Here is a 72089-nt window from a genome sequence, read left to right as displayed (position 1 = left end):
AACTCCTCAAACTCAACACACATAAAACAAAACAGATAATCATGTCAAAAAACAGGCAGAAGACCTGAATAGATACTTCTCCAATGAAGACATACAAATGCCTAGCAGACACATGAAAAAAACGTTCATCATCATTAGCCATCAGGGAAATTCAAATCAAAATCACATTGAGATACCACTTTACACCAGTTAGAATGGCAAAGATTAACAAGGCAGGAAACAACAAATGTTGGAGAGAATGTGGAGAAAGGGGAACCCTCTTACACTGTTGATAGGAATGCAAGTTGGTGCAGCCACTTTGGAAAACAGTGTGGAGATTCCTCAAAAAATTAAAAATAGAGCTATCCTAGAACCTGGCAACTGTACTACTGGGTATTTACCTGAAGATACAGATGTAATGAAAAGAAGGGCCATATGTACCCCAATGTTCATATCATCAATGTCCACCATACCCAAATTGTGAAAATAGCTGAAGTGCCCTTTAACAGATGGATGAATAAAGATGTGGTCCATTTATACAATGGAATATTATTCAGCCATAAGAAAGGATGAATACCTGACTTTTGCATCAACACAGATGGGACTGAAGGAGATTATGCTGAGTGAAATAAGTCAAGAATAGAGGGTTAATTATCATAGGGTTTCACTTACTTGTGGAGCATAAGGAATAACATGGAGGACATTAGGAGAAGGAAAGGAAAAGTGAATCAAGGAAATTGGAGGGAGAGATGAACCATGAGAGACTGTGGACTCTGAGGAACAAACAGAGTTTTAGAGGGGCTAGGGGTGGGAGGATAGGTGAGCCTGGTGATGGGTATTATGAAGGGCACGTATTGCATGGAACACTGGGTGTTGTACATAAACAGCGAATCTTGGAACACTGCCTTAAAAACTAATAATGTATTTTACAGTGACTAACATGACACGATTTTAAAAAAAGGGTGGATTATTTTTAAAGATATTCTATTTATTCATGAGAGAGAGAGAGAGTGTGTGAGCAAGAGCACAAGCTGGGGGAGCAGCAGGCAGAGGGATAAGCAGGCTCCCCACTGAGCAAGGAGCCCCATTGCAGGACTCGATCCCAGGACCCAGGGATCATGACCTGAGCCAAAGGCAGACACCCAACCAGCTGAGCCACCAAGTCCATCTCTGTGTAGACTTATTTTTAAGGTAATCCTTCCACTTTATGACTTCATTTAGAAACACAAGCTAAGCTGATGAATGCATGACATACTTCTGGTCACAGAAGACATCAAAGACATTGACATTTATACATAATGATCAGACCTTATATAATGAGAAGTCTGATGAAGCTTCTAGAGGAAGATATAATGAGAAGTCTAGTGAAGCTTCTAGAGGAAGAATTATTTTCTTGCTTTTCCAATAAAGCTACTTAACAAGACAGCCTAAATAAGAAGGCTGCACCCCCAGAAGGGGGAGCATGAGAAAAAAACTGCAAAAGAAAACAATCCCACTTGTTAAAACCTCCCTGGAGCTGTATCTCTAGCTCTGTTTCCAGATTTATACTAATAGGGGAGCCTAAAGGTTTATTTAAAGATTTAAAGATTTATACTAATTGGGGGATGGTTTGTTGGAAACCAGAAGTATTCTAAAGGATTATCAAAATTTATGAATAGAATCCTTTTTTTACACTTCTGATAACTAATTAATAATGCTGAATCTATTCTCTTAAAATTGTTCACTACTCATAGTAAAGTTAATTTGTGCAAGGTAACATGCTTGTGGGTTAAAAGAGTTGACAATGTTGTAACTAAAACTATCGCTGTAATACTGAAGTATATAGAAATTAACAGGGACCACATGATGGATGTGTGGAAACAGAGTTACAAGGACATATTTGTGGATAGTGCAAGTGTTAAAAAGTAATCCCTTGAATTGTTAAAACTAAAATTTAAAAGAAAAAGGACTGGTTGGGAAAGGCCACATTATATGTATTTTTGGATTGGAAACCCACATGTTGCCATAAGACCATTCCATGCCAACTTTCATATTCCCATCAGAACACTCTTTGGGAAAAGTAGAAGACACTGGATAACTCAACACAACTGAACTGCAATATCCCAACTCCAGGCTTATAACAAAGGTTAATGTCTTGCTAATGCTACATGTCCATCGTGGATGGCCACGATTCTACCCAGTATCACCTTGATTTGGGGGAGATTGACTTAGCCATCTATCAGAGAAATTGCAAAAGTAAAAGGGATCTGGGGGCTCCCAGGTGGCTCAGTTGGTGAAGCGTCGGATTCTTGATTTCAGCTCATGTCTTAATCTCAGGGTCATGAGTTCAAGCCCCATGTTGGGCTCCATGTTGGGTGTGGAGTCTACTTAAAATTAAAAAAAAAAAAAAACAAAAAACCCAAAAAGAAGTAAAAGGGATCTGGCAAGCCAAGGGTGACAATATATTGTTAAGAAATCACATTTCAGGGGCACCTGGGTGGCTCAGTGGGTTAAGCCTCTGCCTTCAGCTTAGGTCATGATCTCAGGGTCCTGGTATCAAGCCCCACATTGGGCTCTCTGCTTAAAAGTGAGCCTGCTTCCCTCTTTCTCTCTGCCTGCCTCTCTGCCCATCTCTGTCAAATAAAATTCTTTTCAAAAAAGAAAGAAAGAAATCATAGTCCATTTTGCCTGTATTTAATTCCTCAAAGTCACATGCCCACTCCTTCAAGATAAGAATATAAAATTCTGCAAGAAGTAATGGAGAGGCCATAGTCTCTCATGATTCACCTCCCCTTCCAATTTCCCCCAACTCCCTTTTCCTCTCTAACACCCCTTGTCCTCCATGATATTTGTTATGCTCCACAAATAAGTGAAACCATATGATGGTTGACTCTCTCTGCTTGATTTATTTCACTCAGCATAATCTCTTCCAGTCCTGTCCATGTTGCTACAAAAGCTGGGTATTCATCCTTTCTGATGGAGCCATAATACTCCATAGTGTATATGGACCACATCTTCCTTATCCATTCGTCCATTGAAGGGCATCTTGGTTCTTTCCATAGTTTGGCGACCATGGCCATTGCTGCTATAAACATTGGAGTTCAAATGGCCCTTCTTTTCACGACATCTGTATCTTTGGGGTAAATACCCAGGAGTGCAATTGCAGGGTCATAGGGAAGTTCTATTTTTAATTTCTTGAGGAATCTCCACACTGTTCTCCAAAGAGGCTGCACCAACCTGCATTCTCACCAACAGTGTAAGAGGGTTCCCCTTTCTCCACATCCTCTCCAACACATGTTGTTTCCTGTTTTGTTAATTTTGGCCATTCTAACTGGTGTAAGGTGATATCTCAATGTGGTTTTAATTTGAATCTCCCTGATGGCTAGTGATGATGAACATTTTTTCATGTGTCTGATAGCCATTTGTATGTCTTGATTGGAGAAGTGTCTGTTCATATCTTCTGCCCAGTTTTTGATATCCTTGCCTGTTTCATGTGTGTTGAGTTTGAGGAGTTCATTATAGATCCTAGATATCAACCTTTTGTCTGTACTATCATTTGCAAATATCTTTTCCCATTCCGTGGGTTGCCTCTTTGTTTTCTTGACTGTTTCCTTTGCTGTGCAGAAGCTTTTGATTTTGATGAAGTCCCAAAAGTTTATTTTCACTTTTGTTTCCTTTGCCTTTGGAGACATATCTTGAAAGAAGTTGCTGTGGCTGATATCAAAGAGATTACTGCCTATGTTTGGAGTGGCGGGGGGTGGGAGGTTGGGGTACCAGGTGGTGGGTATTATAGAGGGCACGGATTGCATGGAGCACTGGGTGTGGTGAAAAAATAATGAATACTGTTTTTCTGAAAATAAATAAATTAATTTAATTTAAAAAAAAAAGAAGTAATGGAGAGGGATATAAGTCACATGGTCAAACCTAAAATCAAAGAACCACCAGTGTATAATCCTCTTACAAAAAAAATTGAATATACATAATCAGTAACAGTCTTTTGGAACCACACCCATCCATTTTCTTCTTCTAACACTTAGCCTTGCCTATCAGGTGTTTCCTTAGCAATGTCAGAATTAATCCTCAATACCCACTGCCTCCATTTCAGACATAAGAGGAGGCTGGAAGCCTAAATCACTTATCATCCTGTTGACTCTGATTTCCACGTACCTCTATGAGTTCTAGGTGTTCCCTTTTCCACATACCTCAATGAGTTCTAGGTGTTCCCTTTTCTGACCCTTTTTATAAACTTCTGAAACTCTTCCTCTGATCTCTTTAGAATCCACATACTTTCAAAACATATTTCTTTGTATCTTCAAATAATTCTCTACATTTTCCTTTCTTTTTCTGAAGTCTAGTTCTTTCTTGAGGACATTGCTTCCCCAGCTGCCCTTCTAAGTGGATAACATTTCTTCTCCTAAATCTGTATTATCATTGGGGATTTAGAGAGAATATATTTCCTCCTTGTTCTTTATTGCTATATCCAGACCATTTTACACACTTTTTAAATTAACTTCCTACCCCATCTTGGAAGTATATGCCATCAGCCTTTATTTTTCATTTATTTCCTGCCTTCAGGAACCCCATCTCATGGCTTGAAGATTTCAGTTACTTCTTCACTTGCAGTGCCTCCAAAATGACTCCAATCATATTTTGTCTAATCTTAATACTCAGTTACTAATATTTTCCATAATCTCTTCCCTCAGTTACTCTATCAAATACTAACCTGGATTCTCCACAGGGATTCTGCAAATGTAATAAAGGTCTCCAATCAGTTGAAAATGAGATAAGGTGATCATCTTGTGTGAACCTGACTTAATTAGGTGGGCTCTTAAAAGGGCCTAGGCTTTTTTGGGTAAAATAAATTTTAAGAATGATAGGGATGTGGTATGAGGGCTATTTCCATAATTGGCTTTGAATATTTAGGGGACCACATAGCAAGGAGTGCAAGCCACCTCTATGAATAGAGAGCAGCCCTGAGATGACAGCCCAAAAAACATGGTAACCTCAGTCCTACAACCACAAGGAACTAAAATTTGAAAACATCCTGAATGAGGTTCTAAGCAGACTGTTCCCTAGAGCTTGGGCAACACCTTGGGTTGTGCCCTGGAATAACCCTTAGCAGAGAACCCAATCATGCCAATGCTTGAAATTGTGACTTACAGAATTGTGAATAAATGGGTGTTTCAGGCTTCCAAATTTGTGGTAATTTGTTATGTAGCAATGGAATAATAACAGTCAAACTGAGTCTTCTGTGAGCCTACCAGTTCCTCCATGACCTGCCCTTAAACTCTCACACATTCCCCCTTCCCCAAGTGCTGTCCAATCAGTACTGACTTCTTGACACTCCTTGAAGTTCTGTGAATGTGGAAGCACGTCCTGAATTCAGACCTTTATATTTGCTCTCATTTCCTGGAATGTTCTTCCTGAAGTATTGGCAACTCCTTAACCAACAGTACATCTTTTGTTAAATGCAAGCTCTCAGTGAGAACTTCAATAGCCTTTTATGTAAACTCACAACTCCCTTCCCACCTACAATCCTCTGTATCTCCTTTTACCTCTTTTTGTGTGTATAACAGTTATCAGCTGTACTATACTACTGTGATATTCATTAACCTAATATGTTTTTATACACTATAAAACTACCTTCTGGTTTCATCAGTGAAGGGATTCCCCCCCCCCCCGTGTTAAATATGTATCCCTAATTCCAAGAAGAGTATCTAGCATATAGAAAGTATTTATTCCATATTTGTAATAAAAATGAAAAATATCCCTTCTCTTATTCCATTGCAATTTCAGTAATCTTGGGTATAGCAGAAGGCTAAATAGAAGTTGTGGCAGTGATAATAGGATTAGGACCTACTTTTTAGAATTTTGGTGACAGATTTCAGGCCCATTCTATGTGTGAGATATAAAGGTTCTTTCAGGAATCCTCAAGAAATAAACTTGTAAAAAAGTTATCATTAATTATTGCTAATAAATGCTAGCATAAGGATGTGAATAAGCAAATTTTATAATTATGCAGATCAGATTCTTTTTCTGTCAATACCATCTTGAGTTTTTCTATATACTTATATTTTTAATAAGGATATTTATTTAGTTGATGGACAGCAAGAGAGGGAACACAAGCAGGGAGAGTGGGAGAGGGAGAAGCAGGCTCCCCACTGAGCAGATAGCTGGACATGGGGCTCAATCTAAGGACCCTGGGATCATGACCTGAGCAGCAGGCAGAGGCTTAACCAACTGAGCCAGCCAAGCTCCCCTCTATATACTTATTTTTAATTCTAATCAATGAGCAACTGAAATTGAACAATTCCAAAGCACTAACATTCAAATATGAGACTGGTAATTCATTACAACAAAAGTTGATCTTTTGGACAAATTCTATCACTTCTGCATGTACTTAACACCTAGCTGTCTAGCTTTATGGTAGTTAAAAGCACGTGTATGTGTGCTGCACACATATAAACACAAAACATGGAACCTCTGGATGCATAGAACAGTTGTTAAGCTATTTCCCAACTTTTGCCAAGTTCTTACATTTTAATAGTGATTTCATATATATATACACATTCGTATTTTTCTTCAAAATAACTTCCTTTTCTTTTAAATATCTTTAAGCAAAGCATATTTCCTCCTTACACATAAATGGCCCTCATCAGTATGAATTATCACAGAATACTGGTTACTATTTATTTTACAGAAGGGGAGAGAGGGGGATGGGGGAGGAGAGAAAGAATCATAAGAAGGCTCCACTCTTCAGGCATTTGGGTGGCTCAGTGGGTTAGGCCTCTGCCTTTGGCTCAAGTCATGATCTCAGGGTCCTGGAATTGAGCTCTCATCTGGTTCTCTGCTCAGCAGGGAGCCTGCTTCCCTCTCTCTCTCTCTCTCTCTCTGCCTGCCTCTGCCTACTTGTGATCTCCATCTGTCAAATAAATAAATAAAATCTTTAAAAAAAAAAAAAGAAGAAGAAGAAGGCTCCACCCTGGGGCTAGAGCCCAACACAGGGCTTGATCTGATAACCCTGAGATAGTGACCTGAGCCCAAGTTAAGAGTCAGATGCTGGGGCACCTGGGTGGCTTAGTGGGTTAGAGCTTCTGCCTTCGGCTAGGGTAGTGGTCCTGGGGTCCTAGGATTGGGCCCCGCATTGGGCTCTCTGCTCGGCGGGTAGACTGCTTGCTCCTCCCTCTCTGCAGGCTTCTCTGCCTATTTGTGATCTCCTTCTGTCAAATAAATAAATAAAATCTTAAAAAAAAAAGTCAGATGCTTAACCAACTGAGCCACCCAAGGGCCCTTTTGTAATACTGCTTATGTCACCCTTTCTTCAACATTGCCATTTTGGTCCAATCTTTAAGAAAAATGCTAACTCATGAAATTTTTAAAAAGCGTAAAAAATTTAGATAAAACAGGAACTTATTTATCTTTGATTTATGTAATACATAGTGATGTGATTTTATTACCATGATTATTGAAATACTATTCACAGCTACTCAAAATATGTTTAAAAATGACTTTCTACTGAATTTGTATTTAATAACTGCTCCCATGTTTGTCTCACACATAAAACTGGCTAAACTGGGAAATATTGCTCTTTTAACTTATCTATGCTTTCCAAAGCTCCATGCATATGACAGATCAACATCAATCTATACCTGACTCCTCCTTTACATGTATCTGTGACTCCATTTTTTCATGCTCTATTTCCAAAGTATTTTTCTCTAACTTCTAGTATGTGCCCATGGGAGAATACCTGGAAATGAAGATAAATATTTTGATCCTATAGTGCAGATCAATCACATTACTGCTTGTCCCAATAATTTTCAACTTGCTGGTAAATAAAGAAGTGATGCACATTTCATCATGCCAGAATGTACTATACAAAAGTATCCTGGTTAGCTAAAAACATATTATTATAAGACATGCTGTGTCAGTTGGCTACAGTTTTGTGGAGAAAAAATAAAAAGACTCATTCACACATTAAAAAAAGTAGTGAACTAAAAACCAGGACAACCTCTGATTTTATTTCTGGTTTTCCCCCTAATCCCCTCATTTCCTCTATTAACTCTAGAAACAGGCTTAATATCTCAGTGAAATCAGGAGGTAAGACTGTTAGAGATTTTACACTGGCATGCTATATTTCTGTTTAGTACAAAATTGAGTATTGTTCTTAAAATAGTCTGGATTTCTTGCTTTCTCTGAGATAATATCAGATGGTGGGGAATGTCTGTGTTTCTATTCTTGCCAGGCGTGGCAATAGTGTTTGCTCTCAGAGGGCCACCCTCTTGAGCTACCATACCCCTTTCTCCTGAACAAAGTATATAGGGCCCACTTTACTCATATTTGTTATTTGCTTGTCTCTGTATGTGTTTGTATTTGCAACACATAGGCTAAATGATTTTCAGTCCCTTCCTATTGTAAAACAGGATTTTCTGGTAACTTTTCTTTAGAAATGCCACGTTGACTTCCTACTATAGCAAATCATAGCTGGTCTATAACACTCTCCAAGCTGAAACCTTTGGGAACTTCTGGGAACTTCCTTAAAAGGATGGAAATATGTTAAGAGAATTTAAATATATTTATTGTGATGAGACAAAGATTGGTTTTGATGATGAATGAGTTCTGACATGAGTTTCTGGATTAATGGGCCAGTGGGGCCTGGATTAAGGTACCAAGAGGGCCAAAGGGGTAAAGAAGAGCCTAACATCAACCCAGATAGTACCTGAATGTGGAAAGCAAGGTAATGGGAAGGCAATCTACTGTGATGGAGACTTCAGCTCCTCAGCTGTGTGCCTCAAGCCAGCCTGGTATCTGGTAGGAATGTTAATGAGTCATTGGGTTAAAAGTGTTGATGCTAACTTTTAAAATGCTAATAAAAGCTAATTTAGCTTCTGAGATGTGTGCAAAATTACTGACATTTTACTTTTTCTCTGTGAAGAGGGAGGAGATGAGCTTATCTAATTCAGTATTTGATTTGTTGTTTAGGGTCATGCTGACAAGAAAATCCTAAAGATGATAAAAAATAGGAACTACAATATTCCTTCACGACTTACATTCTCTCCTTTTCAGTTAAAGTACATATTCAGCTTGAGAAGCAGAAAAAGTGAGTAGAACAGTTCTGCGTTGTGAGGGATGGTCCCTTGCATTGCAGGGTGGTTAGCACCACTGTTCCAAGAGCATGATACGCCAGCAGACACTCACCCCCATTATTTTCCAAATGGCCCCAAAGGATAAAGGAACTTTGCAAACTACTAAAGCAGGAGGGGGGTGGGGATGGACACTAATCCCTGTCAATCTCACTGATTTTTTTTCTCTTAGAGTCTCTGCCTCATTTCCTGACTCCAGCTCTTTTTTCCCCAGATATGGCAAAATTCCATGAAATGAGAGTTTTGCATTGCTTTTAATATGGTACACTCATTTTAATCCTCCGAGGTGAAGCTATAATTCCTTTGCCTTACAGAAATCTTCACTGACCATCCTTTCTAAGCATACTCAACTCATCCTCAATGCATTATGTGACGTCACTTTGTTATCTGATGTCCTCCTCCTTCCTGTTCTTTCTTTCCCTCCCTCTCTCTCTCTCTACACACTAATACATAACCCCCCCTTTTTTTTTAAGATTTTTATTTTTTAAAGATGTAATTACTTGACAGAGAGAGAGAGAGGGAGAGAGAGTGGTGGGGAGGAGCAGAAGGTGAGGGAGAGAGAAAATCCCAAGCACACTCCATGCCGAGCACAGAGTCCCCACGTAGGGCTTGATTTTCCATGACCCAGACATCATGACCTGAGCTGAAACCAAGAGTCAAATGCTTAACCAACCATGCCAGCCAGGCACCCCTATTTTTTATTTTTAATTTTCATTTGAAACAAAAACCAATAGCGTCAGTGTAGAAAAGTTTCCAGACACCTTACTCCCACTTTTGAGAACTAGTGTGTATTTGTATTTTACTTAATAAAGAAGCAGAAGCTTAAAACTGAACTGCAGGAGAGAGTCATAATATCATAATACATTACAGGAGGAACACTTGGTATTTGTTATAAAAACGCTAGCTCCCTTTTGTGCAAACTAGGTTCATTCGAGTCTCTTAAGTCTTGTGAGGGCTTATTACTATACTTAATTCACAACACAGTGTTCATGTGGCCTTTTTGAATAATTATGAGTAGAAATAATTATGAGTAGAAATACAGAGCCAGTGTCCCTCCAGTACAGTTTCTTCCGTGCTAGACCTACATGGGACAGGAGGTCTTACTTACTTATTTACTTACTAAAATATCCAAATCATTCCACTGTGGTGACTTGACATCTTGGTCTAAAAGTTATTTCTGTTTTTCTAATATAGAACCTAGGGGATAGTTTTCCCAATATATCATTACTAGTAATATAAATTTTAGATCTTTATTGGCAAAATTTATCTCCATTATTAGGAATTACATTCTTAATTCATTTTATTTGCAGGTAGCCACTGATCCATGATTCTCCATTTTAATACACCTTGGTCTTAGATAACATTTAAAAAAAAATATTTTGTTTATTTATTTGTCAGGAGAGAGAGAGAAAGAGCACAAGCAGGCAGAGTGGCAGGCAGAGGTAGAGAGAGAAGGAGGCTCCACACTAAGCGAGGAGCCTGATGTAGGACTCGATCCCAGGACCCTGGGATCATGACCTGAGCTGAAGGCAGTGGCTTAACCCACTGAGCCACCCAGGTGCCCCTTAGATAACATTTTTTTTTTTTTAAATTTTGAAATTGTTCTGTGGTTTATAAAGTATTTTCAAATATATTATCTCATTTAGCTCTTACAACTCTAAGAGCAAGTATTTACTAAATGTATTTCCCCATAAATTTTTTTAGGGCAATATTAGAAGCAGACTAAAAGCCACATCTTTGACCTCAAGTTCTTCCTTCTGCAAATCACCTTGACAGGTGAAAATAAGTAAGGATGACCATTTGTTCCAGTTTGCCTGGGATGTCCCAGTTTATGACTATCAGTCCTATTGTCTCAGAGTTCTTATTGGTATACTATCTGTCTCGCCCTTTTCACTTTCAAGAGTATCCTGCTTTGACCCACAAATGACATGGCATATAATATTAAACAGTGGAATACTTGCTGAGGAAAATGGAAAATGGAACATTTATGAAAAGCAAATGATGCAGAGTGCAAGCAAGCCGTAGAAGAAATGGAGACCATTTACAGATTCTAAGATAGTTCAAACTAAACCATATTTGGAAAGCCGCATATTTATACATCCAGTGTATGTCTGGCAGGTAATCCATTCAGGTAGTGATCTGAGAATCACGGTAGGTCAATGTTTACTCAAAGCGGTATTGCTCTCAATCAATGTATTAGAAAGCCTACTTCCCTTCAACTCCAATCCTCTTCTCCCAGTCCTTTGTTCAAAACAAACTTGCTTGTCAAGAAAATTGAAGTCAAAACCATCAGGGTCAGGCAAAGGGGATTTTACCACTGCTAAGAACTTCAGTGGTAATTCCAAAGACTGGGCTAGACTCCAGAAATCTGTTGTGTGATGATCACAGAATGGGCTGTCAGATCATCTTTGTTCTCTGCTCCTAAAGCAGAACTGATGGCAATGCTTTGCAGTTTCTTTTCAAGGATGAAAGGAAGATATGGGATAGGAAAATAGGTAGAGACCATATGGAGATTTCCTTCCATTGTACAAAGAGCCTAGGGGTGCTCATTCTTTATTCAGAACATTCACACAGCTGCTAAGAATTAAGTGACAGTTTTCTCAACCACCATACCCGACCCCTACCTTGATTCACTGAAGTGAACCAAAGGGGGCATATTCCACACTGGCATATTGTTCTTTGCCAGCAGATGTAAGTGAGCAAATTAAAATGGACAACTTTCAATAACTTCAGAAGCTAAGGAAATGATGTAGTCAATTTATACTGAAGACTTGAGGATGGTAAGAGCCACATTGCGGCTGAAAGAAATGCTTCTAAACCAATGTCGTAGCAGCCCAAGGCTTTACAGCTTCTATCAAATATCCTGTGCATATAAAAGCAAAGCTCAGGATGAGTACTAGATAAAACTAAGATGCAAGTGAACTTATCTACTCCTTTTTACCATGTTTTCCTTCCAGGACCTATTCTTCCCTCTTTCATACAGCGCCTAGGTTTTCCTGGGGTGAGTTTAGGGCCCTCGACTCAATTTACACCACATGTAATCACCATCAGAACTATTTTCCAAATGCTGTACTCTCCACATCAAATACATTCATAAACAGAGCACTGAGATGGTTCAGTCGGTTAAGTGTCTGCCTTCAGCTCAGGTAGTAATCTCGGGGTCCTGGGATCAAGCCCCATGTTGGGCTCCCTACTCAGCAGGTAGTCTGCTTCTCCCTCTCCCTCTGCTCAGCCCTGCTTGTACTCTCTCTCAAATAAATAAATAAAACATCTAAAAAAGTGCTCTAGAAAATAAATTCATAAGCAATGAGAAGGAACAATGAAGATGATGGATGCACTGTCATATTATTTGATCTCAAAACAACCCCTAAGTATCATTTTACCCAATTTATACATCAACCAACTGTTCTCACATTTACGAACTTACAAAGGTCATGCAGTAACTGACTTGGCACTGTTATTTAAGGTTATCTTCCCTACTCCTTTATCGAAAAAAAATTTATCTTATCTCTTGCTTTTTTATGTAGATCACCAGTAAAAAAGGAATCTAAAATGGTAATTGGTTTTAAATCAAGAGTATGTGTTTAACTTAATTTGTTCTCTATATTGTAATAGTTAACTCTTGGAAAAATGCACTCAAGAAAAGTAAAATTCAATAAAGCTGACTCGTGATATCAAAATAATAGGAGATACGTTTAGAGGAAGGAAGACTCAAGGTTTCTAAAAATCCCTTGAAGTTTTTAATGTTTTCTTATCCAAATACATTACAAGTGCAGTTTTTGAAGTTTTTAAAAGACACTGATACATCGTGGAATTTATTTTCCAAAAAAAATTTAAAAGGGGATATCCAGCCTGATCCAGCCTAAATCATTTTAAATATAGAAAATATTCAAGTTAAATTCATGACTATAAAGTAATAAACTCTCTCTGAAATAGAAAGTATTAATTCTTTTGTATGAAACAGGTACTAGTATACCACAACATAATTTCCTTTTGCATCTATTACTTTAAAATGCAAAACTTCAAAGAGCCTTTACCATGAAATGCTTCACACCTTGTCTCAGTGTCTGAGCTCTGAGAAAAGACTACTCCCCTGGAGAAGACATTCCTGCTACACTTCTTTGTTTAATGCTGTCACGGATGATCAGAGATAATAAAAAGTATTTACCACATTATATGCTCTCCATTATGATAGAACTTTTCTATTTGAAAAATATCAAGCATCTGTGAGTTTAACTGCAGTCCAGAAACTGTACTTTTCAAAACCATCTTTGTTACCTGGTTGGAAAGGGTATATTTCCCGTTGTCTGCTTTTTATGTAACACTTGCACACAGTCTTTGAATTTTACTCTGAGAATTGATTTTTTTTCATACCAAACCATTTTATACCTCTGAGACAACATTGAGAATACACACACACACACACACACACACACACACATATTTTTTCTTTTACCAAAGCAAAGCTAATAAATGTGAAATCCTCTCTCTGCACTCAAGATATCAAGGTAAGGAGGATACGTTTGAAAAATTGCTCTAATACATCAGAAAATATAAAAATCAATAAGCTATAAAAGCTAAAAAGCTTCTTCAATTTTGTCCCCTTATTGCTCAGTGTAGGTGGCCAAGGCCCAGAGAACAATCCAAGGTTGCAAAAAACCATTATACATCCAGTTGTGTATTGCAGACAATACGTGCAGCTCTGCCAGGAAGGGACACGTGTGCATCTGCCAAAGAACAGGGAGCTCTGAATGGCCTCTAAATTCCTGTTTGTTTAATTGAGAGCTGGAAAGTGTGCTTGAAAAATCAGGCAGTGAAGACTGTGGGTTTTTTGTTACTTTTGTGTAAAAATAAAAAGATCTGAAGAGCATTTCCCTCTTCTTTTCTTTCCTCTGCTATTTTTTAGGCATAGGACATGTAGGGTGCTTTATGTCCATGGACATTACTCTCAGACACTGAAAAGGCAATGAGTTACAGGACTATGTGCTAAATGAGGCCTTCAATCAAACAGGGCAAGAATAATCTTACTGGAAATTTTAAAATTGTATTTTTTTCTACAACATGTACAGGGCATGTAAAGGTGATTAGAATCTGCCAATGACATATATGGCTAAACGAAATTATTTGAGACTAGTAGTCTCCAAATGTGTTTACCATGCATCACTACTGCTACAGTGTTTTTGAGTAAATGTCATCAATATCTATTTTTAAATAGACACATATAATCTAATAAGTGATGTATGTTGTACATCACTTAGGATTAGATAAAACATAAATACACACAAAAGTTCTTCCATCACCACAAATCATCTTGAACACTGCCTGCAATATTAAAAACACACTTGAGAGGTCTGTGTTCTTCAGTGTTCTAAGTTGCTATAAGGCCTCTTAAAAGTAGTCAAGAAAGGAAGAGCCTCTCTTCTCACTGCCTTTATATTTTCCTTAAATGGAACTTATGTACAGCATATAATTAAGTACACTATAAGATTCTTGACATCCAAGAGGAATCCTAAGATCTTCAAAAAATATTAAATTTCCAGATGTAATTCCACATTTGGGTAGAATGTGGCCCATTAACTCTCAGCATCCATTCCCACAGCTTTTCCTATACTACACAGGTTTGAAACTTATGTTCGCTGAAGTCCCTCTGAATACAAATTAGGTTTCAACACTTAGGTGTACTCCGTAAGAGTCAAAGCAAATAAGTAAGGCAGATCCTATCCTACTAATGATCTGGGCAATCTCCTGGCAAGTGTGACTGTGGACATATGAAGTTTTTCCTGCAACTGACTTCCAGTGTCTAGTCATGGTCGTCATGACGCATTGAGAGACAACAGCTTTGGATGTGGAGGCTCGTTGCTGGACAGCAGTTATAATGGGGTTTTCTTGAACTGGTTTCTTGCTTTCCTGCCTTTCTGACAATGACAGAACTAGCAGCTCCCTTGGACAGTTACAGGCCTTCTGATAGTCTCTCCTGAAGCCTAATATAAAGTTTGTTCCTATTCTTTCTAATGTGTCAATATGCTGTTAATTAACTCTATTAAATCACTTCCTGTTTAAAATGCTTGTTCTAATTTTTCTTTCTTGTACTGAAACCTGACAAAAATAAGCATAAAATATGCACATGACAAGTGAAGAACCACAAAGCAGCCCTGAGATGAATTTTCTAGGCAAACCATCAGCTTCTTTGTCAACAAAAACCTCATTTCAAGAGTGATTCAAATTAGTACTTCAGTAAAATTACTGATTACTATTTGTGACTTAACTCTAAGGTTGATTATGAATATTTGAAATTTCATGCTAAATGCCTGAATGCCAAGAGACTACTACAGTTGTTTAGATTCAAATCTGAAAGCCATCACAATCTCAATAAAGAACACATAATGTAACAGATAAACAATACAAACATGCTCATATAAAATGTTTAGTTGCTATTTTATCCTTAGATTATACACCAAAACACAGTAAGAGTTAATAGTGGAAAAGTCACTTGGCCTGAAAATGCATGAGAAGTATGTGAGGTAAGGAAAGCATGTGTTAAGCTGCTCAGTCACCAAGGGTTACTGATTTCCACCCATTTTCAATTTCAAGTGGACACTGTAATAGTCACTGAAAAATAATCATGTATATTTTTGTTGACTAAATTCCCAGCTATAAGCTTCAGAATCATATAAAGTCAAATGATGAATACTTCTACAAGGCTGGGTGACTCAAAGTCTTAAGGAATTTAAGTAAAATTTGTGAATTTTTTAAAAGCAAATGTAGAATCCACTGAACGGTAGAAATTGTACAAATAAACTTATCTAACTTAAATAACTGAGCAGCCAAATATATATTTTCCTCTTGTTTAACATGAAAATTAAATATTTCCATTTTAAATTTAAATATGTATGTTTATGCCAGACTTGAAGAAAGATGATTAGTTATATACTTAAATACATAGTAACTCTATAGATATTTTATATAATATACATAGTAAGATCAGAAAAAAATTATCTAAGAGGTTATAAAATATTTTGCACAGAAATGAGAAAATCAAATATTCTTTTTGAAGTTATGTATGATAGCTGTCCTGCCTCTAGTTACTAGAAAGATAGAAAGGAGAAAAATATAAACCTGGAGGAAAATAAGCATGTAATAAACTCTTAGGGTTAAAAGTTCAGAGATCAATTTATCATTATATAATCAATAATGTCAACTTTGTTCAATAAGCCCAAAAAGTTAAAAGAATGAGCATCAACTTTAATTTTTATCAATGAGAGATTTAGAAGTATGTTTTTAGAATACAATATATTAATAAATATATTCTTATTCATAAATACATATATACACAAATACAGTGGTTTCTGTTAGTTTTTAATCAATTAAAGTTTTTTTATATGTTCTTATTGTCTTTATTATTTCAGATATTACATATTACTTGCTTAGCTATCCCTTTGTCTTACTCTTTAGAGGCCAATATAATTGTAGACACACACAAAACATATACTCTCACACACAAATCCTTTCTGTCAAAATACTTGAAAGATAAGGGCCAAGTTTTACTAATTATGTCAGACTAGACAGTACAACTCGATAATTGTAATAAGACTTCATAAAAGAATCCTTTTTCAATATTTCTTAAAACTTCTACTTCTTTTAGAATCTCTATGTCTACTCTTTCCAATACCTCTTCTCCAACTCCTGATTTAATATTCCTTTGCTCACTTTGTACAACTTTCTTTAGGGCTTGCTCAAGGCTAGCTCCATTTGGCACAATTCAGCCTCTTCTTGACTTCTACAATCCTCCTTTAGACCCACTATTCCATCAATATAGCCTCAAAGATTAGTCACATTACTCCCTAAAAGGCAGGATAGATAGATGGTTACAAATACCAACAATTTCCATTTTTTTTCCTTGTCACACATAATAGCTGTTCAATAATCTCATATAATTAGACCACTTTTACTTTGAGAGTGCTTTGCTAGAGGAGCAAGATTGCAGAGGAGTGGGAGACCTAAATTTTGTCTGGTCTCAGGAATTCAGCTGGATAGTTATCAAACCATTCTGAACACCTACAAACTCAACAGGAGATCGAAGAAAAGAATAGCAGCAAGCCTATGAACAAAAATGTGACCATGTTCTGAAAGGTAGGATGTGAAGATAAGTGAATTGAGGCAGTATACAGGAAGATAGACCATTGGGGGAGAGGCCAGCTCCTGGCAAGCAGTAGAGCAGCAGAGCACAAAATCTGAACTTTTAGAAGTCTGCACCACTGAGGGACATTGCTCCAGAGGCTAAGCATGGAGTGGAGTCCTCACTGTGGAGACCCACAGTGTGGACTCAGGACTCTTGGGGTCACAGGAAGAACAGGGATGCCCAAGTGTGGCAGAGCTCCCAGGTATTGGAGTGAGGAAGCCAGCTGCAAAGACAGAGCTGAAAAGAGGGCTCTTAGCTTGGGTTTGCTATAAACCATGATCCCTGGCACAGTCAGGCTACTGCTCTTTGAGCAGGGACCCCACAAGTGGCAGATCTGAGGAGACACCCCCCCCAACCCTCCACTGGAAAGAGCAGCACAGCAGCGTGCTGCAGGAATCTGCTGGGTTTGGAGACTCCAAAGGGGGCTGTGTACCAGAGATAGAGATGCTTGGTCACAGGCTGGTGATCTCAGAGTGGGGCTGGAGACCAGGGAGACAGGAGTGGTTGACTGCTTTTCTCTGAGGGTGCACTGAAAAGGGGGGGGAAGCTCTCCACTTCTCCAGGGCTGGAGATTGCAAGGCTTCCATTATCATTCTTATTCTCCAAAGCTGTAAAGAATGCTTTTAGGGAACAAAAATTAACAAGAACAAACCTGAGCAGATTACTTAGCCTAGCCCCTGTGGTATAATTCTGCCTCAGGTAAAGACATTTGAGAATGCAAGAGGCCCTTCCCCCAGAAGATCAGCAAAAACAACCAGCCAAGACCAACTTTACTGATCAATGAGAAATGCAGAACACCAGGGCTAGGGGAATACAGCACATAGAAATCATGGCTTTCCCCCCATGATTCTTTAGTCTTGCAAAGTTAAATTTTTAAAATTTTCATTTTTTTTATATTTCCTCTTTCCTATTTTAATCTATTTTAACTATTTTATTTTGTCAAAACCTTTTAGAAATCTTCTTAAATTTTCACTTTTATAGTCATATTCTAGCCCTTCATTGTATTTAACCTCATTTTTTCTATACATATAAGTTTTTCTTTCTTTAAAATTTTGGGATATAGTTTCTTCTGACAGACCAAAATAAACCCTAAATCTAGGGTATGGCTTTTTTTATCGTTTCCAGCCCGATCACATTCTTTTTTTTTTTTTTTTTTCAAACAACTTATCAATTCCTTTTTTAAAGTCTTTATTAATTTTCATCTATACAGTCTTGTTCCATCCCTTCATTGTGTTTACCCCTATGTGTGTGTGTGTGTGTTTCTTTAAAATTTTGGGAGGCAGTTTCTTCTAACAGACCAAAATACACCCAAAATCAGGTATGTGGCTCTGTTCTATTCACCAGCCTAATCCTTTCTTTTTTTTTTTTTTTCCTTTCTTATCCTCCTGGTTTGGGGTCTCTTCTGATTTCATTAGTGCATATTTTTCTGTGGTCATTTTTACCCTTTTAGAATTTTGTTCTCTCATTAATCTATTCTTCCCTGGACAAAATAAGAAGGCAGAAAAACTCAGCTCAAAGAATAAGAGGCAGTACCAACTTCTAGGGACTTAATCAATAGGGACATTAATAAGATGTCAAAACTAGGGTTCAGAATGATGATTATAAAGATGCTAGCTGACATAGAAGAAAGTTTAGAAGATACTAGAGAATCCCTTTTTGGAGAAATAAAATCACTTTCTAGAGAATTAAAAGAACTAAAATCTAACCAAGTTGAAATAAAAAAAGCTATTAATGAGATGCAATAAAAAATGGAGGCTTTTACTGCTAGGATAAATGAGGCAGAAGAGAGAATTACTGAAAAAGAGGGCCAAATGATGGAAAATAAAGAAGCTGAGATAAAGAGAGATAAACAACTACTGGACCATGAAGGGAAAATTTGAGAGATAAGTGATGCCAAAAGATGAAACAACATTAAAATAATTGGGACCGCAGAAGAAGAAGAAAGAGGTGGCAGGGCAGAAGGTATATTGGAGAAAATTATAGCAGAGAATTTCCCTAATTTGGTGAATGAAACAAACATCAAAATCCAGGAGGCATAGAGAACCCCTCCACAAAATCAGTGAAAATAGGTCCACATCCCATCATCTAATAGTAAAATGTACAAGTCTCAGTGACAAGAGAAAATTCTGAAAGCAGCTCTGGACAAGAGGTCTGTAACATACAATGATAGAAACATTAGATTGGCAGCAGACCTATCCACAGAGACCTGGCAGACCATAAAGGACTGGCATGATACATTCAGATCACTAAGCAAGAAAAATATGTAGGCAAGAATGTTATATCCATGTAGGCTGTCACTGAACATAGAAGGAGAGATAAAAAGCTTCCAGGACAAACAAAAACTACAAGAATTTGCAAACACCAAGCCATCTCTACAGGAAATATTGAAAGGGTTCCTCCAGGCAAAGAGAGAGCCTAAAAATAACAGACCAGAAAGGAACAGAGACAATGTACAGTAATACTCACCTTATAGGCAGTACAATGGCACTAAATTCATATCTTTCAATAGTTACCTGAATGTAAATGGGCTAAATGCCCCAATCAAAAGACACAGTATATCAGAATGGATAAGAAAACAAGACCCATTAATATGCTGTTTGCAAAAACTAATTTTAGATCCAAAGATGCCTCCAGATTTACAGTGAGGCAGTGGAAAGCAATTTACCATACTAATGGACATCATAAGAAAGCTGGAGTGGCAATATTTATATCGGACAAATTAGATTTTAAGCCAAAGACTACCATAGGAGATGAAGAAGGACACTATATCATACTTAAAGGGTCTGTCCAACACGAAAAACTAACAATTTTAAATACCTATGCTCCTAACTTAGGAACTGAAAATTCTATAAACCACTTAATAACAAAATCAAAGAAACACATTGGCAATAATATAATAATAGTAGGGGATTTTAGCACCACCCTCACTGAAATGAACAGATCATCCATGCAAAAGATCAACAAGGAAATAAAAGCTTTATATGACACACTGGATAAGATGGACATCAGGGATATATTCAGAACATTCCATCTCAAAACAATGGAATACACATTCTTCTCAAGTTCACATAGAACATTCTCCAGAATAGATCACAAACTGAGTCACAAGTCAGGGCTTAACTGGTACAAAAATACTGGGATCATTCCCTGCATATTTTCAGACCACAGTGATTTGAAACTAGAATTCACCCCCAAGAGGAAAGCTGGAAAGAACTCAAATACATGGAGGCTAAAGAGCATCATAGTAAAGAACAAATGGGTCAACCAGGAAATTAAAGAATTGAAAAAATTCATGGAAACAAATGAAAATGAAAACACAACTGTTAAAAATCTTTCAGACACTGCAAATGCAGTCCTGAGAGGAAAATATACAATAATAGAAGTCTTTCTCAAGAAACAAAAAAGATCTCAAATAAACAACCTAACCCTATACATAATGGAGCTGGAGAAAGAACAGCAAAGAAACCCCAAACACAACAGGAGTAGAGAAATAATAAAGATCAGAGCAGAAATCAATGAAATAGAAACAAAAATATATGAAGCTAGGAGCTGACTCTTTGAAAGAATTAATAAGACTGATAACCCCTGGCCAGATGTATCAAAAAAAAAAAAAAAAAAAAAAGAGAGAGAGAGAGAGAGAGCGAGAGAAAAGACCCAAATGAATAAAATCATGAATGGAAGAGGAGAGATCACAACCAATACCATATAAATACAAACAATTATAAAAACATTATGGGCAACTACAAGCCAGCAAATTTGACAGTCTGGAAGAGATGGATTCATTCCTAGAGACTTATAAACCAATACTGAACCAGGAAAAAATAAAGAACCTTAACAGACCCATAACTAGTAAGGAGATTGAAGCAATAATTAAAAATCTCCCAACAAACAAGAAACCAGGGCCAGAGGTCTTCCCAGCTGAATTCTACCACACGTTTAAAGAAGAATTAATACATATTCTCCTGGAAGTGTTCAAAAAAATAGAAGTGGAAGGAAAACTTCCAAACTCATTTTATGAGGTTAACATTACCTTGATCCCAAATCTAGACAAAGACCCCATCAAAAAGGAAAATTACAGACCAATATCTTTGATAAACATGGATGTAAAAATTCTCACCAAAATACTAGCAAATAAGATCCAACAGTACATTAAAAGAATTATCCACCACAACCAGTGGGATTTTTTCCTGGGCTACTTCTGCAAATCAATCAATGTGATACAATACATTAATAAAAGAAAGAACAAAAGCCATAAGATACTCTCAATAGATACTTAAAATACATTTGACAAAGTAAAGTATGCTTTCTTTATCAAAGCTCTGCACAGTGTAGAGCTAGAGGGTACATACCTCAATATCATCAAAGCCATCTATGAAAAACCTACAGCAAATATCATTCTCAATGGGGAAAAACTGAGAGCTTTTCCCTTAAGGTCAGGAACATGGAAGGGATGTCCACTATCATCACTGCTATTCAACATAGTACTAGAAGTCTTAGCCTCAGCAATCAGACAACAAAAAGAAGTAAAAGTCATCTGAATCAGCAAAGAAGAAGTCAAACTCTCACTCTTTGCAGATGATACAATACTTTATGTGGAAAATCCAAGACTCCACTCCAAAACTGCTAGAACTCATAAAGGAATTCAGTAAAGTGTCAGGATAAAAAAATTAATGCACAGAAATCAGTTGCATTTCTATACACCAACAACAAGACAAAAAAAAAAAAAAGAAATTAAAGAGTCGATCCCATTTACAACTGCACCCAAAACCATAAGATACCTAGGAATAAATCTAACCAAAGAGGTGAAGAACATGTACTTAGAAAACTATAACTTAATCTTGAAAGAAATTGAGGAAGACACAAATAAATGGAAAAATGTTCCATGCTCATGGATTGGAAAAATATACTGTGAAAATGTCTATGCTACCTAAAGCAATCTACACATTTAATGCAATCCCTATCAAAATACCATCAACTGTTTTCAAAGAAATGGAACAAATAATCCTAAAATTTATATGGAACCAGAAAAGACCCTGAATAGCCAAAGGAATGTTGCAAAAGAAAACGAAAGTTGGCAGCATCATAATTCCAGACTTCAAGCCCTATTACAAAGCAGTAATCATCAAGACAGTACGGTACTGGCACAAAAACGGACACAGAGATCAATGGAGCAGACAGAGAGCCCAGAAATAGACCGTCAACTCTATGGTCAGCTAATCTTTGAAAAAACAAGAAAGAATGTCCAAAGGAAAAAAACCCAATCTCTTCAACAAATGGTGTTGGGAAAATTGGACAGCCACATGCAGAAGAATGAAACTTGACCATTTCCTTACACCAGAAAGACCTCCGTGTGAGACAAGAATCCATCAAAATCCTTGAGGAGAACACAGGCAACAACGTTTTTTCAACCTCAGCCACAGCAACTTCTTCCTAGAAACATCATCAAAGGCAAGGGAATCAAGGGCAAAAATGAACTACTGGGACTTCATCAAGAGCAAAAGCATTTGCACAGCAAAGGAAAGAGTCAACAAAACCAAAAGACAGCTGATAGAGTGGGAAAAGATATTTGCAAACGACATAACAGATAAAGGGCTAGTATCCAAATCTATAAAGTACTCAACAAATTCAACACCCAAAGAACAAATAACCTAATCAAGAAATGGGCAGAAGACATGAACAGACATTTCTGCAAAGAAGACATCCAAATAGCCAATAGACACATGAAAAAGTGCTCAACATCACTCAGCATCAGGGAAATACCAATCAAAAACACAATGAGATACTACCCCATACCAGTCAGAATAACTAAAATTAACCAGTCAGGAAACAACAAGCATTGGCCAGAATATGAAGAAAGGGGAACCCTCCCACACTGTTGCTGGTAATGCAAGCTGGTGTAGCCATTCTGGAAAACAGTATGGAGGTCTCTCAAAAAGTTGAAAATAGAACTACCCTATGACCCAGCAATTGCACTACTGGGTATTTACCCTAAAGATACAAATGTAGTGATCTAAAAGGACACATGCATCCCAGTATTCATAACAGCAATATCTATAATAATCAAACTATGGAAAGAGCCTAGATGTCCATCAACAGATGAATGGATAAAGATGTGTTATATATAACAACAGAATACTATGCAGCCATCAAAAGAAATGAAATTTTGCCATTTGCAACAACATGGATAGAACTAGAGGATATTATGCTAAGTAAAATATGTCAATCGGAAAAAGACAATTATCATATGATCTCACTGATATGAGGAATTTGAGAAAAAGGACAGAGGATCATAGGGGAAGGGAGGGAAAAATAATACAAGATGAAACCAGAGAAGGAGACATACGATAAGAGACTCTTAAACTCAGGAATCAAACTAAGGGTTGCTGGAGGGGAGAGAGGTGGGAGAAAGGGATAGGGTGGCTGGGTGATAGACATTGGGGAAGGTATGTACTATGGTGAGTCTTGTGAATTGTGTAAGACTGATGAATCATAGACCTGTAACCCTAATGCAAGTAATATATTATATGTTAATAAAAATATTTCATGTAATTAACTGATTTTGTTAATTAAAGACAATTCACATTAAAATTCACATTAAAAAACTATTTAATCAACTGGATATCATACAAAATGAGTGCTTAAAGGTAGTATTTAACGTTTACAACCATTTAATAATCAATAATTTATTATTAATTAATAATCAATAACCATAATAGATTGTTAGCTAATAAATTATTGAATTATTTATTTAATAATAATTTTATTAATTATTAAACCATTATTTAATGACTTATTGAATAATTAATACTTAATGATTAATGGTGATTATTAATGTTAATAGCTAATTAATAATTTCATGTTTGAAATAGGTACCAAAGATTGGGATCCTCCTAGGTATGAATTAGCATTATGTATTGCTACTCTAAGTATATCTGCTAATGACTGGTCTGATTGTGAACCATGCCCTGGGGAGAAAGAGTCAAAAGTTTGAATTACTGTTAAAAACTATGCTTTTAAGGGTGCCTGGGTGGCTCAGTGGGTTAAGCCGCTGCCTTCGGCTCAGGTCATGATCTCAGGGTCCTGGGATCGAGTCCCGCATCGGGCTCTCTGCTCAGCAGGGAGCCTGCTTCCTCCTCTCTCTCTCTCTATGCCTGCCTCTCTGCCTACTTGTGATCTCTCTCTGTCAAATAAATAAATAAAATCTTAAAAAAAAAAAAAAACTATGCTTTTAAGTTCATAAGAGGAAAAAAAATATGGAAGAGGTGGTGCTAGTATGAACAAAATCTTTTCAAAAATTAATTAGGTATATATAATCAGTAGCATAAAGTGTAAACTTCAATGTAAAATAAAACAAAAACATTAATTAGGTATCATTTCCTTAAGGTTGCAAAATATTCTGCCTACAAGGTCACCGATGATAATTCATTTACTATACTTCTCCTTCCTAAAAATGAATTACAGAGAAATGCACAGTAAAATTTGTTTCCAAGGTCTGAATTTTCCCTACAGTATCTACCAGGTCAAAAAAATTGTTAAATCAATAATCAATTCTTATACCTATACAGATATTTAAGTGAATATTAATTACCCAAGTTTATGTAACAGAGTTAAAACATCTTATCTTGACCAGGAATTAAAGAAGTTCAGATAGAGGTAGAAAGTAAAAATACTTGTGCCCACTTCTCTAAGGGCTTTCCAGTTTGGGCGTTCTCCTTTTAACTAGCAGCTCCTTCCTCTTTTCATCATTTAGAAGAAAATGTTAATTAATGGCTTAGCATGATAAATTAAATATCTCCTAAACTTTCTTACTAAGTTATCTAATCCTGCTTTGTATCCAGGCCACCCAAGGAGGATGCAGGTTCTTTTATTAATCAGTACAGGATAATAGAAAAAGACAATGTGGTTGCAAATCCAATTCTGCCATGCAATAAATGACTGTAAGCAAATTATCTCTCTAAGCATTCATTTCCTTATTCAAGATAGGATAGATAGTAAGAATGCCTTTCATTTTAAAAAGAATTGAGGGGGATACAAAGACATGTATGAAAAGTGAAATATAGAATCGATGGGTCTGGTTTTAAAATTTTCCTCCTCTTCCTTTCATAATAAAAACTGTAAAACAAACTTCCAAATAGCTATGAGTGTCCATTGCTAACCTATACCTGCAAATTGTTCAAGCCATCCTTTTCCATTAAGAAGGAAGTTCTCATAAATATCAGGGTTTCTGTGCCCAGTGATTTTAACAAAAAGAGAGGCTAGAATAAAAAAGCCAACTGCCTTGTGACACACCTTTTATTTAACTCAGATAACCCATCCCTCTTTGCAGGATAGCTACTGCATTCTCTCTCATGGGCTAAGCTCTATTTCTTTAAAACTGGAGCCAACAGAAGGTATTGTGTCGTTTCTTCATAAAATGCAATATAAAGACTGGACTAATCATAGTTATTGTTTTTTTCTGGGGCTTGACCTCCACTTTACTTCAAGCATTCATATTCAATTTGCCAGTATCTACTACTGCTGCTTTTCTAGTCATCATCAGATTGAATACTTTATCCCCACTTCTGACTACTAGTTTGTTATTAACCTCACTTTTATTAACTACTGTTTTTTTTTATTTAATTCAACAACTGATTAGTTGTGATATTTTAGAAAATGTGTTAGGTTCCAGGGATTTAGGAATGAGTAAGTAAAATATTAAGTATAAAGGCTTAATGAACATTGCTGAGGAGATAATCAAGTCAGGAAATGTAGGCCACTGCCCTGTGAGCCAGGTCAGAGAGTTCATGGCTTCTGACAGCAATGGTTTGGAATTTTGTGAAGAACCACAAAGATTTCTAAAGTTGTGAGAAGGACTTAATGAAAAAAGAAGCACAAATTTGCTTTTTAAAAATATTGGCATGTACTCTAGATGACTCAGCTAGAACTGAAAACAAATACTGAAGTTGTATCAACTACCATTCCAAATATTTTGCAGTTTTTTCTAAAAGTAATCTTTTAGTGCAGGAAAATAGAAAACGAGTGTTGCGGGTTGAGTGATGGAGGCAGTAAAGGATACAGGACTGTAATTTTGAAACTATTAATAAGGTAGTAGGCCAACTCATCACCAGTATGAGGGGGAAGTTAGACTAAGGTGATCATGTTTTCTTGGAGAACACTGTTGAGAAAAGCACCGAGTATCTCAATAGATTATAAACTAAACATTAAAGGTTTTGGTCAGAAACTGAGGTGCTAGCATGTAAATATTAAACATTAATTAATCTAGGTGATTATAGAATCTAAAATGTGGCTCTGTGTTGGGGTTCATGATCGGTGAGAATGCTGTGAGATCTTCTCCAATAATTGCACTGTAACTTGACTAGATCTCTACTTGTCTTTTACATGAACATTCTACTCCCTAACGTTTAGGCCTTGCCCATGTAAGTATGATGTCATTTTACATAATGCTGGATCTTACCAGGTTAGTATAATTCCTTGTGTCTCCTCATCATCAACTTATTTAATCAGTCAACACTTAATATCACTGTGACAGTCACTGACAAGATGAATACATGGAATCATCCCTCAATGAGTTCATGACCTAGTGTGGGACAGAATTAGCTACTGGTCTTTTTGGGTCTCAAATACTTCATTTGTAAAATCAACATCCTAAGACTGTTGTAAGGATTAAATGAGCTGATCAATAAAAAGCATTCGGCATAGTGCTTGGCACATTCTAAGAATATAATAGTGGCTAAAGCTAACATTCCTGGCATGAGACTGTCCAGGACCAATGTACAGAAGCAGCTGGAGACAATGTGTCCTGAGAATGACAAAAAGCCTGATGTGGCTACAACGTAAGTCAAACTTATTACATAAACTCAAATTAGTATCAGTGCAAAAAAAGCAATTGGTAAAATGTATATGCATTGATAATTTTTACTAAGCATTCCAAAGTCATACTAAAATTATTTTTCAATTTTGAGCTCCCCAACTGTGGCTTCTTTGAACAATTTAGGTAAATAAAGGCTGATCCTCTGAGTGTACATGTGTGTGCAGGTATATCTGTGTGTGCAAAAAAAGGAATAAAAATTTAGGAAACAAATACATTATAGGGAAAAAGGAGTTTCTACTTAAAGATAATCTCTTTACCCTTTTTTGGTAAACACATAACCCTAATTTAGAGTCTTTCTACTTGCTGATCTAGAATTCAGTTTCACCAAACAATGCCCCCTTAAACAGACTATCACTGTCATCCCTCTGATCAGAATGATGAAGAATCCATATCCTTAAGAGGAAGATATCCAACTTTTAAAACTGACTTTTCAAAATCTTCTTAATGTACATGCAATTTACCTGCTACCACTTCCCAACGAGATATTCCTTTCCCGTGAAATCAGATGCTCTATGAAATTCTGATTTTTTTTTATTTACTTCTATGTTGCACTCTCTGTAATTTCTGCCACCACTCTCTTTACTCCAAATCTTTTCCATTCTTCCTAAAAATTCAGCTTAACTCTCATATTTTACATTATTCTTTTCTTGAACCCCCAAGTATGCTGCCTCATTTAAAAGAATTTTGCATAATATAAGATTCATCTTTCCAGTAATTATGCTGACCACCACTTTCTACCATTTCGTGTTTTCAGGAATATAATATGTCCCCAACCAGGACCACAGACTCCTCTAAGCCAAAAGTTTTATTTTATAGTACTCACACTTCCAACATTTCTAGTCTGGTAGATACTCTATAACTGTTTAGTAAATTTAAAGACCATTTCTAAGCAAAACAATTTTGAGCACAAGTATATAATTTTATCTATGATGAACAAGCAACTGAAAAATACAGTTTTGACGCTGTCCTTTCTATGAATTTTCATACAGTTTATAGAGCATGTGAAAATATGTCATGGCATAATTTATAAAAACAGATCACAATTTACAGCTCTGCAGTGCCTCATTCCTGTAACTGGCTTTTGGAAAATATGAACACTGTCAATAAACGACTAAGAAAACTAGATTAAGAGAATTATATAATTTAAATGACTATACTACATCCTGGCAATTATATTTGAAAGGACCAGGACTCTCATTGACTATCACCATTGAACTTTGTTTTGTTTTTCTTTATTTGTGGAAATCAGATGAGCATAAAAGTGTTCAAGTTTGTGTGTGTGTGTGTGTATGTGTGTGTGTGTGTGTGTGTGTGTGTATCTCTTGATTTGAGAACTAGATACCCCATGGCAATTCAAGTTATTAGTTTACCAGTATTATAAGTCAAGTTCACCCCATTCATGTGTATAATTAATACATTAAGAGTAATTTATTTGTTAGAAAGCTGAAGCAAATTTCATCTCTCCCTATTGGTACAATGCAGATACTACAAGCATAAAATCAGGTATCTTCTGTCTCAACTCAGATATCTGTTATGCCATATATCCAGATTTATTTTTTTTTTTTTAGGATTTTGTTTATTAATTAGAGAGAAAGGAAGGGGCACATGAGTGGGGTGGAGGGAGGGTAGACAGAGGGAGGGTAGAGCAGAGGGAGAGGGACAAGCAGACTCCATGCTAAGCATGGAGCCTGATCTCATAATCATGAGATCGTGACCTGAGCGAAATTAAGAATCAAATGCTTAACCAGCTAAGCCCCCCAGAAATGTTATTTTTTAAAGAGAATTTAAAACTGTGTTATTTTATGCATCTATTTAAAGGAGGTGATCGAGTATAACTGATTTATAATGAGATCTATATACACACACTCAAAGAATTGTGAATTTTCTGCATGAAGGGAAGGTAACCATGTGTGTTACCTAAAAATAATTTCTATGGGTTTGGAAAATGCTATAAGTTTAACAGAGAAGACTCCATTTACTAATTATATTAACACTCCTATTAAAATGAGTTAATATTCCCTGGGTACATATCCACAGAACATATTCTATGTATGAATAAATAATTCACATTGTGAAAGCAAAGAATAAACATCAGTTTAGTAGCAAGGCATTTTTCCTCATGTTTAGATATTCATATCCATAAAAATTAATGCATGCTCAGAACACTTAACAAATACACAAAACTTAATGATAGCTATTTTTTGCTTTTGAAATGGACTGTGCACAAGTAACAAGCTTTTTTTTTTTTTTTAAAGATTTTATTTATGTATTTGAGAGAGAGATCACAAGTAGGCAGAGAGAGAGAGGAGGAAGCAGGCTCCCCGCCGAGCACAGAGCCCCATGCGGGGCTCCATACCAGGACACCGGGATCATGACCTGAGCCGAAGGCAGAGGCTTTAACCCACTGAGCCACCCAGGCACCCCAAGTAACAAGCTTTTGATGATAGTTTATCTTTTACAGTAAAACCAGCAAATAAATAAGATGCTGCTATAGGGGTGACCAATTAATATTGGGTAAAATATTTTGTGATTCTAAGGAAAAAGTGAACATATATTAATTTTACGGGTTTTATATAATTTTTTCAGAGAGATTCAGGTTTTTCCCTTATTCTAAAAGAAAAGTAAAATTTTCTCTCAGTATCGAAGGAAAAAAATTTAGTATGATTTGTTTCAGGTAAAACTAGAAATTCTGCAAGATCAATTACTGTCTTAAAAATATACTTTTCTTTTCCAGTATAGGTAGCTAAGAGCCATAATTCAGTAATGTCCTGGAAAAAGCACCTTAGAATATTTGGAATTATTTAATAAGTCAGGGGAAGAATACCTGGGTTTACTGTAATAACCCTTTCCTTTCTTAAACTGTTTGAGACAGCAAGGATTTTTCTTAGTTGAACAAAATCTATACATATAATGTTAATAGGATTGGCATGTTTTCAATGAGCAACCATTTTGTAAAGATGTTCCCACATTTACTGTTTTTGCCATATCAAATATGTAACAGTCATTCGGTACTTCCCTTCTTTCTTAGAGGCCACGTCTGGGTTCCTAATATCCAAAGCAAACCACCATTTGAGAGTGATTACATAGTTAATTCAGAAATAAGCATTAATTAAATTTCTGTTTAAAAGATCATGCCTCTCTACAAATTAAATTTATAAGTTCAATCAAATATTCAATTACCTTTTAAAATTACATATTGCCAAATTAAGTAATGTAGCCGGATTTGTCACTTCCTAAACTGTTAGGTTTATATCATGTAACTCTGTCTCTGTGATCTCACCCAGAATAATGGGCAATAAGCCAGACTCGCACTGAATCATTTTGATGTAAATGATGCTCTGGGTGACCTGAGGCACAGTGTAGAATGCAGCAACCAAGTACCTGCTCATATCCAAATCTTCACATACCTGATTGCAATTTCAGTCTCAATAGCATCTTTAAAATAGAAATTTAGAACTGAAGTGTCTTTCCAAACAAAGAAACCTTGACATTAGAAACTCTTTACATTCTTTCCTGTTTGCTTCCTATTTACATGTAAAAATCCCATGAGTACAATAAACAATTTGTTTAACTTAAATCCATCATGAAAAGGAAGTGTAATATTTGATGACAAAGCTCATAGTATTATCTTCAACACCAAAGAAGTTATATTTGATTAGAAAAGTTAATTATATGCATATGAAGAGTTGAGATGTTAACAGCTAATTACTCATAAAGGGAAATTAAATCTAATTTTCTAACTGACAGTTGCTATCTGGCGATATTTTTATTAAACAAAACAAATTCCAATTTACTACAGTGGAAACCCTAAAATTTTATGGGACACAATCAGATGTATATAAATTAGGTTAAAAGCCAATGAGTACAGAGGGTGCAGCAAGTCAGCACAGTATTTTCAATGCATATTTTTTTGTTGTTTTGGTTTGCAATGTTAGCTGTTATCAGCTAAACTAAACTGCAGTGATACACTGCAAAACCCTTGGGATCTGATTCTCTTTGCTGTTTTGCCATTTGTTTGCCTTGAGTTTTATGGTAAACTAAAGTGAGAAATTGCCGGGGATACTGAAGCCGGTGCATGATTACAGCTACTTTATACTGGTAATCTTAACTGTTCGGTATTCAGTCTTTACTACTGACCCAGAGCTTATTCATTCATCTCATAATGAAGCAAGGCCTCAAAAATGTGCTGAAAAAGACACTCCTAATTAGGAAAACATCGTTGCAGTTCTTCCCAACAATGATACAAAAAGAGAACAATAAGAACAAAAGCATGAAGAAAAAGTATTATTCTGAGGATCCAACTGTTTTAAATACTGGGATATATAAATTTTGAACTAAACGGCTCCAATTCAGAGTAATTGTCCCAGGGAAGGCATGACTTCCAGACAGAAGACATTACTAGACAAGATGGCAGGAAGACTGTATTAAGTCCTTAGGAAACAAATACTAGCATACTAAGAAAGTGTGTTCCATCATGGAAATATTGGGGTTGCACACATTTTTTGAAGATGATTCCCTTTCCTTTAGTTTAAAGCATGTATATCCATTAACAGCTAAACAGTGGCTTGAAGACTAGCCATTGTCTTTGTTCCAATTATCTAGTTGCAGTTGGCCTGTTAATAGTACCCAATTCCTGTTTGTCCTAAGTCAGTGGGAGTCATTATAAAATAAATCCTAAAGGTAGTCCCACATTACTATAATTTGCTGCAAAATCTAGCTAACAAAATAAACAAGTTCTTGACTCTTATTTTATGAAGGCTCTGACATTTTGAGTCCACCTGGCAGTATGCATAAAATTTTGATGGAAAAAAACAAGAAAAAGAAAAAAAAATGAAATCAAGAGATGGATCAAATTATTCTGGATGGATAAACATGGCTGCTTATTAAGTAAAAGCCACTACATCCAAATATGGTGCACACAACCGAGCTATAGCACTTTTATAACATGCATGGAGGGTATTGGTTTTGTCTGGGAAATAAATTTTAAAGTAACCATGAATTAACTTCAAATTTCCCAGTAAGCAAACAAGAATCACGCTGTATGTTAAAAAGTGTGATGGTCATTTATGATCAGGTATATCAGGATAATTCCATGGAAATGTTTTAAATGTTGTCATAATTTCATAACATCATCAAGGAGGCTTTGTTAAGAGTCTAGATCAGAAAAGGTGAGAAACATTGAAGCCGTGCTCTTTCTAGAATCCATGACAGGTGTGAAGAACATTTAGTAAACATGTGACTTGAGGTTTGAGTGGAGTAGAAGTCCAAGGATAGATTCCTAGAAGCACTGTGAAACATGTAAACGTCTTTGATTCATTTCTATCTGCCTGCTCTCTGGTAGTCTGGTAGTTGGGGTGATTATGGTGACTATGGAATATGTAGGAAAAGTATTCTTGATGGAGTTTCTCTCTTTTGACATTAATACTATAATGGGAGAATATAAGTGCATAGGAATTGTCAGAGAAAACCTGAAAATCAAATATTTAAAAACAGCTCTTAGCTTACTTATCAAATTTTCTATCACCCATTATTATACATATGCTTTCCCATACATACAAAGCAAAGTTTAAAACAATTAATAACTTGGACTTCTGAACTTTCTCCAAAAGATTATCCAACCAAACACTTACCTCAAAGCACTTTGATGAGATATCCATAATATAATGCCTAGCATAGAATCAAGCAGTATTTTTGATAAGTTAAATTGAACTCTGAGTTTATTTTCTTATTGCAGGAATATTTTAGTTTTCAAATTATAAATTCACACAGATGAATTTTTCTCTCACTGTTAAATAAACCCCATCTCCCTCCAAATTCACTCTTATGATTCCATTAAACCTTATATAAACTATATAAAGGCAACAAATTACTTTCCAAGACAGACCAAGCTTCTAGTTCTATAAATCTCTAAGATTCAAATTACTGGACATAAGCCCAGCTAAAACCCCAACTACCAGACTACCAGAGAGCAGGCAGATAGAAATGAATCAAAGAAGTTCACATGTTTCACAGTGCTTCTAGGAATCTATCCTTGGACTTCTACTCCACTCAAACCTCAAGTCACATGTTTACTAAATGCTCTTCACACCTGTCATGGATTCTAGAAAGAGCACGGCTTCAATGTTTCTCACCTTTTCTGATCTAGACTCTTTCAAACTCTCTCCCACCCTAGTTCTCTAAAAGTAAAAAAGTCTTCACAGTCTATTCTACTCTTCACATTCACTCTGTTTCCCACCACCAGGCACATCTTTGAGAGGGAAAAATTCATACCGACATTTTCAAAACACAGTCATTTTAAGGTGCAAGTATGTTTAAATCAGTTAAAAGAATAAGAGGAAAAGAAGTGTGTGTTTACACTGTTTTTTAGAATTCCCTACATAATTTCTTTTATTGTAGTGCTTTGTTTTTTCTCATGAACTTGTACCAATGTCTGGGGCCACTTTCTTTCAGTTTAATTAATTTCCTTTAGTATTTCTTTTAAGACCAGTCTTCTACCAATGGAACCTGTCAGTTTTTTTATATAGAAATATTTACTTGACATTTTTTGAAAGATAGCTTTGCTGAATATAGGATTCTTGGCTGAATTACATTATTTCTTCCAGTGTGATGAATGTATCTTCTGACCTCCATTGTGTCAGATGAAAAGTTTTTTAAAATTTTTTCATGGTTCCTTCATATATGGTTGAGTCATTTTCTTCTACTGCCTTCAAAATTTCATCTTTGTTTTTCAACATTTTGACTGATATATCTGGGTTTGAGTCCCTTTGGGTTTATCCTTCTTCATTGAGTTTCATTGAGCTTCTTAGATGTGTAAAGTAATGGTTTTCATCCTCTAAGTTGGGACATTTTAAACCATATTTCTTCACATTTTTTTCCTGCTCCTTTCTATCCTACTTTTCCTGGTATTCCCATTATATTCTTGGTAGTATCCCACATGTTGGAGACTGGTCATTTTTCCTCATGCTTTTTTCTTGCTTAGAATATATCATCTTGGTTGGTCCACTTCAGATCAAATCTGTTCTGCAACTCAAATACACTGCTCAGATGCTTTTATGAAATTTTCATCTGGTCATTGTAGTTTTCACCTCCAGAATTGCCTTTGAAAACTTCATTATTATTAGCATTACTGTATCCTGTAATTTGTATAAAGTGGTTTTAGTTCTTTGAACATATTTATACTAGGTGTTTTGAACTTTTGGTCTTCCTGGTCCAGCATCAGGGCAAGAACTAATCCCTAAAATTAGTCTCTTTTGCCTTTTCTCCCCCTACATACAGGTAAAATTTTTGGGTTTGTGGGCCTCATAACTTTTGTTAAAAATTTATCATTTTATAAAATAGACTTTATTTTATATAAGTTAAATATATAATTTTCTATATTACATAGAATATAATTTTATGTAACATATTGTAACATCTCTGGATCCTGAAATTCCACCCCTCTTTTCTTGGGACTTGCCTTTATTTGGTCTTTCTTTAGAACTGGCTAGATAAATTCCTTGAAGTCTATTTCTTCCACACTATATAACCTTTAATGGCCCTGCTCAGAATTTTTCCTTTATTTTTATCCTAATCTGGCTTTCCATGGCCTACATAAACTACTTATTAATCAAAGGCTGTACTTAAGCCACCACAGGCAATTACATGTTTACCCTTTACTGTTGTATGTAGGTGTGGCTTACAGTTGATGGAGTTTACAGTTTTGTTCCTATGTTCACCCAGAGACTAGTAGTTCAGAGATTATCTCTTCAGACATTCTAAGAGTTGTGCAGACTTGAGCATGTGAACAGTCTTCCAGACTACCAGTAATTAGTGTGATTTTATTTTTAATCTAGGACTCAGGATTTATCCTGAGTCAGAATAATCTATTGTTCACCCAGTATTTGTTGAGAGTTTGTAAGCCACTTGAGCCCCTTGTGTTTTGCTGCTGAAATGGTGAGTGGCATGGGGAACATTTTACAGTCTTTCTACTGTGGGAAATCTGATTGCTCCTGAGTGGGTACAGTATAGCTAATATACTATCACAACTGCCAGACTCCCAGGTAATAATGATACCAGAAAAGTATTTTATTGGCTTTTCCTCTCCCAGTTCTTTCTAACTATTCTGCCATTTTGATTGTTGTTACATCATTAAAAATAGTACCTTTCAGTTGCTCACCAAGATATCTTTTGTTTTTGAAAATATCACTAGGCATGAACTTCTTCAGGCTCTATTCCAGATATAGACATATCTCCTTTTATTTTGCTTAATATCTGCTTCACAGATACTGTGTCTTACAAATTGAAGGCTTGTGGCAACCCTATGTCAAGCAAGGGTTATCATCAGCATAATTTTCCAACAGTGTTTGCTCACTTTGGTAATTTTCACAATATTTCAAACATTTTCACTATTTTTATATTTGTCACAGTGATCTATAATCAGTCATCATTGATGTAACTATTGTAATTGTTAGGGGGTGCCATGAACCATGCCCATAAATGATGGCAAATTTAACTGATACATGTTGTATGTGTTCTAACTGCTCTACCAACCTGCCAGTCCCCCATCTCTCTCCCTCTCCTTGGACCTCTCTATTCCTAGAGACACAACAATTTTGAAGTTAAGCCAATTTATAACTTTAGAATGGCCTGTAATTGTTTAAGTGAAAGGAAGAGATCAAGGTCTCACACTTTAAATCAAAAGCTGGGAATGATTAACCTAAAAGAGTTAGCAGAGCTCAGTGCCAGTAAAAGGTTGATACCATAAAGTTCTGACTTGGACATAAAACCACCTTTGCCTTTAAGCTAGACTATAAAAACTTATCACAATGCATACTACATGTTTTCCCCTATATATGTTAAAACTTTCCTAATATTTGTGTTTGTATTTACATGTGGTCTGTGATTTTTAAACCAGAATTTGGTTAAAAATATATACAGATATATGGAAAATGGTTTGGTGTCTATCTTCTACACATAGAGAAGAATTGAAAATAGGTTTTCCTGGGCTGAAGTGCTTCTCACCAGAGTTCAGTATGATATACTATTTTCTATATACTGACAGGTGGATTATGTATAGTCTGTATTGTCTGTAAACTCTATATTGTAAACCACATTCTAGGCAACTGTTGACTTTTACATTTTGAGTAGTATGTATTTCTGTATGTGATTTCTCTCTTGAAAGTTTAAAGCTATAACGATGTGCAAAAGAAACATAAAATTTATAAATATTAACTATGTAATGTGAAAATCAACCATGTATGCAAAAATACTTTTGCTAGTCTTTCAGGGAATTAATGCCAAAAAATTGAAACAAGGATTTGAGTGATATGATATACACTGAATAAATATAAAGGATATCAATGAACAGTTAAGATACTTCAAAAGAAATGATTAAATTTAGGGAGGAAGACATTTTGAAAGCCAAGAGAGGCTTAAAGTAGGACTCTGGTGCCTAACAGCCAAGTTATGAATGCAAAGGAAAAGGTTTTGAAGAAAATTAAGAAAGCAAAATAGCCTTATTATTGATATGGAGAAAGTTTGAGCAGTCTGGATAGAAGATCAAACCAGACACAACATCCCTTTAAGCCAAATCCTAAGGCAGAGCAAGGGCCTGCCACTCTTCAACTCTATGAAGTCTGAGAGAGTTAAGGAAGCTGTAGAAGAAAAGCTTAAAGCTAGCAGAGACTCATTCCTGAGATTTAAGAAACTGTCTCAGTAACATAAAACTGCAAGGTGAAACAGTGAGTTCTGATTTAAAAGACACAGCAAGGTATCTAGGAAATCTAAGATAATTCATGAAGGGGGATACATTAAGCAACAGATTTTCAGTGTATATGAAGCCTTTTATTGGAAGATGATGCCATCTAGGACTTTCATAGCTACAGAGGAGAAGTCACAGTATCTGGCTTCAAAGCTTCAAAGGACAGGTTGACTCTCTTCTTAGGGTTCAATGCAGCTGGTGACCTTATTTGAAGTCAATGTTCATTTACCATTGTAAAAATCCTGAGGTGCTTAAGAATTATGCTAGATCTACTCTGCCTGTACTCTATAAATAGAACAGCAAAGCTTGGATGACAGCATATCTGTTTACAACAAGGTTTACTGAATATTTTAAGACTATTGCTGAGACTTAATGCTCAAAAAAAAAATGATGCCTTTCAAAATATTACTGTATTACTGCTCATTGACAATTCACCTGAACATCCAAGAACTCTGATGGAAATATACAATCAGATTAATGATATTTCCATGTCTGCTAACACAACATCCATTTGGCAGCCCATAAATCAAGGAGTAATTTCTACTTTCACTTCTTACTATATAAGAAATAGTAAGGAGTACTATTTTGTAATGCTCTACATGTCATAGATAGGATTTCTGTGATGGATCTGGGCAAAGTTAATTGAAAACATGGGGAGGGATTCACCACTTTAGACACCATTTAGGCCATTCATGATTCAGTGGAAGATCTCAATATATCAGTATCAATAGAAGTTTGGAAGAAATTGATTCCAACCCCCACAGATGACTTTGAGGGGTTTAAGACTTCAATGGAGACAGTAACTTCAGATGTGGCAGAAATAGCAAGAGAACTAGAATTAAAAGTGGAGCTTGAAAATGTGACTCAAGTACTACGGTCTCATGATAAAATTGTAGTACATGAGGAGTTGCTTCTTATGGATGAGCAAAAAAAAAAGTGTTTTGGGCGCCTGGGTGGCTCAGTGGGTTAAGCCGCTGCCTTCGGCTCAGGTCATGATCTCAGGGTCCTGAGATCGAGTCCCGCATCGGGCTTTGCTCAGCGGGGAGCCTGCTTCCCTCTCTCTCTCTGCCTGCCTCTCTGTCTACTTGTGATTTCTCTCTGTCAAATAAATAAAATCTTTAAAAAAAAAAAAAGTGTTTTTTTGAAATGGACTCTACTCCTAGTAAAGACCCTGGGAAGATCGTTAAAATGACAACAAATGATTTAGAATATTACATAAATTTACTTGCTAAAGCAGCAGCAGGGGTTGAGAGGACCTCAATTTTTAAATAAATTTTATAAAGAAAAATTTTATTGTGGGTAAGATGTTATCAAATGCATCATATGCTACAGAAAAATCATCCATGAAAGGAAGAGGCAGCCAATGAAGACAACTTCATTGTTATAAGAAACTACCACAGCCACCCAACCTTCATCAACCACTACCTGATCAGTAAGCAGTCATCAAATTTGAGGCAAGACCCCCTACAAGCAAATGACTCACTCAAAGCTCAGTTGGTGGTGACCATTTTTAGCAAGAAATTATTTTTTAATTTAAGTATGTACATTTTTAAGATTTTTATGTATATTTTTAAGATATAATCATATTGCACACTGCATAAACTACAGTATAGTGTAAACATAACTTTTATAGGCACTGGGAAACCAAAAAATTCATTTGACTCATTTTATAGAAATATTTGCTTTATTGCACTGGTCTGGAACCAAACCCACAGTACCTCTGAGTTATGTCTGTATGTATTTTCTGTCACAAAAGCCTAGAGGTAGGCAGTTCCAGGTTGTTGTTGTTTTTTTTTTTTTTTCCCCAATAGCTTGATATTATCTTGTCACTAAAATTACATTTACAATTGCTTTATCACCTTTTTTTCCCATAGTGGGTAAAATATAGTCACTTTGGGTCCATTACCACACCCCTATTCTAGCACATAAAGGCAACAGAGGCAGAGTCTAAAATCTTCCTCAATTTGATTTATTTTCTTTATACTACACCACTTCAGAAGACTTTTTCTATTTCATTGGCCAAAAGGTGCTAATAAGATATATTGCACATGCCCTTCTTATTTTGAAATTAGATCACACACTAAGATTGAGGGCCCAAGTAATTCCTGGCTTTGACTTGGAAAACACAAAGTATATATTTTTGGCAGTTTAAATAAACATAGCTAAATTAAAAATAAAAGGGATTTCTCATGCAATCTAGGACATTTGGATTGTGACAGTGATGGAAAAATTATCAATAATATAAATACTAAACATAATCAGTTAATAAAGATAAGATAGTTATAGGCAAGAAAGCTAAAGAATAGCTTTGCTAATACATCTCTTTGGTTTATTTATAAATTAGGCAATGAAACAGTCATCTTATTAGCTAAACATCATCACTTGTAAGTAGTACATGGTTGTGTGTCTTGATTATCAAATGTTATTAGATCGTTAAAGATAAAATTATGCATATATCTGTAATTTATGCAGAACAAATATCAAAATAAATCTATAATGAATGTTTACAACATCATCATATTTGATTTATTTAATATACACTTAAAATGAAAGCATTTTAATTGCTTCTTCAAGCAGATTAGCTCTTCAAACAAACTAAATGGAAGAAGTCTTAAGATTATATTTATACATACATTTTTTGGTATTTTAGATACTTCCTTTATGAAATTTTTTGTGTAATAGTTTCAGCAATGCAAAAGTACCAAAATAATTTGTTACTAAGTGTAAAGCTTCTAATCTAAGTTCCTGCACAATTTAGTCTATGCATTACAAAAACAGCCATCAGCAGCACCTTCAATACATGCCAGTTCTACTTCAAAATACATGTTGTTTCCTCACCATAATACACAGAACAGTATAGCTTGATATCAAAATAAAGTGGATTCTAAATCCTGAGGTAAATACTATTAATTTTACCCTACAAAAATTGATGAGACTTTATAAGAAATCATTAATTAGCTTATTCATCTAATAAATATGTGTGGCATAAGTGGGTAGTATGATATATAAAAACAAAAATAATGCAGCTTCTAAAAACACATAATTTTTACTATAATTTATGGTTGTGGATGGAGTTACTGATAGTTTCTATATATATATATGTATATATATAGAAAAATATATATATATATATTCTATATATATAGAATATATTCTATATATAGAAACTATCAGTTCTAATACTGATAGTTTCTATCAGTATTTCTGGTAGAAACTAATAAGAATTCCCTGCCTTTCCTAAAAATAGGAATCTTCTCATTTCACAGGACAATTGTTCATGATAAATCACAGCATTTCTAAATTGCTGGTAGAAGATTTTCCTCAACAAAACATCTTCAAGGGGCACATGGGTGGCTCAGAGGGTTAAGCCTCTGCCTTCAGCTTAGGTCATGGTCTCAGGGTCCTGGGATTGAGCCCCTCATCAGGCTCTCTGCTCAGTGGGGAGCCTGCTTCCACCCCATCTGTGCCTGCCTCTCTGCCTACTTGTGATCTCTCTCTGTCAAATAAATAAATAAAAATCTTTAAAAATAAAAATAATAAAATTTAAAAATTAAAAAAATATCTTCAAGATGTGATTTTAAAACCAACTTAAATCTGCTTAGAGGTAGTCGAAGTATTGTTTTTCGTTGTTGTTGCTGTTGTTTTGTTTGTTTGTTTGTTTGAATAACCTGTGGATTTGGCCTTCCATGGTGTCTCTGTCTGATACAAAATTATAGAAGAAATTCATGTCACTTATCAAAAATCTCAGATTTTGGAGATGACCAAGATGGTTACGAAATTTTGTGAAACTTGGAATCCTGGTGAGCTCTCTTAAGATTTTCAGCTTCTGCTAAAATTATAGTTCTCTTTAAAGCTATCTTTTCACATCTTTTATTTTTCTCTGCATACCAAAATCCTAAACATCTTAAATCCAATCCCATCCCTGGTGAGGAGTCTACACTGATATATCACTTTTTAAAATTTCTGTGTGACCTATTTTCTACTCCATGAATTTGATATTTGCTGATTCACATATCCCAAGGGAATGTTTCATGGCTCAAAGATCCTAAGGGAAAACACTGAGAGTAGAACTGATTTCTGTTATTATTGGAATTCATCTAACCTCAAAGGATATATTAGGTAACATTATAATTTAAGAAATAAAGAAAAAGATTTGGAAAGAGGAAATGAAAAATACTACACTGTGATTTTCCTCTATAATGGCTCAGTCAAGCTTTTCTCATTTAGATTTATAGTAGCAAATATCACTTTGCCTACAAAATATCTATGCTTATATTATGTCTGAATTTTCTTTCTGAATGGTCCATACAAAATATTAAAAGAAAGTAAAGCAGGGCATATAGAGCTGATACAGTTGGATTTCAGCATGCAGTGAAATCCTTTGAGCCATAAAGAAAAAAAAATAGACCTTTTTAATTACATCATTCAATGAAATACTTAAAAAATACTACAAGAGAACTTCTGGGTTCTGTGAAAATTAAATCTTTCTCTTTCCTCTTAAGAGAATACAATACATGTTTCCCTCCTGACCCTAGTCTTTGACCATGAATATCATAAACTACTTACACCAACAAACTCACATAGGTAACTTTGCCCAGCTAGTGTTTGGCACCATTTCAAATAAGTTGTACTTTTTGAATTACTTTCAGTGATATAAATGGATTAAGTAAATTATTTTTTAAGTAAAATATACATTTATAAAAGTGCATAAATCACAAATGAACAACTTAATTTTTACTAATTGAACATATCCATTTACCCAGTAAGCAGATCAAGAAATGAGTATTAGCATTACATCTGAAGCTCCCCACATATTAACTCTAATAATTTAAAGTCTAATGAGACAGAAAAACTTAACTATAAAATTATCACAAATTTAAAACAAGTGTATTACAGATATGTTTTATAAAATGTTATAAAATTTCATTTTTATTATATTGCACGTTATACTGCATATAACACAAATATATTACACATGCTGTATAACAGATATATGTTACATACTATAAATATAATGCTATATATAATACCAGGTACGTTATATAACATATCCATTCTATAACATATTTTAAATTTGTGATAATTTTATAGTTTTTTTATTAGATTTTAAATTGATAGAAATTTTATGTTTTACATTGCTATATTTCCCACAGAAAAGTGGTAAATGTGCTTTGTAGAAAATAAATAACAAATATTTATTGAATTATTATTTTTTCAATGAAATCTCTACAACACTTCACTTTGGGGATTTGCTAAATGTTTACATGCTTTGTACTGCATTTCATGTGCTGCTGATGAAAACTGGTTTGTGAATAAGTTAATTTTATTCAATGGCAGATTTTGAAAATTTAGTATCTCAGTCTAGTATAACTTAAGATGATTTTTCTTTATCACTTGTAACTGCATGTCAAATTATGGCATACAGATAGTTTGTTCTTTACAAATTATTACATTTTCAACCCTATTCTATTTGCAATATTACTACTGAACATTTAAAGAAACATTAGTTTCCAAACTCATTTCAGGAACTTAATATTAAGTCTCTCAAATAAAGCAATCTCTACAATGTGCAGCCAAGCAAATGCATCCCTGGTTATTTCTTTATGGCAAAAGATGATAAAAAGTCATGTTTAAAGTTGTGTAAAATGAGGGGCACTAGGGTGGCTCAGCCAGTTTTGCATCTAGCTCTTGGTTTTGGCTCAGGTCATGATCTCATGGGTCATGAGATCAAGCCCTGCATGGAGTTCCATGTTCAGTGGGGAGTCTGCTTAAAGGTTCTCTCCCTCTGTGCTTTCCCTCACTCATGTGCACAGTCTCTAAAGTAAATAAATAGATACTTTTTAAAATGTTACCTAAAATGAGATTTTAAAAAAATAATCCAAACAACCACTTTAATGGGAACCTAATTTAAATAATTATTAAAAATCAAAATAAAACACTTCAAACTTAATTATGATTCTGCTATTTTTCCTCCCTTAATATATTGGTATGAAGCTTTCAATTGGTTAATTTTTTCATTTACAACAAGTTCATTATTATTTAAGTAGATCTTTAAAAAATAATTATCATGGTAATTTTTGTGAAAAATGAGTAGACTTACAAGACCACAGAGTTAAACCACAAAAGACAATGTAATATATCTCCAAGGAAGACATTCCCCCTCCAATTCTTGTTAATTTTTCTGAAATGTCAATCATTTTTACCCAAATTCTGTTATATTTTGCATACTTTTTACTTGCAATATGCAAAAACCATCATATACCTATTCATTTTATATTCTTTAAAGTGATATATGATTTAATGATCAAGAATATCATTCACATTCCACCATAAGCTTATGAAAAATTTAAAAGACACAATTAAGGAGTCAATACAAATGTACATGCAAATGAAAAAACAAATACAAATTATGAAATCAAGAAAGCAGTGTGGGAGTAACAAGAATAAAAAATAAAGATAAAAATAAAGAATAAAGATATAGAAAGTATGTAATAGAAATAACTCCAGACATAACCATAAAAATGTGAATGGATTAAAATGAAAAATTAGAAGGTAAAAATGAAAATATAAAGGAAGATATTCTATATATTTATAAGGAAAAACATAAGTTTAACCAAACCACGCATTATAGAGAAAATCCCAAGGCAAATTAAAAAAGTTAGGGATGACAAAGCAAGAGAAGGATCACATATCAAAATTTATAGAATACAATGGAAGTGATCATTATGGGAAATTTTTTACTCTATTATTCCAGATGGTGGAGACAAAAAACCAGAAGTAGCTCTGAAAGCAAACATAAGGTGCTCAAACAAAATGAAAAGGAAGACTACTAAATTGGAGAAGAATTTTGCAAATGATATATCTGATGAGTGGTAATATTGAAGATAATATAAGCAACTCATATAACTAAACACCAATAACCCCCAAAATAATTTCACTGAAAATGAACCTAAAGAGACATTTTCCCAAAGAACACATACAACTTAACTACACAGCAGAGAAACCTATGGACAGCATGACAGAATGAATAGAATAATATAGTTTCAGGTGTCACACTCTTTGGTTTGACTCAGGCATCAGGCTTTCTTTCGGGCTAAGTTACATAACCTTTCTAACTTGCAATGTCATAATTTTTACAATAATATTTAGATTATTGTATTGTATTGTAAAATCGGATGATGTAAACTTATTGTTCTAGTATCACTGCAATAAAGATTTTCAACAAATTTAGAACCCCTTGTCCACATTCATTTTTTTCTGCCCCTCATTCTTTAAATACCAGTATTTACAAAGGACTCGACCTCTTCCTTAATTTTCACTGATACTTTCTCAGAAATATCATGAATTCTGGTATGATATATCTTATTAAGTAGACAGCATCCAAAATTTATCACCACCAGACTACCTACTTGACATATGACCCATAGTCATTTTCAAATGGACAGAAACAAACAAACAAACAACCATTATCTAACTTCAAGAAACATTACCTCTCAGGCCCTTGTAGTCATTGTTTTACCCTCTACATTAAAGTAATTATTGATTCTCCCTTTTTATTCCAACTTTCACAATATGATAATGCTGTTGGGTTCTGCTTCAAAAAATGAGTTACATATCAAGACCCTTCCCTGCACCCTGAGTATTAGTTCTGACTAGGTCTTTTACACCAGCTTTCCATTTGAGCTGCCTGGCACCAATTTAAATAAGTATGGCTCATCTATTCTGTGTTGACTTTGGAGGATGCAACACTGAATATAACCCAGTACATGCTCTTCAGGTCACTGGACATTGCAATGTGGCAGAAAGGCTTAACAGTAATGATAAAGAAGCACTTGGGGGTCTAAACTAGTCTGGCAGTAAGATTTCCTGAATAAAGTAGACCTCAAGTAGAAGTTCACTTTTCTACTCTCGCCTTTGATTATTTATTAATTTTTTCTTTTTTTCCTTACTGGGCTTTTTTAAGTATATGGCCTTTTCACATATTATGATGTTGCCTGAAATATTATTTGTTCTCATCTAAATTCATATTCTTTAAGATCTGTTTTAAAATTCTACTACACCTTGAAATTCTAACTATTGCTCTTTATTATCTCTTTAAATTATAGCTTTCATTCTGATCTGCTCTTATTTATTTATTAATATTTATCTTCTAACACACTAGGGTGAGTGTTATGTTATTTCTGTATCTACAGAGCTTGGCATAGTTTCTCTCCCTTAATAGGTGCTCGATGATATTAATATCAACAATACTAACACAATAATTGTACTTAAAAATAAATTGTAAGCTTCACATTTTGCTGGTTGAATAAGGGCCTCTTATCCTATTATGCAAGTTCTATTTTTATTCCCATTCCATATTTAAAAGAGAAGAGGACAGTGGAAGAGTGAGAAATTTGCCCAAGTTCACAGAGCAAGTGAGAATCAGATGGGAAGGAACCAGGGCACTTCTAACTCCTGAAGAGTAGCTCTGAACCATTATGTATAATGAATGAGCACCAAAAGGTGTTCAGGATCAAAGTTGCTTAAATACAGGGGCCAATTCTAAATCTACATGTCTGATCGACACCTTTTTACTTTTAAACTGCAAAAGATGAGGTCTTTGAGATAGTCTCTTAATCTTACTGCAACATTTTTCTTTGTGCATGTGACATTTTTTTCTTAGGTTCATAGAAAATCAGTTAAACTATATTAGATTGTAGACTGAATTTTAAGATAGAGTAGGAACATTTTGTGAAGAAAATATTTTTTAAATTACACCAGTATCTTTGCACATTATTGAGATCTAGACTAAAAATCATTTATTCTGTTCACTCATTTATTAATTCTATGAGCATGTATTAAGTTGCCACTATGTATCTGGAATTATCCCAATTGTTGGGGAGTTTACTGTCCAACTGGAGAATAATATATGTAAGTCACCATCTGAGATAGAGTCTTAAGAATCTATGATGGAGGTATACACAGGTATAATAGCATTTTCAAAAGGAATTATCTATTTTAGCTGTGGATGAAGTAACCTCAAAAATCTCCATGAAGCATGAAGCAGAAAAGAGGAACAAAGGGGACAACGGATGATTCAGAAGTATGGTAAGGAAAGGAAGTGGTCATATGAAAGAACTGCAAATGAATCAGTGTAACTAGAGCAAAGGGTACATGTTGGAGAACAATTGGGGTGCAGGCTTGAGAGAGGGAAGTTGGGTACTAAATAATCTTTTTTTTTTTTTTTTTTTTGTTCTGAAGATCTTGATCAGCTGATGAAGAAATTAAATGGAATAGGGACATAATTCAATTTGTATTTTAAACTGAATGCACTGAGGTATAGAATGGAGAACATCTGAAGAAAACATCTTGGCTGTAATTACCATGTAGGTGTGGTTATTGGTTATCAAGAGAAGGACTATGAAAGAAGGAACAGGTTTGACATATCTGTTGGATATCTTGATTATTACTCTGGCCTCGGACAATCACCTATAGCCCACCCTGGGGAAAGGACTGGTCAACCATGGCCTTTATGCCAAATTAGGCCAGCTGTCCATTTTGTATGGACCATGAGCTAAGAATGGTTTTTATAGATGAGCATTTCCATTTAATTTGGTGATAAGAAACACTAATTGTAAAATTCAATTAAGCAGTATGTTATCCTCTCCGCCCCTGCAAAAAATAAAGTAAAAAAAAAAAATCCCATTCTTATTAACAATTACTATACTATTATTTTATATATATACTATATATATTATATTCAATTATTACTATATTTTGAACACCATCAAAATATATATTTTTAATAAAAATTTCTAAACTACTTACTATTTGGCACTTTACAGAAAAAGTTTGCTGACACTTTCTCTAAGGGAAAATTAAAATATTTAATTGAAGGACTATTAACACAGTTATGGGCAAGATTAATAGGACTAACAGGGAACATAAAGCGCTTAGGGACTGTGAAACAGAGAAACTCATCATCATCTCATGGACCTAAGGGGGAAGAAGAAAGAGATTTTATTGGCACTCTGTTGGAGATGTAGTCCCAGAAATAAGCCTACCACACAGAAGCCATGAACTTAATGAACTCAGATACTGGGAAACCTCTTCACAGCAGGTAAGAGTAAGTTCCCTGACACATCCTCAGAAATGATACCTTGAACTGTTTTTGTTTTGTTTTGTTTTTTCAGTCTCTCACAATGCCTCCCATTGGCCTAACACATCAGAGAGTCAAGGGGCAAGGAGGAATCATGATACTGAATCCACAGAATTAAACTTCCAAGACAAAGAGTATGATGGAAAAGAATGGAGCCTGGATTTGTAGGGGCAAATAAACAAAATGCCGGCACAAATTTCAGAACACTAATAGGTATGTGAATGTAAGTATATGGAATGCAGAAAAGAAAACTGGACAGAACACATACATTTTAGAAGCCATAGGCACTTCGGTGGTTATTGAATTTATTGATATAATGCTTCTTAGGCAGATTTTTCCAGTAGAAGAGGATGTGGGCTGAAAACAAAACCATAAGTAACACAGACATTTAATAAATAAAGAAGAATAGCTTGCAAAGAATAAAGAGAAAAATATTAAAAGGTAAAAAGAATACCTCTTTAAAGTTATTATAGAAAAGAATAAATAAAGTTATTATAGGAATTTAAAAACAATGCATGATTTAACTGATTGTTAGCTAAATGCTTTGGTTAAAAAAAGGAAGAAAAATAATGTATGAATTCAACTGCTTTGGTTCAAAAATTTGTGTGTGAGTGTAAATATAGACTCTAACTTCAAAATAATTCTTAAATTCTACCATTTTTTACCACCATCATGGCTACCATCCTACAAGAGTCAACAATTCTTACCTTAGCTACTGCCAAAACTGATTGTCAGTTTCCACATATATTCTAAGATCCATTTACTCATCACAGAACAGCTTGAATTAACTTCATTCTTCTCAAACCCACTTGAAAACTCCCATCACACTTTAAATGCAACCCAATTTCTTACTATGATTCCTCCTCAGAGAATAGTGCTCAATTTTCAGTATGAAGACCTTTTTTCCATTTTGTGTCCCTTACTCATTTTCATTCTCTTTCATAGACTCTACCATCACTTGAAACTGTTATTTATTCACGTGTTTTCTTATTTTCTGCAATTTCCATTGGAAAGAAGGCTCACTGAAGATAACATTTCTTTTCTTGCTCATAGCTCTTTCGCCAAAGCTCATGTGTTCAGTACAAGAATGAATTCCATTGTGCCTATGTCTCTCTATTGGCAAAAGACACATCTGTTATGCCGAGGTTCCCTTCATCTCATAGTTTCTGGTAGCTCTTCCTGGTATGCTTGTATTTATTTTTTTTTTTAAGATTTTATTTTTTTACTTGAAAGAGAGTGCAGGAGAGTAGGTAGAAGAGGGACAAGCAGATTCTGGGCTGAGCAGAGCCCAACGCAGGGCTCAATCCCATTACTCTGAAATCATGAACTGAGCAGCAATCAAGAGTCTGATGCATAACTGACAGCCAACCATGTGCCCTCTGGTAGGTTTTTATTATATGTGGATCCAAACTTAAAGCAGTATCACATCTGACTACTGTGCCTTTTTACTATCTTTGATAAAACTTCAGACTCTCTCATCCAGTTACTGTTTTTTTAATCTAGTCTAAGTGTGGAACACAAGCCACCCCCTTAATTTCCTGAAGGCCCAATAAAGGCCAAGACTATACTTATTAATAAATTGCAGCTAATGCTGTGTTCAGGGCCCCATAGGATTAACAGGTCCTAATAAATGTACCTGAGGGCCCCATACTGAATCCAGTTAGATAGTTCTATGACAGGATCCAAGAGAAATTTCTACATCATTACTTTCAGAGACCAAACTTCCAAATTATTTGGACCTCAAAAGCAAGAGCATTCTCTCTTCTTCAGATAAAGCATTTACATTCAATATCAAAGGGTCTCCAAGTTTCCTCAAGAGGAAAATCTTATACTCCTGAGAAAATACCCTACACCCATCGTGTGGTTGACTTCCGAAGACCAGAACGAAATAATCAGAGTAATTGATGGTGCCATTTCCCAAGGTCTATATTTTTGTATCTTAAATAGAATCATTTACATCAATTAGATTTTAAATAATATCTGGCCTAATTCATAGTGATGAAAAATGCATTTCTGATTCTTCAAGGGCACAGCCTAGCTAAAGACAAACTTAAAATATGTTTCTCAACAAACCACATTAATATCTCCCAGTATTCAGCTTCTGAATTCAGATTTATAGTGACATCTCACTTTTCTCCAAGAATAATAGGCAGGCACTTGCTTTAAATTAGTCTAAAAAAGGCCCACCGTGGTCATTTTTTCCAAAACCTAGGAATTCTCTTCCAAAAGTAATTTATTCTCTACCTCCAGACGCTGAAACTGCCAACAATTCATAAATGCCATTTCCCTCAATTTGAGCATACAAAGAAGTTAATAAATCAATGTGTTTCTCACCAGCCACCTAGTTATACATATATCACATAGAATCACTTCCTACTACTTAACAATCTTGTAAGTCTTCCTTCCCCTACTAAAATTTCAAGTCCTCACTTCACAAGGTACTTAAAACATTTCTGCAATCCACTTTCCTTTCAGATTTCCTGCTACCACCTTACCATTCTATTCCCCATTTTGCCAAGTATTTCTTAAGGGAGTTTATGAAGCATGCCATGATGTTTGGGGGCTGGGGATCCAGAAAATACAAACCCCACCCATACCTTCGAAGAGCTTAAGGTCTAACAAACCATGCACTAAGACTTAGATAACCATGAAAGCTTTTGAAAACTAGAATAGGGTGATTCAAAAATTTTGACATGGGAATATAAACTAGTTTTAGACTTTAGGGGGAAAAAATCTCCTTGCAGAATTTTTTTTTTATCATGAGAAATAAAGAATGAGTAAAATTTCCCATATTCCATGCTTAGGGACTAGGAAGAAATGGTTCAAAGGGAGAAGGAATTTAATGTGCTGTTACTTTTTCTGGCCCTCTCACCTTTGAAATTTGTTCTCTCTCACATGTCTTTGTGACCTTGTATAAAATGCAACCCCACTTTGAAAGCCTTCCCCAAATCCATTTAAAAACAAGAGTTAAAATAAATACCAGATTAATTTGTAGCTAGGATATACCTAAAATTAAATTTGCCAATTGGCTGTACTTGTGTGAAAATTAGACAATGCAAGCACTGATAGTAGCTTTCAGGTGCTCCAGGAAGACATACATCCTCTGGGAGAAGTGAGTGGTGGCCAGAAATGTCCTGTATATCCTAATGCCCAAACAGCAGTTTCTTGAGTGAGACTGTGGTAACCCTGACCTTCAGGTAGTAGCAGTGCTGGTGGTGAGGTCTGAAAACCAAAGGCCTGCTGGCAATGTACTAAATTGCACTCCTCTATCCCTCTACCCCAAAGATAGGTAAGCATTCGAGTCCCTGGGTTCAGTCATTTTCTGCTAGAAGTACCTTGGAAAATTTTTACTTTCTGAGCAGTCCTGACTGATGGAATGTTCTGTAGCATTTGCAAGCAGATGCACCTTTCAAAGATCTTAAAGTGATCTTTGTATCTTTATTTCCTTGTATATTGTCCATAGTTGCATGGCTCTGTATTAAAATAGGTAAGATGACACAGAGATTATGGATGTTCCCCAAGGACTAACACCAGGGAGTAAACTAAATCTGAACATATTTTATGATTAAAAGGACTTCTGTGGATTTAAGAGTAATCTTCAAATGCATAAATAACAGTGATTAATCAAAATCCTTTCATAATTTCCCAAACTGCGTCTAATTTGTTAACCTCTTAACATACTTTAGTATTTTAGAATTTTAAATATGACTCACAATTATTATGCATTTTTTGACCTCTAAATAGAATGCTTAAATGACATTGAATGTCATCAGAAAATAATCTCCTACTGTTTCCTAAATGCTGAGTCAAAGGTAGGGAAGTTATGAAAAATAAATGAGGTAAAGCCTAGATGTGTACTCTCAAAGCAGGAGGCACTAATCTTGTAACAATGCTCTGTTCCACTAGCATTGTTATTGCTGCCACATGGAGTGATTGATGGGGATTTAATCATTTTATCTAATAGCTCTGGGTATTAGAAAATGATATATACTATGCTACAGTTTTTAGAACATTCCAAAGTTTTCTAAAAGTAAGAAATCAGGTATGGAGTTGCATTTTTTTTTTTTTTTTTTTTTTACTTTCCTACATCTAAAATAATGTGTGTGGGGGTGTCCTCAGATATTAATTACACAAAATTCAAGATTATGTACTTCTATTATAGAGGACAAAAAAAGCAAAGGAGTCCATAATGGTAGATTATTCCTACTAACATACAAAATTAACACACTCCTAACTATGTGCTTTAAATGATGAGCATTTAAAATAAACCAAGATTGCTTTTATCGACATGAGACAGTTTAATACAAACTCTTGTAAACATAGGCAAAATTTAAATGATGTTAAGTGACTGACCACATTCCTTTTTACTTTAAGAACCATTTTTAAAAATTTTTTAAATTATTAACATATAATGTATTATTTGTTTCAGGAGTACAGGTCTGTGATTCATCATTCTTATATAATGCACAGTGCTCACCACAACACATACCCTCCCCAGTGTCCATCACCCAGCCACCCCATCCCTCCCACCTCCACCCCTCCAGGAACCCTGTTTGTTTCCTGAGATGAAGAGTCTCTCATGGTGTGTCTCCCTCTCTGGTTTCTTCTTGTTTCTCTATTCCCCTATAATCCCCTGCTTTGTTTCTCAAATTCCACATATCAGTGAGATCATGATAATTGTCTTTCTCTGATCAACTTATTTCTCTTAGTATAATACTGTCTAGTTCCATCCATGGCATTGCAAATGGCAAGGTTTCTTTATCTTTTTTTGGGGGGGGATGCCTGCACCCCAATGTTTATAGCAACAATGTTCACAACAGCCAAACTATGAACTATGGAAAGAGCCCAGATGCCCACTGACAGATGAATGGATAAAGAAGATAAGGTACACACACAAAATGGAATATTATGTAGCCATTAAGAACCATTTTTTATTCTACTTGATACCAAACAAGCAAATGATAACATATCAAAATGCAATAGGAGAGAGAGATTGATCTCAACTCTCCTGAAATAAGACGTGGGAGTTTCTTTCAAAGCAGTAGTGAGCTAGTGGGAAGTACTAGTGGATTCTGTGAAAAGTTCATCAGTGTGACTAGATCTGCATTTGCTAATTGGCCTTTATTGAATTAGGGCCTTACCCATCCACAAAGATCAGGAGATAGAGGCTCTATTTTTCCTTATGACTGTATTTCAAAGGGATGGATCTTGGCTCTGACATTCCAGTGTATAAAACAAGAGACTGGGAGATTGACATCTCAAAGGGACAGAGAAAGAATCTACAGTTGCAAATTTTCTGAAGTAACTGGTGTAACGAAACAAAAGTCAGGGCCAAGAGTCAAGAAGAAACCTAAAATTTAGTCCAGTTAAGAGAATGCTAATACCACAACATCTTGCTCACTAATCATGTAGAAATATAGCAATAATTGACTGGAAAATTCTTACTTGATTAGAAAGCTATAAAAAGTGCTTATTAAAGAAAAAAGGACTTTTAGAATTTTGACTATTTTATTAAAAAGCAAAAAGACAATACAGATCATTCCAAATTTATGCTATCACCAATTCATTGATATTTCCCTTTCAGAGTAACAATGTGAAATTTAAGTTACATTCTTATTTATTTATCATAACTTAATTTATTATTAAGATATTCCTAAAGCATGCTGACCCGACAGTTAAGAATTAAAGGCACATAATTAATACCTTTAAATTCCTACTCACATTATGAAAACAATAAATTTCTATAAATTCATCAAGTGATTTCATATTTGGTATTTTAATATAAAAATATATATTCTATGTGTTTATTATTGATAGGCTTATTTTATTTGATCTAATATTGTGTTTTCATTGTAATAAATTATACTCTTTTCCAGTATTCTGGTTATTTCTTGGTGATAAGAGTCTCTGCCTTATTAGTGCAACTTAAACCACATGCCCACTTAATTGTCATCTCTTCTAGCCTTGTCTTAATCTTACAAAGACTTTGATATTTAAAATTATAACTATAATCTGCATTACTTTCATTTCTTTTGTGTATTTTCTCTAGTTACATTTCTTCTTTCTTAAATGTTTTGGTAAAAAGTTTCAGACTAACAAAATGCTTGAACAAAGATTAGATTTTTTTTTAACAAAATTGTATTTCCTTTTTTTTTTTTTTTTATTTATTTGACAGAGAGAGACAGCAAGAGAGGGAACACAAGCAGGGGGAGCAGGAGAGGGAGAAGCATGCTTCCGGCTGAGCAGGGAGTCTGATGTGGGGCTCAATCCCAGGACCCTGGGATCATGACCTGAGCCGAAGGCAGCCGCTTAACAACTGAGCCACCCAGGTGCCCCAAATTGTATTTCCTATTAATGCCCTTCGTTATACTTCATATTTAAGGTCTACATTTTGAGACATTGTTAAAAAATGGGTTTGTAGTGTAATCTTTTCCAGCTCTACAGTTAAAGAATGACATCACTGTTCTATTAATTTAACTTTGACAAAATGTACAATTTATGTCTGGTACTTCAACTCATGCACTTTTTATTTCTAAAATTTTTTGAGAAAATATTAATACTGTTGAAAACACTATACAAATGCTTTTTTTTTTTTTTTTTTTGGAGTACCCACTAATAGTTAGGTGCCATGATAAGCAATTTACATGCACTGCTTCATTCAGTTCTCAGAACTTGACTATTATATTAGTTGGCCATCTCATGATAGTATTCCCATTTATTATTAGATTATATATAGTAGTCCTCATAGTTTGGAATGTAAAACAAAAAAACAAAAAAATAAAAACAAAAAACCTCACATCAAAACTTGCTAAAACACAAACTTTCTAAATCCATCAAGAGATTTAACTCATATCTCTGGAACTTAAATATATATATTTTTTATTTGACCCAGGTGATTCTGAAGCAGATGAATTTCTAACCAGCTCTTAAGGAAAACAGTTCTATAGGAAATAATTTTAAGATGAATTAGTTCACCAGTTCTCTATAGTATTTAAATCAAGTACAAATAATAGTATATGTATAATCCATAATCTTATATATTTCTCAATGTTCTCTGTAGTATTTATACTCTTTAATGTTACACATACTTTAATAAAAGTATTTCTTAAGATTTTATTTATTTATTTGAGAGAGAGAGCATGAGAAGGGGGAGGGTCAGAGGGAGAAGCAGACTCCCTGCTGAGCAGGGAGCCTGATGTGGGTCTTGGTCCTGGGACTCCAGGATCATGACCTGAGCCAAAGACAGTTGCTTAACCAATTGAGCCATCCACGTGCCCCTAATAAAAGTATTTTTAATTTCTTTCAAATAAAGCATATTTGAAAGAGAATGTAAATGTGACTTTTATTCTCTACTAGTCTTTTTGTCCTAAGATTATTTGGTACTCAATATTATAATTTTAAATTTCAGCTTTTATCAGTCATAATAAAGATACTCACTTTTTAAATATGAATTCATTATGTAATTTCTTTACATACATCCTGGAAAAACTTCATCAGATTGATTTTGCATTCTTTGAGATTCTCATGTGTTTATCTTAGATGATTTAACTAGTGTAGTGGTGCATGTGTATGTGTGTATGTATATCTCTGTGTGTATATGAATTGTCTTTATCTGAGCAACAGAAATGAAAGTTGTTCACTTCCTCAATTCAATTGTTTCCATATCTCTTCCAAGTAGATTTAATTTACATGCATTGAATATCTTTTAAAATACACTGTTTTGTTCAAATTTTTCTTGCTTTCTCAATTAGAAGGGAATAGTTATGTCAGAGGCCTGCAAACTATTCTTTTCCATATTGGAGATTTCCCTCTGGGAAAGAAAGAAAGGTGACATAATATATTTACAAATCCATGCAAGATAATAGGTCTCCTGGCAAACACATTAATGGGTTCGCTAGTAAGAAAATTTTTTTATGAAATGCTATTAGTGGGATGTACCTAGTCTAAGATTGCTTATGGCCACCTGGAATATATAGATTTATGGAACATAGCTCTTTAGAAAATGTCATAAAAGCTATGCAGTTATATATTTATAAAATGCGCAAGTTGCGTGATCAAAATAGTGCTTCCCTCTTAATTTATATGCAGGCTTAGAAAACATGGACATAAATCTTGGCCAGTGTACATTTAGATGTAGCACAGAAGGACCTGCATAGCTATGGTTGGTGGTCTGTCCTTTCTCCCTGCTTCACTAATAACTTGTAAATACTTGTATTCTTGATATGTAAGATCATTGATTTGTGTGAGTCTCATTTGAAAATTAAATTATTTGTCTTCTCACTCATCATACATGATTTCTACACCAAATGAGCATACCTCTCAATAATGTGTGTTGATACATATTATTAATTAGAATGACAGTTTATTATACTAGTGTAGAGAAATTTATAAGATTAAATATCTTTATTTATTCATATGTATCAATATTTGTATTTATATCTATATATTTTGCCTCTACAAATATTTCTACATATATAGGTGTGTATATGTACAAAGATATCTATGTGTATATAAAGTATATATACATAATATATACTTATATTTTATATCATGAGTAGATATGTTTCATTAGTGAAATATAATAAGTAGATGTTTGAGAATGTACATTCCTACAGATATAAGTAAGGAAAAATTTTGAAGATTTTACATATTTGCAACTTAAAAATGAGGTGTGGCAAGGATATTTTTGAAGTCTGACTAAGTCCCCATCCCTCTCTTGCTAAAGGAATGCAGATGAACTAAACCAATGCAAGAAGGCAACTGGGATAAAAGTGTTTCATCTTGGAAAGGGACTTGGGTGAAGATATTTCATTAGAGATTAAAGAATAAGATGACACTGGGATATGCATTAAAATAAAAAATGTGTGCTTATCTTGCACAATTGACAGTATTACGGGTGTTTCAAATGTCTATCAACATCCTAAGGTTCTGCAACCAGCAGTAACAAAACAGGTATACATGAATCCTCATTTCGTTTCTCAAGTATTCTCCTTATGGCCTTTACTATATAAAAGGAATCCAAACATGGTAAATTCGGAGACTACCATTTTGATATCCACTCTTTTGATGTATTCTTTTTAATTAACAGAGGCTGTTAATAATTTTAATGATTTCTTCCTTCATTTCTATCCTCTTTCTTTGCTGAAGAGAGTTATGATTAAGAGACTAATAGCACAAATTATTTATAAAAAGTATTTTACTTTAGCAAATAGAGTTAATAAACTTTGGCAAACATGGACATACAAAGAGAGTAGCATCTCCGAGTAGTACTGTTATGAATTCAACCTATATTAACAAGCAACTTTTTAAAATCTTTTAAGAGCTATTGCTCCCTAGAAAACTGTCATACAAAACATCACTCATGTTTTAGTGACCACAAAATGTTTGTTTTTAGTCCATGATGACTTAAGGACAGAAACTGAAAGTAAGTATTTAGAATCTGTTCAAGCAATTTGACATTGGTCCAATAACCTGCATTGGGACCAGTGGGCTAGATAGAGACTAGTTAGTGTGCTGTCAAAGTCACAAGTGCAGAAGCTATGTGCTAGGACCATTTTACAAAATATGATGCTTTAAGATTAGTTTGCCAAATGTGGAAAAAAAAAGAAGAAAAGAATTCATATAATTATTTCACAGAAAGATAGTTTAAATGTAACTGTAAGTTTAATAACTGATCAAAGATTGAAGATGGGGGTGGTACCTGGGTGGCTCAGTCTTTAAGCATCTGCTTTTCAGGCCATGATCCCAGGGTCCTGGGTTTGAGCCCCGCATCGGGCCCCAGCCCCATATCAGGCTCCCTGCTCAGCAGGAAGCTTGCTTCTCCCACTCCTCCTGCTTGTGTTCCCTCTCTCACTGTGTCTCTGCCAAAATAAACAAAATCTTAAAAAAAAAAAAAATTGAAGATGAATTGTGAAATGTAATCACACTGAGAACTTCTTGAATAAAACTTAAGTGAACATTCTATTTTGTTCTTTGTTGAATTATGTTCGACAGTTAAGCAACTGATGCAGCTTTGGCTCAGGTCATGATCTCGGTTGTGAGATGGAGTCCTGGGTCAGGCATGCTTCAGATTCTGTCTTTCTCTTCTTCTGCCCCTCTCCATCCCCTGCTCATTCATGCATGCTCTCTCTCTCTTAAAAAAAAAAAAAAAAAAAAAAAAAAAAAAAAGGAAAATAAATCTCTTTTCAGTTCCTAACAAACTGGAAATGAAAAAAAAAAAAAACAATATAAGTAAACTGGTCATTCAACACGTATTAAGCAGCTCTGAGCTACAGCATAGTCTGTGGCCACCTGAATCAAGGCAGCAAGGCAGCAAAAGTTCTCTTGAAGTGAGCTTGGATCTGTTGCACAAGAAAAAAACTGGGACTCTTTTTTTTTTTTAACCTAGAGAAACAAGCACTATGCCTAACAGCAAAATGGTTGAAAAAATTATCAGAATCAGAGTTGACTCATCTCCAATAAATATATGATGCATATTAACAATTGCATTGCTTATTTTCATGAATAAATAACATCACATATCTGAATCATTATTTAATTAAGAAAATAAATAACACTGGTTGTCAGGAGTACAACTGATGGTTTTATTATCTAACTGGAAACAGGTACCACTGCCTTCAATGACTGAAATTTTCTATAAGAAAAATTTCAGATGTGTTTGAGAGGATCTCCTTATCAATAAAAACTTATTTTTAATATTTAAACAAAATTTCTAGGGGAAAATTGTATTTGATATGTAAAAAAAGTGGAGGACATTATTCTCAAGTTTAATATTTTAAATATAAAAATCCTAACAACCAATAGCTGTAGAGATATAGATAGACACTTTTTTTTTTTTTAAGATTTTATTCATTTATTTGGCAGAGAGATAGCAAGACCAGAGAATACCATCAGGGAGAGTGGAAGAGGGAGAAGCATGCTTCTTCTGCTGAGCATGGAGCCCGTGCGGGGCTCAATCCCAGGACCTTGGGACCATGATCTGACAGAAGGCAGGTGTTTAACAATTGAGCCACCCAGGCACCCTGACAGACACATTTTTGTCTCATCTTTTTTTTAGTATGTTGTTAATGAACTATCAGGGTTACTGTGAGCTGTACCAATTTTTTTCTACTTGTACAAATTTCTAATTTTTATATCTCCAGGGACAAACCATATTTCTTATTTAGCTGCTTAAAGCACAGAGACAACATTTATAAATTGGTACACAATCTGAAGATAAACAATCCATCATATTGTATTAGATAACTCAAACTTTAATTACACAGATAAAACCACTTTCATTAAGAAACATGTTATATATTATACAACCAAATCCCTTCATTAAATTCTATTAACACAATTAATAAGCAATTCACCTGATGCATTGCTCTCTTTATCACTGGTTTACTTTGAATTATTAAACAAACCTCTGAGTAGAAGACCCCATATGAATTTCAAATACCACTTATTTATTTAACCAATATATACTACACATAATGCCTTTTTATATGCATGTAAAAAAAATCCAGTATTTGTTTATCTTTCAAGGACAATAGAATTGCCTAGATTTAAATTCAATTAATAAATTGTGCTAAGGAATAGAAATAAGAAAAAGAAAATTGGTTGCCAACTAAATGATGACCTTTTCCTTCTCCAGAAACCCTGGGCACCCTAGGGGAAAAAATACTGATTTTTTTTTTTTTTTTTTTTTTTTTACTGTTATATTACTGCTATTTACTAAGTATCCCAGAATCAGGGTCTGGGCAATTTAAATGGTATCCTGTGCTCTCTGTGGTTTGGTACATTTTAAATATATGAGAAAAAGAATTGGGCTACAATAATTATATTTTGCAAATTTATATCAGACCCAGCTTCCAACTTCAAGAGTTTTTAATATTTCTCATCCCCATTCCTTGATGTTTCCTCAGTTAAAATGTCAGCATTCCTTTTGCAGGACAAATCACATTGGTAGAAAATGCAGTACTGCCCAGGAGGCTGTTCTGAGTAGTTCAGGATAGTTGGGAGGTTTCGATACATAGCTCATTTTATCAACCAGGAAAATAGATTTTTAGACAAAAAGTTGATGGTTTTCCATCCAAAAAAATATTCTGAGTTAGCTAAAGGAGGAAGACAAACAGATACTTGCTATATTGGCTTTTTTTTTTCATTTATAAATAGAGAAAAACAATTTTTTATCAACTTTGGTGTATCTTTTTTGACAAACTTTGCTTCATCTATAACTTCTTCCAAGATGAAATAGACTTTAACAGGATTTTGTATTTTAATATCACAGTTTTAAAGTTTTAATGACATCATTTTCATTTGCATAACATACCATTAGGACCAAATCAAAAGTAGAAAGTGTAGTTTTAGTTAAAAAAAAGAAACTCAATTCCTATCAACTCTACATTTAATATTACTTGAATTCATATTTAAAATTAAACTCAAATTTAAACTTCATGCAAATCTTAAATTAATCTCATACTTCTATACACTCATTTGTTCCATATAAATATATAAAGAAATATGTGTGTGATTGTATAACATGGGTATCTCAAATTCAGAACAAAATATATTTTTAAAAGTTTGATACTAAGGTTACTATGGAAAATCCCTACAAATATAAATGAAATAATCCTCACAGTGCATTAAATTTTAGATTAACAAATGCTAGGTTTTGTAACTGTGGGGGAAGTAAATACAAACACAGATCATTAAAACTTGGCCCTGAGCACCCCATAACTTTTCAACTGAGACCTAAGTTTTGCCAGTTATTCTCCCCAACTGTAACAGCCTAAATTCAATAATTTTTTTAAGGAAGTTTAGATATGCAAGTTCAAAGAGCAAAGTGAAAGAATAAAATTAGAGTGGAACTGATTTTGATCTCTTAATTTATATAGTACCTTCCATATTTAAGAAAAAAATCTCCTGAAATTCTGGAATGATTTTTAAATGATCAAGTTCATAAAATGACCAAAAAAATGGGAAGGCCTTTGAAATATATTTTATCAACTTATCTTATTTGTCTATATCTGTAACCAACAATAGAAACTGTGATCAGCTGTCATAGGTTTTATTAATTTGATATTTAAGAAATCTTTTTATAACTTGAAAGACTGAATAAGTGAAAGAATATCAACAAACATTGCACCTTAAAAAATAAAAGATGAAGTAAGGACATTCTTATTACTAAAAATATAAAGTTGATTCTATCCAAGTTACGAATTACATGCATTACATTATTATATCATTATATCATTTCATATTATGTGTATATGTGTACAATATTACATACTTATACACACATTTTCTTGTAAATAAACAATCAATATTTAGTATCAGGCAATACATATCTTATATAAAATTAATTTTATTTAAATAAAAGAAATATCAATTAACGTGCTTCCTTCTTTGTCTTACATATCAAAAAATCCAAAATTAAATACAGCACTTAAGGTAGAAACTCAGTTCCCAAGTATCTTGCGCTTACAGTGACATACCCAAACATATGACAATAATTTTTTAAAGCATATTATTATATAATGTGTTTAGTCTTTAAGGTAGTAATTAAATTTAAAACAAAAGTTGTACATACACAACTTTTTCTAGATTTTTCTTATTGTTATTCTCATTTCTGGAATGTTTTCTCTGTGTCTCAGGACTGAGATGCTTTTTATGTATTGAGAGTACCTGGGCTTCAAGGTTAATCCTCAGTGTTAATATAAGTCTTATTATATATTTCAGCCTTAAATTCTTACACATTGTACTATTACAGTCCACTCTCAGCATACCTCAGTCATGAAGTTACTCACTGTTTTTCAACCATATCAATCTGTCATAATTTTGCCAGAGACACCTCCAATTTATTCCAAAGTTTCCTTTTATAATCCAACTCTTGTTAGTTCTTATGTAAAAACTTTTGTAACAACACTTGCTATACAAAAATCTACACTAGTAGTCATAGAACTTTTGATCTTATAGCTATTTTTCATATAGCAATGCAAGCTCAGAGAAATCAAATGATTTATAAATTGTCAGGTCTAGAAATAAAAATTTTCATTTATTCAACATGCCAGGGTTCTGTGTTTCTTTTCTGATATGTGAGTCACTTAGTCTTAATAGAAAAAATAGTTATAACCAGTTGAAGTTTATAGTGTAGAAATTTTCCTCTCACAAGTAGTTTACAAAGTTTTAAGAAGCAAATCAAAATGTTAGCAATGTTGTATAAAAATGATTGTGAGTAAACACAAACTGAGGACAATGACACAATACTTTGGGGGCTTTTTGGAACTTTCTAAATTAATATCAATGTGTCAATATTTCTGTACATTTAACTGAAGAGGAATACCAAGTTTTGCTTTAATAATTTTAATAACTGTTACTTTCATAGCAAAATTAGATTCTCAACAATACCCTGAGGACCTCTGCTTCTAGCCAAGATACAGTAAAATGTACAGGATTCACACTTTCATTGAAAACAACCAAAAATTGAAGACAAAAAGGGGAGAATTATCATGGAGAGCAGAAAAGGAAATAAAGTGAATACTATGAGTTCTCTTACTTATAGCTTGAGAGAATTTCTAGGCACAGGAACATGATACCCACATTAGGCTGGAAAGAATCATTGAGATAACAGATGAAGTTGAAATTCTGGGTGAATACAAATAAAATTTGTAGAATAAATACAGGAGAATAAAGTGTTGTGCAAATACAGAGCTCTAGATAAATGTGAAGGGCTTACCCCCACTATCCAGCAGAGTACTGACTATTGTATACATAAGAGAAAAGTAACAAAGGACAGGTAAATAAATGTTTGAGAGAGAGAGACAGATGTAAATTGTCCAGTGCTTATACTGGGCTGAGAACGTGGCATAATCCTATTGAAAAACTAGGAAATTATAATGAGATAGCACCTCACACTTATCAAAATGGCTAAAATCAACAACACAAGAAACAACAGGTGTTGGGGAGGATGTGAAAAAGTGAACCTTCTTACACTGCTAGTGGAAATGGAAAATGGTGAAACCACGGTGGTAAAAAGAATGGAAGTTCTTCAAAAAGGACTATGACTATGATCCAGTCATCACTCTACTGGTATTGAGCCCAAGAATACAAATACAGTAATTCAAACAGACACATGCACTCCTATTTTTATTCCAGCATTATTTATAATAGCCAAGATATGGAAGCAGTACAAGTATCCATCTATAGATGAATAGATGAAGAAGTGGTATATTGGAATATTATTCAGCCATAAAAATAGAATGAAATCTTGTCACTTCCAACAACATGGATAGAACTACAAAGTATAATGCTAGGCAAAATAAGTGAGTCAGAGAAAGCCAAATACCATATGATTTCATTGATATGTGGAACTTAAAAGAGCAAAAGAGACAGAGAATGAGAGAGAGAGAAAAAAAAAAAACAAGAAATAGACTCTTAACTCTAGAGAACAAACTGATGGTTACTGGGAGTGGGGGGAAGGGAGGATGTTGGGAGGGTGGCTGAAATAAGTGATGAGGATTAGAGAACATACTTATCTTGATGAGCACTGAGTAATGTATAGAATTGTTGCATCACTATATTGTACAGCTGAAACTAATTTAACACTGTATGTTAAATATATTGTAATTAAAATTTAAAAAATTAACTAAAATAGAAGAAAGATTTGGAAAGCTCATAATTCATGAAGCAGTGGATGAAGTACATCAGAGACAAAAAAGGTTTTGTCTCTGAACAGAGACTAATTAGCACTGGGTAAAGCACAGCTCTGGTCCTTCCACCAAATAGTAAAAGCAAAAATAAAAAATAATAAACCATTTTTAGATAATTTAACTGCATCTCAAAACAAAGGTGATAAAGATCTACAAGAGAAAAAACAAATCGAGGAAAGATTAGGGTAATATTCACCAAGTAGAATAAAATCTAATAAAAGATTGTCAGTGAAGCAAAGATTAAGAAAATTTGACCCATTATGAGGAGAAAAATCAATGAAGTGAAACTGACACAAAACTAAACCAGATGTTAAAATTAGCAGCCAATGACACTAAAAGTACTGAATTTGTATTCCATATAATAAAAAAAATTATAGAGACATGAAAAAAAATGCTTTAAAAGATTCAAGGTTAAAATCCAGAGATTAAAACTATACTGTCTCTGATGAAAAATACACCAGATAATATTAATGGCAGATTAGATATTTTAAGGAAAAAATAGTGAACTTGAAGTTATTGGGATTAGGAATTTAGCAAATGAAGACAGAAAAAAAGAAAAAAATTAAAAATTGTTACTGGGCTGTAGGTAAACACTGAGTGGCCTGGAGACCTAATATGTAACTGGAGACTTCAAAGGAGAGAAAAATGACAAAAAAAAATGAAGAAAATATGGCCAAAATTTGATGAAAACTATAAACCTACAGATCCAAGAAGTTCAGCAAACTTAGAGCAAAAGCAACATAAAGAAAACTACATCAATGTGCACTCTAACCAAATCATCCAAATCATATGACAAATGTAACATTATAAATTTATCCAAAGTATTTTCAAAAGACCAAAAATAAAGATGCCTGCAGAATCATTCTTGGAAGTTATCCATTTTTTAAGAAACGAAAAACAGAAAAAAGAAAATTATGTTATGAACTCAATGAGTTCATATGAGATCATCCAAAAATGATGATAAAATAAAAATCTTTTCGACATACAAAACCTGAACATTTAATTACTACCAAACCCACCCTTTAAGAAGTGGTAAAGTCTTTTAGGCAGAAAGAAAATGACAGTAAATAGGAATCAACACAGAAGAACAAAGAGGACCAGAAAGAGCACATAAGTAAATAAATTATTCCTTTTTATTTAAATATATTTTTAAAATAACTGCATCTATAAAGGCAGCAATTTATCATATAGTTTATAACATGTGAACAAGGAAAATATATGAAAATATCATAATGGCTAGAAGGGAGAAATGGGAATTTTAATACTGTAAGATGATCATACTGCAGGTAAAAGTGGGATAATACAACTTGAAAATAGATGGTATTAAGTTAAAATATACATTGTAGAGGTTAACATTGCCACTAACTTAACAAAAATAATAATAGCTAATAAGCCAACAAAGGAGACAAAACTGATCATAAAATTACAAATGATGGCAGGAAAAAATAACAGGTAGCATAAATGTTTTTTTAAAAAGCAGATGATAGGGCACCTGGGTGGCTCAGTGGATTAAGCCGCTGCCTTCAGCTCAGGTCATGATCTTAGGGTCCTGGGATCGAGTCCCGCATCGGGCTCTCTGCTCAGCGGGGAGCCTGCTTCCCTCCCTCTCTCTCTCTACCTGCCTCTCTGTCTACTGTGATCTCTGTCTGTCAAATAAATAAATAAAATCTTAAATAAAATAAAATAAAATAAAAAATAAAAAGCAGATGATAAACACACTTGGCCTTATGAATGGTCCCATTAATTAAAAAGGACTAAATACCTCAATTAAAAGTCAAATACTATCAGTATAGATTAAAACCAAGACCTAGTTATATTCTGCTATTAAGAAATATGGTTCAGAGGTGCCTGGGTGGCTCAGGGGGTTAAAGCCTCTGCCTTTGGCTCAGGTCATGATCTCAGGGTCCTGGAATCGAGCCCCACGTCATACTCTCTGCTCGGCAGGGAGACTGCTTCCCCCTCTTTCTCTGCCTGCCTCTCTTCCTGCTTGCCTCTCTCTCTCTCTCTGTCAAATGAATAAATAAAATCTTTTAAAAAAATGGTTCAATAAAAAAAATTAAGTTAGAAGTAAAATGTTTGGGAAAGATATGTCATGCTAACAGTAGTCAATAGGAAGCTGAAATGTCTATATTAAAATCTGATTTCAGAGCACAAATTATTCCTGGGGGTAAGAAGCTTATTTTCATAATGATAAAAAGGTCAATTCTTTAAGATGCTTTAGAAATCTTATAATTGATGTACTTGGATAACAGATTCAAAATATTTGAAACAAAAATTGGTAGAACCAGAAGAAAAACAGACAAAAATTTAATTGTGTTGATGATGTCAATACCCCTGTATCAACTACTGCTAGAATGTGTAGATAGAAAATCAGCAAGAATGAAAGAGTTGAGAGAAGGAGGCTATGAAGATGAAAGAGTAGGAGGACCTAAAGCTAGTCTCTTCAAAGGTATATGGCTAGATAACACTCACATAAGTGTAAATAAGAAAATTATCCAAAGACAGCCAGAGAAACCCTAGAACTAAATGTACAGAAGAGGCCACACTGAAGAAGGTGAGAAGGGTAAAGATGTGCTTTATGAGTGAAACAGACCATAGTTGTCTGTTGTGGGGAGAGAGCTAATGCCATGGAAAAGGACAAAGACAGACTTTCAAAGTGGGGATCCCAGATATGGAAGACAAATCCCCATAACATTTGGCTTCGAAAGTTAGAAGGTTGAATTTTGTGAGTGCTTACAAGCAGTGGGACTTAAGCCCTGGAATTTTTAAAATTGGCAGGCTTGGCTGTGGGAGAGTCTGAAGGGTACTTCTCACCCTTAAAGAGGTAGCAAAACAGTTTATAGCAGATACAGCTATAAACTGGTGGTTTGAAGAATAGCAGGAACATACAGGGTAAGAGAGTTTTACTATCTCAGAGAGTATACCTGAGAGCGGGGGAACACAGGAAATGGTACTCACCATCCCCCAACCCCAATTCCCAGTATAAACATATTGCTACCTGCAGAGATGAGCACAGGGACATATTTGCTACCTAAGCTGCTTATTCCCAGCCCATCCCTCTGAGTGTCTGTGGATCTGCCCTTTACAGTGATGTTTGCCTCAGTCCTGGTGCTGTGGGACCTTTTCCCCCAGAAGACCAGCACAAACCCCACTTTATCTTATCTTCCAACCTACATGTTTTCTGGGATCTCAGTTCCAGTGGTGGTGGTGACAGCAATAGCAGATCTCATTTCAGAAGTACACCAGCCCATACCTTGTTAAAATACACCTGACCCCTGCTGGGGACCAAACATTGGCCACAATATACACAAAGAGAGACTCTGCAAACAACTGGACTAAAGGAAAAATGGGCCAGAATTCAAGAGCAAATGACCACAACACACATAGGAAATACTACCTAAAGTGTCAGGCCCTGGGGAACAGGGGAAACTGAACTGTAGAGCATGATAAGATTCTTCTTCATAAGGCCCTTACCATCAAGAGCAAGACATAGTTCACATTGCTAAGACACAGAAACATACACAGATAGTTAGACAAAATGAGGAGACAGAAATACATCCCAAATGAAAGAACAGGACCAAACTACAGCAAGAGACCTAAGTGAAACAGGTATGAGTAAGATGCCTGATGAGAATTTTAAGTAATGATCATAAGGATACTCACTGGACTTGATATAAGACTGGAGGATATCAGTTGAGACCATTAACAGGGAGGTTAAAAAAAAAACAAAACAAGAAGAAATGAAGAATACAATAAATGAAATTAAAAATATGCTTGATGGAATAAATAGCAGGCTAGATGAAGCTGAGGAACAAATTAATTCTGGAAGATAGAGCAATGCAAACTGACCAAGCTGATCAAATGAGAGGGAAAAAACTATGCAAACAGAACAGTCTTACAGAAATCAGTGACTTTTCAAGCATAGTAACATTCCCATTATAGGTATTCCCATTATAGAGAAAAAGGGGCAGAAAATTTATTTGAAGAAATAATATCTGAAAACTTCCTGAATCTGGAAAAGGAAACAGCTATCCCTATTAAGGAGACATAGAGCTCCTCCCAAAAAATAAGCCCAAGAAGGTCCACATCAAGACACATAGTAATTAAAATGGCAAGAAGTAGGGATAAAGAAAAAATTTTAAAAGCATCAAGAGAAAAGAATAGTTATATATAAGGGCAACCCCTTAAAATTTTGAGCAGATTTTTCAGCAAAATCTTTGCAGGCCAGAAGCAAGTGGCATGATAAATTCAAAGAGATGAAAGGGAAAATCTGTAGCCAAGAATACACTATCCAACAAGGTTATCAATCAGAATACAAGGAGAAATAAAGAGTTTTTCAGACAAATGAGAACAAAAGGAGCTAATGGCCAATGACCCAGCCCTACAAGAAGCATTAAAGGAGTGTAAAAATAAGTATTTCTGTAAAAATCAGCTAAGAAATTAATAAATTAAAAGGATGTAAAATATGACTTCATATCCCTAAGATACAGGGAGGAGAAGAGTAGAGAATGGACTCAAATTTAAGTGTCTGTCACCTTAAAATAGACTGCTATATGAGGAAGATGTTATATACAAACCACAAATCAAAAACCAGTAATATATGCAAAGAATAAAGAAAAATAATTCAAGAATATCAGTAAAGAAAGTTAACAAACCATGAAAGAGAGCATGAGAAGGATCAGAGAAAAACTACAAAAACCAAGTAATAAAATGGCAATAAATACATACCCATCAATAATTACTTTGAACTTTGAATGTAAATGGACTAAATGCTCCAATCAAAAGACATTTGATGACAGAGTGGATTAAAAAAAAAAATCCATCTATTTGCTGCCTGTAGGAAAGTCATTTCTTTCCTAAAGACACATGCAGGTTGAAAGTGAGGGGATAGAGAAATATTTATCATGCAATGGCTGTCAGAAGAAAGCCAAGGTAGCAAAACTTAGATCAGACAAAATAGACTTCACAACAGACTATAACAAGAGACAAAGAAGGACACTATATAATAATAAAAAAGACAACCCAACAAGAGGATATAACAGCTGTAAATATTTATGCACCCAACATGGGAGCACCTAACTACATTAAAGAAAAAAAAAGTTACTAACAAAACTACAGGAAAAAATCGGTGGCAATACAATATGAGTAGAGTACTTTAACACCTCATTTATATCAATGGACAAATAACCCAAACAGAAAATCAACAAAACAATCATGGCTTTGAGTGACACACTGAACCAGAAGTACTTAAAAGATACATTCAGAACATTCCATCCTAAAACAGCATAATACACATTCTATTCAAGTATACATGGAACATTCTCCAGAAGAGATCATAAAACACAGTCTCAACAAATGCAAAAAGATAATTTTTGTACCATGCACCTTTTTTAACCACATTACAAAAGTAGAAATCAACTACAAGAAAAAATCTAGAAGGAGCACAAATACATGGAGGTTAAATAGCATGCTACTAAACAATGAATGGGTCAAAAAAGACATCAAAGAAGAAATAAAAAATTACATAGAAACAAGTGAAAATCTAAACATAATGGTCCAAAATCTTTTGGAGGCAGCAAAAGAAAATATAAGAGGGAAGTTTATAGCAATACAGGTATACCTCAAGAAGCAGAAAAATTCCAAACTAATCTTACCCCTAAAACAAAGTAGAAAATGAACAACAAGCAAAACAAAGCCAACAGAAGGAAAAAAATAATAAAAATTAGAGCAGATCTAAATGATATAGAAACTAAAAAACAAAAACAAAAAAACAAACAGATCAATTAAATTGGGAGATGGTTTTTGAAAATGAAAAAAACACAAAATGATCAACATCTAAAAGACTCCTCAAAAAAAGGAGAGAGAGGGGGCACCTGGGTGGCTCAATGGGTTAAAGCCTCTGCCTTCAGCTCAAGTCATGATCTCAGGGTCCTGGGATCAAGCCCCGCATCGGGCTCTCTGCTCGCAGGAGCCTATTTCCCACCCCCGCTCCCTGACTGCCTCTCTGCCCACTTCTGGTCTCTATCTGTCAAATAAATAAATAAATAAAATCTTTAAGGAAAAAAAAAGGAGAGAGAGGACCCAAATAAAATCATAAAGCTGAGAAATAACAACCAATACCACAGAAACAAAATTTTAAGAGATTATTATGAAAAATTATATACCAACAACATGGACAACTTAGAATATATAAATTCCTAGAAACATATAACCTACTAAAACTGACACAGTAAAAAAGAGAAAATTTGAACAGACTGATAAACAGCAATGAAATTGAATCGATTATTTATAATTTTTTATTTTTAATAAACATATATTTTTATCCCCAGGGGTACAGGTCTGTGAATCACCAGGTTTACACTCTTCACAGCACTCACCAAAGCACATACCCTCCCCAATGTCCATAATCCTACCCCCTTCGCCCAAACCCCCTCCCCCAGCAACCCTCAGTTTGTTTTGTGAGATTAAGAGTCATTTATGGTTTGTCTCCCTCCCAATCCCATCTTGTTTCATTTATTCTTCTCCTACCCACTTAAGCCCCCATGTTGCATCACCACTTCCTCATATCAGGGAGATCATATGATAGTTGTCTTTCTCCGCTTGACTTATTTCGCTAAGCATGATACCCTCTAGTTCCATCCATGTTGTTGCAAATGGCAAGATTTCATTTCTTTTGATGGCTGCATAGTATTCCATTGTGTATATATACCACATCTTCTTGATCCATTCATCTGTTGATGGACATCTAGGTTCTTTCCATAGTTTGGCTATTGTGGACATTGCTGCTATAAACATTCGGGTACACGTGCCCCTTTGGATCACTACGTTTGTATCTTTAGGGTAAATACCCAATAGTGCAATTGCTGGGTCATAGGGCAGTTCTATTTTCAACATTTTGAGGAACCTCCATGCTGTTTTCCAGAGAGGTTGCACCAGCTTGCATTCCCACCAACAGTGTAGGAGGGTTCCCCTTTCTCCGCATCATCGCCAGCATCTGTCATTTCCTGACTTGTTGATTTTAGCCATTCTGACTGGTGTGAGGTGATATCGCATTGTGGTTTTGATTTGTATTTCCCTGATGCCGAGTGATATGGAGCACTTTTTCATGTGTCTGTTGGCCATCTGGATGTCTTCTTTGCAGAAATGTCTGTTCATGTCCTCTGCCCATTTCTTGATTGGATTATTTGTTCTTTGGGTGTTGAGTTTGCTAAGTTCTTTATAGATTCTGGACACTAGTCCTGTATCTGATATGTCGTTTGCAAATATCTTCTCCCATTCTGTCAGTTGTCTTTTGATTTTGTTAACTGTTTCCTTTGCTGTGCAAAAGCTTTTGATCTTGATGAAATCCCAATAGTTCATTTTTGCCCTTGCTTCCCTTGCCTTTGGCGTTGTTCCTAGGAAGATGTTGCTGCGGCTGAGGTCAAAGAGGTTGCTGCCTGTGTTCTCCTCAAGGATTTTGATGGATTCCTTTCGCACATTGAGGTCCTTCATCCATTTGGAGTCTATTTTCGTGTGTGGTGTAAGGAAATGATCCAATTTCATTTTTCTGCTTGTGGCTGTCCAATTTTCCCAGCACCATTTATTGAAGAGGCTGTCTTTTTTCCATTGGACATTCTTTCCTGCTTTGTCGAAGATTAGTTGACCATAGAGTTGAGGGTCTATTTCTGGGCTCTCTATTCTGTTCCATTGATCTATGTGTCTGCTTTTGTGCCAGTACCATGCTGTCTTGATGATGACAGCTTTGTAATAGAGCTTGAAGTCCGGAATTGTGATGCCACCAATGTTGGATTTCTTTTTCAATATCCCTTTGGCTATTCGAGGTCTTTTCTGGTTCCATATAAATTTTAGCATTATTTGTTCCATTTCTTTGAAAAAGATGGATGGTACTTTGATAGGAATTGCATTAAATGTGTAGATTGCTTTAGGTAGCATAGACATTTTCACAATATTTATTCTTCCAATCCAGGAGCAGGGAACATTTTTCCATTTCTTTGTGTCTTCCTCAATTTCTTTCATGAGCACTTTATAGCTTTCTGAGTATAGATTCTGTGTCTCTTTGGTTAGGTTTATTCCTAGGTATCTTATGGTTTTGGGTGCAATTGTAAATGGGATTGACTCCTTAATTTCCCTTTCTTCTGTCTTGCTGTTGGTGTAGAGAAATGCAACTGATTTCTGTGCATTGATTTTATATCCTGACACTTTACTGAATTCCTGTATAAGTTCTAGCAGTTTTGGAGTGGAGTCTTTTGGGTTTTCCACATATAGTATCATATCATCTGCGAAGAGTGATAATTTGACTTCTTCTTTGCCGATTTGGATGCCTTTAATTTCCTTTTGTTGTCTGATTGCTGAGTCTAAGACCTCTAGTACTATGTTGAATAGCAGTGGTGATAATGGACATCCCTGCCGTGTTCCTGACCTTAGCGGAAAAGCTTTCAGTTTTTCTCCATTGAGAATGATGTTTGCAGTGGGTTTTTCATAGATGGCTTTGATGATATTGAGGTATGTGCCCTCTATCCCTACACTTTGAAGAGTTTTGATCAGGAAGGGATGCTGTACTTTGTCAAATGCTTTTTCAGCATCTATTGAGAGTATCATATGGTTCTTGTTCTTTCTTTTATTGATGTGTTGTATCACATTGACTGATTTGCGGATGTTGAACCAACCTTGCAGCCCTGGAATAAATCCCACTTGGTCGTGGTAAATAATCTTTTTAATGTACTGTTGAATCCTATTGGCTAGTATTTTGTTGAGTATTTTCGCATCTGTGTTCATCAAGGATATTGGTCTATAGCTCTTTTTGGTGGGATCCTTGTCTGGTTTGGGGATCAAGGTGATGCTCTCCTCATAAAATGAGTTTGGAAGTTTTCCTTCCATTTCTATTTTTTGGAACAGTTTTAGGAGAATAGGAATTAGTTCTTCTTTAAATGTTTGGTAGAATTCCCCCAGGAAGCCGTCTGGCCCTGGGCTTTTGTTTGGAGATTTTTAATGACTGTTTCAATCTCGTTACTGGTTATAGGTCTGTTCAGGCTTTTTATTTCTTCCTGGTTCAGTTGTGGTAGTTTATATGTTTCTAAGAATGCATCCATTTCTTCCAGATTGTCAAATTTATTGGCGTAGAGTTGCTCATAGTATGTTCTTATAATAGTTTCTATTTCTTTGGTGTTAGTTGTGATCTCTCCTCTTTCATTCATGATTTTATTTATTTGGGTCCTTTCTCTTTTCTTTTTCATAAGTCGGGCCAGGGGTTTATCAATTTTATTAATTCTTTCAAAAAACCAGCTCCTACTTTCGTTGATTTGTTCTATTGTTTTTTTGGTTTCTATTTCATTGATTTCTGCTCTGATCTTTATGATTTCTCTTCTCCTGCTG

This window comes from Mustela nivalis, assembly GCF_964662115.1.
Source record: "Mustela nivalis genome assembly, chromosome: 3".
Taxonomy (NCBI): domain Eukaryota; kingdom Metazoa; phylum Chordata; class Mammalia; order Carnivora; family Mustelidae; genus Mustela; species Mustela nivalis.
Note: the sequence above shows the minus strand (reverse complement) of the source record.